The following is a 72,089-nucleotide window of genomic DNA, read 5'->3' on the forward strand; positions in this document are numbered from 1 at the left end:
TAATAGTGTACATAAATATTATGTTAGTATAGGAGTGCTTATTTATTTATTGTATGTGATTAACGTTAACCAGGTATAAGGTTTACTTTCATATCATGTAACCATAGACCTATAAACCAATGGACAGCGCATTCTACTCCGCCCTGTTACCAATGCACGGGCATCATATAAGAGAAAGAAAGAAGAAAGAACGAAGAGAGAAAAGAGAGAAAGAACATAAAGGGGGTAATCATTGACGTATGAAACTAATACTATATTTCCTCCACGTTCTCTTTTCTCTTTTACTCTATATCGTACCCCTGACCTCTCTCTCTAAGCGCTGTCCATTAATTTATAGGTCCATGGAACCATGATATCAGTATAATATAAGATAGTAGGTACTATCTTTAATCGTGCAGTGAACTGAACAATACGTTGAGTAATAAACGGTTAGGTTATAATTTTATAAGATAAGTCATAAGAACAGTATTTGAATCGTGAGTCGGTGTTAAAGTATTTTATTTTTTATTACTTTACAATTTTAAGTGTATACATTTTAATGATGAATTTTTAATAGTATTGACTAATACTAGTTGGTGGTTGCAAAAATTAAAATTAATAATACAATATATCTCATTAACTTAAGACATTTTGATTTTAGTTTAATCATTGTGTTCAAATGTATACCTAACCAATGGAACACTAGTACTTACTGGATAATACATGGCTTGTTATACAAACAAGTGAAAACAAACTACAAAATAAATTAAGTAAGTATAAATATTTTTAATTGTAATATTATTTAATTATTATATTGACAAACAAATATTTTAGATAATCAGGATAATTGCAAAGAAGTGAGAAAAATTTAGTTGGACTATAACTACACATTACCAATATATTGTATATATTGTATTGAAAAGATGATGTTGTTGTAAAAGCAGAAATTGAAGAAGACATAACTAACATGCTTGAATAATTGAACGACACGCTTAAAGAACAATTCATGAAAATAAATCAACGGAATACTAAAATCTTGACTAAGATCCTTATATGCAGCAAACAGCAGATTTGTGCAAACATAGCTTTTGATGAAATATTGCTGGAGACGGTTCAAAGTTCACATACTTGGAACACATATTTCACAAGCGATGGGAAATGTCGTACAGATACAGTGTGTAAAACAGGCCTACTATAAAAAAATAAATCTTTTTAGTTCAAATAGAATAAGTTTGGACAGCAAAAAACACTTATAAAAAGCTTTGTGTGGAATGTAGATCTATATGGAGCAGAGACTTGGACAATACTGAAGGCTGAGAAAGCCAAAATAGAAACTTTTGAAGTATGGTGTTGGAGAATGCTAACAATTCCATAGAGAGAAAAGATAAAGATAAAAAATGAGGTTTTCAAGAGAATGAATACGCAAAAATCAATATGGAATATGCTAAGATTGAGAAGAAAATGCATGAATCAAACACGTAATAAGGAATAGTCCTTGGATAACCACATTAATAGAGGGAAAAATCAAAAGAAAACCTGGAAGAGGAAGGCCTAGAACTCCATTTATGAAGCAAGTGATGGAAGATACCGGAATAGGAACATACCGGGAGTTGAAGAGGATTATAATTGATAGAGATAAATGGAGAGGGACATCAACAATCATTTAACCAATCTTCGGATTGGAAAAAAAAAAGTAGGTACCTATGTGATTAATAATTATATTTAAATTACTGCTAAGTAACTAATGTAGTAAATATAAATGCTCAATATACATTTTATTTATTTAGAATTATACTGCATTACATTGTAAAATGTAATAATGATAAATACTAAATTATTATAATTACTAAATATAATACTAATTTTAAGTACTAAATTATTTCTGTCAATGATTGGTGTTGTCATGAAATAATAATTACTAAATTCAAGTTAGAATATTATTAACACCATTTTAAAATTTTGCTTTTTAAGTTTCGGATGATTGAAAAGTTTGTTTTAATTTTTTGAATACACGTTATATCTGTACTCATATTTTGCATAACTGCAAAATTAATATTTTGATTAAACTGTATCATCATTCTGAAATAGGTTTTTCATAGTCCTGGGCTTATTAAAGTAAAATTATTTAATGGTTCATAATAATATCAGTATAAAATGTGAGGAATTCTGTCGTGAACAGGGTTCAGGGCTAAAACGAACTTTAGATCATCAAATCAAACGCTCAAAAAAAAAATAACCGAAATTAAGCAATTTAAAAAATGAACATACTCTCCCTAGTTTTTGTTAGTGGTAATCACTTGCATCATAATGAAATAGAAAATATACATCAGTTATACGTATTAAGTATTAACTATCATATTAGTATATCATAGCGTATTATTGAATTGTTTATACCACGGACTAAGATTTCTTAGTACTTTATTGTTAATACTGGAACCAGATAAAGACTAGACCACGGTTATAACACAAGCCGACCCCGCGTAGCGTTCCCCGCCTACGTTCCGGTAAACGTTTTCATAATACAAGTAACCTTGGGTAACATCATGTTTGTGTGTGGAAACGTTTTCATGTTTTTCGGAGGTTCAGACTTCAGATCATAGGTAAACTTGTATTATACCCATGATTGCTACGAATAGAGATTACAAGTTTATCACATAAACAAATAATAAAAAGAATATCACTAAAATGTCTATAAATAGAATAGCATTGTCTGTACTAAATAGTAAATACCATCTGTAGGTAAATAACTGTTTCTAACTTAATACCCATAACACAGTGTGCGTACGTCGGGCGCTGTGCAGGCTTTGAGCCTTTACATTATAATAGGTACAAAGTACAATGATTATCAATCGCGGATTCAACGATATCGAATTTATTACTATTATACCTACTGGTCTTTACAAATAAAAATCCTAGTTTCCGACGGTGCTGATTATGTAGTATGTATGTAGAACACCTAAAAACCTTCTAAAACCACCCAACTTTGAGCAGCTATAACTCAGCAACGAGTTAACGCAAGTTGAAAATTTTAACATGAAAATTCATGAAAAAAATAGCTCTTATAATTTATGGAATTATTTATATAGGTTGTCATTTGAAAATCAAAATTCGAGGGTGGTTTACCTAATAAATATAAGGGTGAAAAATATTAAAAGTGTATACAAAAATAGAAAATCATTTTAAAAAAAGTCAATACTAACCTAACCTATGTGTTCAACGATAAAAAAATCACCCTTTATATATTTTTTATATTTAATTAGATATGAAACTACTTACATCAATATCTACATGACTATGGGCAGCTTTTTTCATCTATTATTTGCAGATGATTTTGTTGATGGATTTTGCACTGGTTGTTCCTCAATAGGAGATTCCTTTAAAACATAATTTTTATAATTAGGTATATATTTTATATATGATATATAATATGCTTACATCAATAATTACAGGACTATTTTTTGCAGCTCTTTTTCGTCCATTATTTTCAGACAATTCTGTCGATGTTGATGGATTTTGCACAGGTTGATCCTCAATATCAATAGAAGATTCCTTTAAGACATCATTTTTATAATTAGGTATATATTTTATATATTATATACAATATGCTTACATCAATAATTACAGGACTATTTTTTGCAGCTCTTTTTCGTCCATTATTTTCAGACAATTCTGTCGATGTTGATGGATTTTGCACAGGTTGATCCTCAATATCAATAGAAGATTCCTTTAAGACATCATTTTTATAATTAGGTATATATTTTATATATTATATACAATATGCTTACATCAATAATTACAGGACTATTATCTGCAGCTCTTTTTCGTCCATTATTCTCAGACAATTCTTGTCTATGTTAGCTTATTCCAACTTTGCCCTCGAAAAACGTGCATTATGAACAGTGACGGGGCACTGTACACAATGCCCAATTTTTTACTTAGACTAAAAATAAATTGTTAATTATTTTAATATGTTTTTGTTGTATAAATAGATAAGACAATTAATCAATTTCAATAATGATAAAATTGTAATATTATTAAAATAACTTTTTACTATTATTATTCGTGATTATAATGTTATAATAATATTCTTAGAATTAAATTAGATACAAGCATAATTTTATAATAATATTGTTTAATTGCTATGTATTAATGTATAATGTATAATACATTATATTTTAATAATTTTAATAATTTTGATTATGTGGTTTCTTTAATGGTATAGAGTGGTTAGTGGTTAAAACAACCCAAAGTTATTAAAACAAAACTAAAAGTATATATTTAAAAACTTAATATTATTAACGGCTATCCTGTCGATAATGTCTGCACAGTGCACCCTGTAATCACGTAAAGTGGTGATAATGGTAGTAACTTACGATTAAAGGTAAATAAATATATAATAATAACATAAATAAATAATTGTATTATTGTCTAATGTTGATATATGAATAATATATTTGAAATTCAAAACACTTAACCATGCGATAGCCGACAGCCCATAGCCTATATAGTATAATATTATAAATAAATGTTGTTAAAAGTATGTACTACACATTCAAGTCCAGCAATTCAAACTAATTGTATTTTAATTACTTTAAACATTCAAAAAATGTATTTAATAAAAACAGTTTATAGTTTAACTAAAAGAAATAAATATATAAAACAAATTAATTTAAATTTATGAGAGAAACATTTTATATAACCTAATAAAATTTTAAAAAAATCTTAAAATGTTGCATACCTCTTACAGAGCGACCACCACCATAATAACTTCTTTGAATCTATTCATCACAAAGTGACGAAGAATTTCTGCGGTAACCTATTCCTTGATTATGCCTTCCTCTACCACCTCTTTGAAAACTATTATAACTAGAGTTGGAATGATTAATATGTTGAACTTTATCATCTGAAGCATCACCACTCTCATTAAATGTTTGGTTAAACTGTTTTCTGTAATTTGGTCTATCACTATATATTAAAAATAAATGTAAGTACACATTTATTTGATGAATAAATAAAAAAAAAATTACCTACCCTTGAACAAACGATATTGGAGAAAGATTTTATCTACCACAGATAAAATTATATAGTTCTTTTAGAATATTTATAAGTTTAATTTCTATTTCACTTAACATTGCAATAGATTGCGGTTCTTCAGATGCATGTACAATTAAACTTTCAATAGCTGGTCTTAAAGCTACAATTGCAGCTGTTACATCCATTTTTAAAGTTATCCTATAAAATATAAGTTGATTTATAGCTTTGTTAAATAATATTACATTTTAATATGAATTTATAATACTGAATATAATATTTTTCTCAAAGAAATTGAAAAAATATTTTTTTAAACTTCTTTAAATATTTGATTCCCTTTTTAAGATGACAACCATTACATACCAATTATCTAATTGGACTAATTCTTTAGTATATTCAATTTTGCGAGCACCAAACAATAGAAGATGAATAGGAGTTACCATGGTCATTTGCTTGCAAGATACAGCTATGGTATGTACCTAAAAAAAATTGTAATAAAAAAAATATTATTTTACACATATTATATACTTCTAATAGTTTTACATAGATTATTAACATTTAAAATTTTGGACACTTAAATTGTTAAGTTTAAACCATAAAATAATTATTAATTTTAATAACTAAAAAATGCCTTACTACTTACTAGCATTATTTTGTAGAACTGCAATTTATTAGGTGTTAGTGTCATTCAATTTTAACAAGTTAGATTAATATAGACTACAATAAGCTGTATCTTACTTTCTCTGCAAACACAAAAAATGGTGATTGGAAAGAACCGGCCATGAAATTATTACAATTAACAGATGTCTTATGAATTAGTGCAGCCTTTCCTTCTGTTGTATATACCTATATATAAACAGAATACATATTAATACATTTAATTAGATGTAATATCCACATTATCAAACGATCATCAATCAGACCGAAATAGTAAACTCATTGGAATAAAATCAATATTTAGTATTTACCGTGTATAGTGATATATTATTTGCAATGTAAATACAATTAAAAATATAACAATATATTTAAGTTACTGTTTATATTATACCGTTTATTACACTAGAATAAAAATGTGACTATGAATTAATATGCTCAACATATTTTGTTATTCATTTGAATTCCAACAAAATTTATGATTCTAAACTCAATAAAATTCTAAATAAAAACACGCCAGTTATGTGTAGTCTTTAAAACACAATCATCAAAGTGAAAAGCTATCCGAAGGAAGCATGTGTTAATATGAATAAGAGTCACTAACTGGTGTCATCCAGTATTAAACATTATAGGATATATAATAATAGTAAATTACTTACTTCCCAACAAAACTATATTTGTAATCAGTGTTTTTTAACTTATTAGATTGAATAAATTGATTTAAACGTGATTTGGTGTTATCAATTGTCCAACCACCATGTACAGTGGCATTCGCATCTAAACGTTCTGCCTATTAATACAATTTAAAAATAAAATTATCAACAAATAGTTATAAGTAAAAGTAATAAGGATTTTAGCTCTTCAACATTACTTTTGTCATTCAATAAATCATTAAACTGAAAATTTCCCTTCCCAACTGGTCGATAAGCTTCACCGAGCATTAGGAGTTTCTTCTTCATACTCAGATTTTGGTGGCACATTATTCATTAATCTTTGGGATGCATAATAATAATAATAATTTTGATTGTTTGTTTCATGGTGTTTAGAATAAAAAAATAAGTACATACAGTTAGAAAAAAAAATTAATTAAATTAAATTTTTAAATTTTTTTAATTCTACTTCGCTCTAGTTTAGTCAATTTTGGGTTTAGGACACAAGTTGATACATCAAAATGGCTTGAAAAAAATCGATGAACCCGAATATGATATTTAAATTACAGGTTGCCATTTAAAAAAATGTAAGTTTTATTGCGCATGCACAAGATACACGAGTTAGAAACATTGTAAGTCATAGAAATTTACGATCCACGAGTCTAGTTTAATGTTCCGCAAAAAGAATTTAAAAATATTTACATGGTAATGAGTGGTAAAGTGGCCCCTGTTTTTTGGGACACACGGTATATTAGTTTTACAACATGTTATGAGTATTTGAAAATTGTAAATTGTTTGCGTCTTTTAAAATAAAATAATATGCACTAGGTATAGGTACACATTTTTGTATTTATGATGGTAATATCTTGAATACAACTTTTATCCCTGCAGAATGGAACTCATTGACATGTTTTATTAATTCACACCCCTGATTATTGTCTTATTGTTCTTAAATCATTATTACTACCGGTAGACATTTACAATAGGCACCTACGCTACGTAATGTGAAGGATCTGGCCATCAAAAAGTTCCTTCATACCATGTTGTTTGCTTGTTTAAATCATGGATACACCAGTGATCAGGACACAGCGATTACGACGACATTCATAACTCAAGCCGACAGCCAACATTCAAGTGACGAAATACAAGGCATGTGTTACTGTTGAATCATATAAAAAAATCAATATAATATAATATTAATCATAATATACCAGATTAAACCTACCTTGATTAAACATACATAAATTATGTTTGAAATTGTTGTTCCGTCAAAGGGTGACGGGAAAAACACACCAAAGACGGTCTCCGTTCGATATGCAGACCGACGGGACGCAACGAACGCACGTCGACTACACGATTAACAAGTTAAGAATCGCGTCCAATTTGCGAGTCATAAGTTACTTTAAAATAATTGCATAGTGGAACGATTCATCTCGCTCGGACGCTTGGTACTTGGTAGTTTACACATCAGGATTGACTTGTTATCTATTGATTTTTCGATTTGTTATCATTCTTTATGTTTGATATTATACAACAATATTAGGCACAAATAGTATTGACGTCCATTGTCTACTGATAAGACTAACTGTTCAAAACAAACTGTTATCACGGTTCATTCTATATTTCCATAAGAAATGCATAGGTTGAAAATATTGTTTGAAAAAATCGATTTTTTTGGCGTTTGTAATTTTTTTAAAGTGCTAACTTCTAAAAACGTGTTCTTTACAAGTTTATACATATATACCGACCAAAAATATACATTTTTTTCGTCAAAACAAACAATTTGCAGTATTTTTTACCATACACATTATACACAAATCATTCAGTTAAGTATTAAATATTAATAATATCTTTGTACACAATTTTTATATTTTTTAACTATACCTATTAATATATTTTTATTTGTAGTTTTTTTTTTTTGAGCCATCTGCTTGTACGTGTTACACCGATGTTCTGTTTTGGTCATCTGTGTGTCAGTTAGTGTCAAAATGGTTCAATGTTGGGTTCCGTTGTGTTCTCACATTTCCAACAGAGAAACCTTCAAGTTTTTTAGATTCCCAGCAAATGATGTTGAATGCAAAGCTTGGGCTAAATCTGTGAGGTAAATTATATTAAATAGTTATATTCTGTAAATATATTAAATAGGTAGTAGGTACCTATAAAATTAACTGATAAAAGTTATAAGTTATTTTAATTTTAAATTATTTACTTTTTACTTTTTACACGACAGGAGAGCAGATGCACATCCTACAAAAAACAATAAAATATGAAGTTGTCACTTCAAAGATGGACTAAGAGAAAACCGACCCACTCTATTTGAATGGAACAAAAACATATCTTTTTCATTTACATTTCCTGAAAAACATACCAAGTATGCAATAGAAAATAATATTTACCTCCTTGATTTAATTATAACTTTATGTTAATTGTTGGTTATTTTTATTCAATGTTATTGATTTGTGATTTGTATCATTATTTTATTTTATTAATTGTTATGCAAGGTTGCATGAAAAATTTAATAATTTAATGAACTAATCATGCCTTAATGACAACAAGGTCACTATTGATTTGTTAAATAATTAGTGATTTTTCATGCGACCTGGCATTAGTGTTCTATCTTTTTGCAATACCCTCCCAATAATAACAATGAAGTCGACCACCCTAGTCCTATACTTCCATAGATCCCAATTTGCTACAGTCATACAAACTATATTCATATCTTTCTACTTCATTCAACTATCACTTTTGTCAATTCCTCTCCTTTTTTTCCCTTCTACATCCATCTTCATAACAAATCTCAGTGGCTCACTGGCATATTTTATTTTTGTATTAATTGTTAGTTCCTAGTTATTTTATTTGTTCTGTAATTATATAGATATTAATTTAATGTATGTGTGTGTGATTAAAATAACATAAAATATAAGCTATATGTTTTTTACAAATAAAATCTCTATGTTTATTTATTTTAGCCTGTGTCTATCTCAAACTAATACTTAACTACTTATAATTTTTTTACTAATAAATGTGTTAAGTGTAGAAATGAGTTAGAATAAAGCTGTTCAGTTCAATAAGTAAATGAATAAATAAGTAAGTATAAATGTACGTCGCATGCATATTCGTGTTATGTGTGAAATTCTAAAATTAAGAATTAATTTTTCAATTATTGTTTTAAGGCGTAAAAAGGTAGAGAACACATAATTTTCACTGGTAAACGAGAATTCTAGTGTTATTGAAAATATTATTGAAACAGAAGCAAATGTTATAACATCAAAAACCAGTGCAACTGATCAAGCAGAAATGTATTTCCTTCAAAAAGAACTTGAAGATTTAAAAGAAGAAAAATCCTTTCGGTTACCATTCTCTTGAATCCGATAACAATTTGTTTGAATTCTACTGTGGTATTAGTAAATCTATGTTTGATATAATTCTTGATTTGGGTTCCAAAGTTAATTTTAGTTATTATTATGGTTGGAATGTTGAAAAATTCTGTCTAAAAGACCAAATTCTCATGACTTTTATAAAATTAAGATTGAATTTAGCTTACCCAGACTTAGCATTTAGATTTAAAAGTAGTGAATCCACTATTGGTAATATTATTTTGACATTAATTAGTGTTCTTCATGAAATTTTGTTTGGTAACTTAATGAATACAGTACCTACACAAAATAAGAACCAAAATTGCTTGCCAGAATGTTTCAGTAATTTTCAAAATAGTAAAATAACATTAGATTGTACTAAAATTTCATGCAATATTCCTAAATCACTACTGGACTAAAAATTGACATAGTTCTTATAAACATAAAAATACATTGAAAGGACTTATTGGAGTGGCTCCTAATGGTGTTATTACTTATGCCAGTAAACTGTATCCTGGATCCACTTCCGGTAAAAAAATTGTAGGTCATTGTGGAGTTTTAAATATATTACATCATAGTGATTTAGATTTAGCTGATAAAGGCTTCTTAATTTTAGACTTGATGCCTCCAGAAACTTTCTTAAATATCCCTCATTTTCTTATGTCTCCACAATTTACTCCAAGTGAAGTTTTTAAAACAAAGAGCATTGCTAGAGCCAGAATTCACATTGAAAGAGTGATGGCGAGGCTGAAGAAGTTTAAAATTTTAACACATATTCCTAAAGCGCTTTATACAAAATCATCACTAGTTTTTCAATTATGTGCTGCATTGGTCAATTTGCAAAATCCATTAATAAAAGTAGTTGAACATCTGTATACAAATAATGACAACACATAAAAATAATAAATATTAATTTTCATTATCAGTTTTTATTTTTACAACATTTTATATTATAATGTATTATTTATTTTATTTACAGTATACAAAGTTTTAATTGAAACTAAATGATTTAAAAATAGTTAACAATTTATTATACTTAACCTAAAGTATATAATTTTTATTGTTGTATATGCATGCACGTGTATTTATGTATGCATGTATGTATGTATGTACTATGTACAGTGTTGTAAAAAATACTTTTAAAAAGTATTTGAGTAATTACTCAAATACTTATAAAATAAAGTATTTAAAATACCACCCAAATACTATCTATTGTATAGTATTTGAGTATTACTCAAATACTTTTTAGAAGTATTTGAAATAATTTTCAAATACACAACAAAAAAATCAATTTAATTCTGAATCATTCATAATATAGGTATTATATTAATCGAACAATTGAGTGTTGCATTTTAAAAACATTATTTCTTCAAAATGCTTATCAGTCATGTTTGTTCTTTTTTTTGTTATTGTTGCACCACCAACACTAAACACTCTCTCTACTGACGCACTGCTAGGTAGTGGAGTGTTGTACTTCACAAATACCTGAAAACAAAGTACAAATGTTTTTGTAATATTATTACTAATAGTATAAGAAGTTTTCAACTTACTCTTTTGATAGTGGGTAAATTATGCAAACATTCTAATGTCTTTGTTGGAGATGTGCCCAAAAATCTATCGATTTCATCACTAACTGTTGATTTTTCTTCTCGGGAATTTTGTGACCATGTAAAAAAGCTAGATAAATTATCAGTCATTTGGTTATCTTCTACATCATCATTGTCATTATCATTGGTATGTAACTCGTCTAACTCATAACATGCATTTTTGAAATATTCTGAGGCCAATTGTTTTTTTGTATCATTTTTAATCCATGCTGTTTTAAATAGTGGGTGACAGACTGCAGCAACAATTAAAAATTTGTCTATCAAATAATCGGCAAATCTTGTTTTTATACCTAAAAACAAAAATTATTATTAATAAAGTTTGTTTATTTTAGCTCAAGACTCAAGAGTATATTAATGTAGGTACTACGCAGAAATATAAATATAAAGAATAGATCAGTTAATTAACATTTTACATCATACATCAGTAAGACTGTAAGAACTAAGAGATACTAAATATTTACTATTTAGTAAATAGTATTTACCAATAAAATAAACCAAAAACAGCTAAAATGAAAAGAAATTAAATGTGCAAGTACTTGGCTAAATAAGATTAATGTATTTAAAAAATATTAATTATTACATACCATTAAGTATGGCATTCACCAAAGGTTTCATATAATTAGAAACTGTTACATCATTTGTCATTAATTCATATTTATAAATTAATTCTTCAATTGTAGGTAGGAGATGACCAAAATACATGTTAGTATCACCCTGGAGTAAATCCAAGCTTATTGAAATTGGCCCCATATTTTTTTGATATTGACACATGAAATCAATATCGCTTCTATTAAATCTGAAAATATTATTTATAAAAAATATAGATAAAATAATTAGTATATTTTTAAGATTTAAAATTTACCTGCCAATAGACAATTCGTCCATTATTATTCTGAACTTAGTCTCATTATTTCTAATTAATTTATTAAGCAACACCACTGCGTCATACAGTGAATTCCAACGAGTCTCGTTTGGTGTAATTAAATAAACGCCAAGATTTTGTTTAACTAAATCAGCTGACTTAGTTGAGCGACCTTGTTTGTTCCATAAAGCGGTAGACTTAGCGAAAGTGCTTCTTGACTGTTTTTTGTATGCAGGATTAGACAAAGCTTTTTTAGAGTCCTAAAAAAAACAAGTTAAACAAATAAATAATTTTATTTTGCATTATTTATAAAATTATTTTGTATTTTATTTGGCAAAATTAAATAAGGGTACCAAATTTTATATTTTATAATTTAACTATATTAGGTTATCTAAATAAATGTTTAAATACCATTGTTGCTATTAAATTTATTGTGTGTGCACAACATCGATGGTGTTTTGGTAATACATATTGCAAATCATGGTCATCTTTATCATTTAGAATGTTCAAGTCGATTGCATCAATTTCTTCTAAATCATCATCAAACGCATCGTTCACTAGCAATGTATCAGTATTTTCATCATCAAATATATGACCAAATGTTCTAAAAAATTATAGGGTTTAAAACAGGGTTAATTAGATGGTTAACTAAATGGAATTTATTACAAACAAATTTAATGAGCAATCAATACAAATTCATAATGAAAACTTACTTGAAACATTTTACAAAATTTGAGCCATTGTCCGTAGTACAGTAGGATAATTTATCTGAAATTTCGAACTCGGTATAAACTGCATCCATAGCTTTGGCTAAAATATCATATGTGTGTGAACCTTCTAGTCGTCTCAATGCTAAAAGACGAGTACTTCTCGATAAATCCTCATTAATCCACGTGACCGTTATCCCAATGTATGATCTAACAAAATATAATATTAAACTAATTGGTATCTAGCTATGTACAATGAACATGATTGTATAATAATTATTATACTAAATAATAAAAATTACTTTTTAAAAATCGACCAGCCGTCCGCAGTCGTAGCAATATGGGCACATTTGGACATCTCAAATTTCATTTTTAATGATAATTCTTGAAAATCATTTTCAATTGTTTTCATTAGTGTAGGTCGAGACATAATTTTTTTGTTTGGGAAACCTCTACGAATTATTTCTTTCAAAACAGGATTTTCTATTATTCTGAAGGGTACATTAGCACTTACAATAAATTTTTGCAATAGTTGATCTAAAGTACCTGCAATCAAAATCATTAGTTACATACCTAATTCACAATATTTAAATATCTCAATATCTATATCATGCACATTGTAAATCATGTAGTCATGTAGATATCAACTACTTTTGTTAATGCTGTAACTTAAAACTATTTAATAAGACAAAAAATAAAAATAAACAATACACATTCTTACTTTGACTAGTTAATTTTTTGTTGTTCAAAAAATCTTCTAAAACTGGTTGTTTTAATTGGTTATTTTTATCCGATTGTTGTAAAGAACTACCAGCGTTATGCTTCAATGATCCATCATTGCATCTCTTTGTAGTGTTTTTATTCGCAGCATTATCAATGTGATCTATTTTCTTTAATATAGTTGGATGTTGTTTCTGAATAAAATTAAATAATATAACCTTTTAAGTTTTGATAAATAATTTACATTTTTTGATCAGTGGCGCAACTAGAATTTATTTTTGAGGGATAGGGTTGGGTTATTTATTTTATTTTATTTAATATACACTGAGATGACTCGTGTGGTGCCCAGGAGAATACATAATATAGAATAATGAGATCTATGATACATCTTAAGCAGTTGAAATTTAACTTTTAAAAAGCCATGTGCCACTGTTTTTTATGTACTTTTGTATTATATTATGTATTTGTGTGGTATTTAAAATTAATTTAACACACAAGACTTTTGATAGGTCAACTGTCATAGGCAGGTATGAAATTAACATTGTACTTACGCTTAAATGTTTTCTTATATTTGAGTTTGAACGTGAATCCACCTTGTAACACTTCGTACCGACACAACTTAAGCACTTCACTTCCAGCTTCTTATAAAAAAAATTATCCTCAATAACTCTTAAAACTTTAAAATATTTTTGATAATTTGGCCAAGGTAAAATAGGTTCTTCTGAATCTGCAACCTGATCAACTTGATCTACTTGGGTTGGAGAATCACAATCACTCATTGTATAACAATTTAAAAAATTTTTAATAATGAAAACAAGAGTATACCGTATACGGTTAATGCAATAAAATTGTTAATAATCTGTAGGAACGTCATGCAGACAACAGAGAACACAATACAATTAATAAGAACTCAAGTAATAAATATTACAATACCTAGTGTAAAACAGCGTCGGGTTCCACATGCAATATTGTAAAAGTGTATAACTGATTGTGCGCTAATGACCAATTGGAAATTTGTTATTCGTAGTTCGTAGACACAATAATAATATTATTTTCTAATAAAATTATGAAAATAAGATAATAGTGATAGTACCATGTTCCCCATATTAATATGGTGCTATATTAATAGCCAATAGGCAATAGTTATATTCGGATATTCCGTACAGTCGACGATAAACGATAAATATAATAAATTGACAACCATTTACTCAGTAATTAGGTATAGTACTAATAAGTAATAATATTTTTGTATAGCAGAATCAATATCAATGTATATGTTATATAATATTATATTTATAGCTTATAATTAAAAGTACCTACGTCGTACCTGCATAACATAATATTATGTTGTCTCCGCACACACCCGACACCGTACGTGTACGACATACCTAATGACTAATGTTCGTATTATATTTCGCGATAATAATATAATATTATATTGGTAGGTACCGAAAACGTACCATTGCGATCCTCGTCGAGTGTCGACGATAAACAGACGGTTTTTCGGAGTAACTAATATTTAGTTCAGCTATTAATAGACGAAAACTAAAACCGATATAGAATTGTTCATAAATGATAAATATATATTATATTATAATGACATTATTATTATTTGTCAATGAATAAAAAATTGAAGAAATAAAAAAAGTATTCGATAAAATAGTATTCAATAGTGAAAAAATGTATTTAAAATACCGTTCGAATACTTCAAAAATAAAAGTATTTTAAAAAGTATTCAATACGGAAAAAAGTATTTGAATACTTTTACTCAAATACTTTTACTCAAATACTTTACAACACTGACTATGTATATATATGTATGTATGTAATACATATATAGGGATAAATGTGTTGACTCGGGGTAAGACGAGTGTGTGACCGATTCGGTTCTCACGATGGTCTACGTGACCGAAAGGGCTGGGTCAGCACATTCTTAGAGGCCTGGACGGACCGTTGCGGCGGGCCTCGCCCGGCGGACGGCAGTCGTGTAAGGTCGAAAGAGTGAGTAACACCCGTGTTACTGGTCAGAGCATCTTTTATAGTTTATTACAGAGCCTCATATAGTTTTAATCAGAACCTCTCTCAGTGTCAGTATTTATATAGATTCATTACATAAATTATATATACATTAATTCTTTTGTGTTCAATTGAAATATTTAGTATTAATATCAACTTATAAAAGCATTATATACATTATTACAACAAGTGTCTAATTTAATAAATTGGTAATCTTAGTATACGTAATCTACGTGTTACTTATTTAACACCAATACCTACGGTTTAACGTCATTCGACGGTGGATCACACTTCATTGGTGGCAGCGGTGGGATCTTTAAAAGGGAAAAATTGTCATAATTTATTTTGTGACAGTGCAATTTTGGAGATCACTAAAGAACCTACGTGGACCACCGCCGTTTGGTTTCAACCGGCTTGGTGTCAGAAAATCACTACGGAAAATCAGTACAGGAAGATAAGGCAATCACGTTCAATAATCGGAGACTCGAGTGTCTAAAGGTATATATATAGTATACATATTTAAAAAAAAATATAGTATATATCGGAAAACTACGCACCGCCGTCGTCAGTGTCGTAACGGCGTGTTACATTATACATTCGGCCGGTCGGATATAATATATATTATGTATATACGCCGGTGTATACTATATACATCTATACAATTCATTACCGGACGGGCGTGCTGACATCATCGTCCCGCAGCCGCCGTCGAGGCAACCCGATCATATTAAAATACGATCTAAGAAATAGTGTTAATTCGTTCGATACGCGCTGCTGGCAGTTTCGTTGTTGTGCGTCATATATAATATTCATACGCGTCACCGTAGCCGCCAAGGCAAATCGTTCATACGCTGTGGGTCAGCGTCCCGTACACACGAGCGAGGAGGGGTCGGTTGTCATCGCCGTCGTCGTCGTCGTCGTCGTCGTCGTCGTCGTCGTCGTCGTCGTCGTCGTCGTCGTCGCCGCCGCCGCCGTGTTGAACAGTGTCATCGTCGAGGAGCAGTACGCGACGCCGCCGCAGGAGTAGGTCAACGCCACCGTGTCAGTGGGTCAGAGTATCAACAACATCGTGCCGCTATCTACAGAAGCGTTATCGAGAGTAAACAACAACAGTCGACTACAATTCAATATGCAACAATATTTATTAGGCACAATTTTTGGGAACTTTATAGCTGCTAGTGTATGTCGAAATCAGGGTCGGACGATAATATTAGCACAGATTTAATTGATTTTGATAGCTCCAGTAGTGATCCCTCAAGTGGGGACTTGTATGAGCCGAATAGTGTATTACGCAGGGCAAGAGACACCTTAGGACGAACAGACGAACTTTTAGGTGAAGCTAGGTACTTCTTGCGTAGTCAAACGTCGGGCAGAACATCCAGAACAACCGAAAATCAAAAGTTCAGAGCATCCAGAGCAACCGAAAATCAAAAGTTCAGAGCATCCAGAGCAACCGAAAATCAAAAGTTCAGAGGATCCAGAACAAACGAAAATCAAAAGTTCAGAGCATCCAGAGCAACCGAACTACTATAAACTATAACTATAACTTACTTTGGTTGGTCCAATTTATCAAATAATTAAGATTATGCTATAAAATTTAACTAAAATCTATTGAATTCTATATATTTTTATTATTAGGGTAGAAAATTTAAATTATATAATATATTGTTATTGGTAAACCTAAATATCTAATAGATTATATTTACAATTAAAATCTTTAAGTATTATAATAATAATTCTAATACAATATTATTTGTATTAATTTTTTTTTTTACACATTAAATATTAAGTTAATATATTATATATACTATATATATACTATATATACTATATACCTAAAATAAGCTTTTTTTGTTTATATTTTGTGATAAAATAATACTAGAAAAAGACTAGTTTTTAAGAGCAAAGACTGCAAACTAAAAAATTGTTATGAATAAAAATGTTATTTTGTTTCAAAAAAAGGTGTTATTGTTAATAAAAAAGTAAATAAACTATGTTAAAATTAAAGTATCTAATACCTATGTGTTATTTTTATTTTTATTTGTATGATTATGGACTTTGTTTTTAATGATTATAAAATAAGGTTTTATTATTTATAAATATAATACAAAACATTGTAGCAATTTACCAGTAAAAAAAAAAGTATGGAGTATATTTGGTTTTTTCATGAAATAGTTGATTATGAAAAATAAAATTCTAGGTAGTTTTGTTAAAAAAAATAGCTAATAAAAAATATATCTAACTACCTTTAATCTTTAAATTATATCAAAATGTACTATTTAATGGAAATAGTACGTTATGATGAAATATGGCCAAAACGTACTATTTTCATTGAATTTTGACAAAACGAACTAAGTGTTGGAAATAGTGCATTTTGGCATGATTCACTTTTAATTTTTGAATACTTAAGGTTTTTACTATGATTTTTTGATAAGCTACTATAGAAAATCAATGTTTCTGGAAAAAACAAAAAATGGAAATAGTACGTTTTGCATTGTCGCCCCTCATATGTTATACTACCATGAGTTAACACTTGAGTAATATCTGATAATTTTATTTGCGCCATCCTAGCTGCTTCCGTACTGTGTTGGCTCAATTCCAAACATTCATCTAAAATTTTTTTCTAATTAGTACTATATGAAATAATTGGTTCAACTTAAAAGTCGTCATCAAAGAAGCCCGATTGAAATTTAAAGCTATCACTATTAGTTTATGTTATGATTACGTATTTTAGATTCTGAGCGGAGCGATGAATGTATTGATTTTACAATGATGTGTGTTTTTTTTTTTTTAAATTTTTTTTTTGTGTCTGTGTACACGATAATTAGTTGAAATAATGCATCGATTTGCAAATTCAGTATCTTGTTCGATGGGAAAGTGCATTGGGGAGGTTAGATAAAATTTCAAGTAGTTTTCAAAAGCGCCGTGAAAAACAAATGAAAAATTAAGGAAAAAACGGGCATTTTTACGCAAACCCGATTTTTGACAAAATCTATTTTTGTTTTTGATATAACTCTAAAAGAAATGACAGTAGATCCCTGACATTTTGACTGAATGTTTATATTAGTATTTTCTAAACACCATAAGATTTTAAAAATATTTTGATTTATTTTGAGTTGATTACAGACATTTTCTATTTCCAATGTTTTTACGTTTTTTTTCTATAGATGTCTATAAAATTTTATTTGTTGGGTAAAAAATTTAAAAAATTTAATACAAGGCTCCTACTACATTGTTACATTGATATATGAAAAATATTAAAAATCCGTAGTCACAATTTTTTTTTTATAGGTAATCAAAGTTCAAATTTTGACAAAATACGTAAAAATGACGAAAATGTGCAATATATTTTGATTTAGAAATTGATAAAAATTTTTCTTTTTAAATCTAATATTTGAAAATGTAATACAAGATTCCTCATAAGTTTACCTATTTTTATCAATGAAAAAATGTTTATAAGCAAGTCAAAATAAATTTTTATGAGCGTTTGAAGTTCGTATTTTTTCAACATTGGATATTCTCTCAATTTCTCATGTAGGAATTTTCTTATTTTGTTTTAATTCAAAAATGAATAACTGTAGATGTATGAAAACTTCACTGAAAGTTTATATTAGCATTTTCTACACAGCATTAAATTTTCAAAATAATTTGACTTATTTTGAGCTGTTTACGGAAATTTTCAGTTTCCAATTTTTTTAGGTTTTTTTTTTTATAAATATCAATTAAATTTTATTTTTTGGGCCAAAAAGCGTGAAAATTTAATGCAAGGCTCCTAATATATTGTTACAATAATAGTGGAAAAATATTAAAAATACATAGGCACAATTTTTTTTTTATAAGCATTTAAGATCGAATTTTGACAAATTAAGTTCAATTAAAAATTTAAAAAAGATTTTATAGTTAAAAATTTATAAAATCTTCAAATTGTATAGCTTAGGATAGAAAATTTAAAATAATGTTCCCCTTAAATAGGTTATATATAAATTATTTTATTCACAATAATTTATATTCGTTATATATTCTTATTTTCCCAAAACAAAACGTCTATAAACAAATGCATTTTTGACAATTGAATATAAATTGATGAAGTGCAATTATCAATACATCTTGAATATTCACTCGTTCGTTCAAAAATGATTGAAGCTCTTTAATCATTTCACCGTTGCTGACTTGGTATGATATAAAAGTAATATTACGTGTTGATTTATTTTTTGTACCAGGACATTTATTATTTGAACAGGACCTTTGTTCTATTGCTGTTGGGTAGTCATTGAGCATAGTTTCTATGACATGCCCAGCTGTTGTATCACATTTTGCTATTATTACACCATACTGAAGTTCTTGTAATGTCACTTCCATACGACTAATTATCAAATCTGCTCTTTTTGAGTATGTTAAAGAGTTTATTCCAGTCTTAACAATATTAGAAATAAACGTAAAAAAAGAGTTTCCTTCAACTAAATCTATTTTGTCTGCATATTCTTTACTACCACAGTAAGATCCCTGAAAATTAAATAACAAATTTATACATTACAAGCTATTACAATTTATAATATCCCCAGTATTATGTTATTCTAAAAATCTGGTCAGAAATTTACAGTTTATTATTTTCTTAAAAGTACTTGCTCAAGTAAATATCAAAATTAATTGAAAAATGTTCTGTTGATATTTCAATGGTTTTGCATCAGTGAACATAACTTTATCCTCATAATTTTGGGTGTATTTATATATTATGTGTCAAGAATATTTATTTTTATATTTTGGAATTTTGAATCTATAGTTATCCTTTATATTTCAATAAATATTAATCATATTAAACAGTAAGAACACTTGTTTAATAAACACATGATGTTATTATAATAAATTTACTTCAATTTAGAAAATAATCCTATTATTATTGTATAATAAATACAAACATTAATTGATATAAAGAATGTCTTACACACATATCAAGTAGTACCTATGTTTGCTATTTTTGAAGTAATTGATATTTATAATATAAAAAATAAAATGTTCAAACAATATATTACCTACCTATAATACTGATTTATCGTCAAAAGTACAAAAAAAATAGTAAAATTATGGTTGAGTTATTTTTTAACTGAAAGGAGCATGATACATTAAAATATATATCTTAGTAATAATTTAAAATAGTATAATCATTTTTAATTACAAACCATTATCAATGAAGTGATTGAATCAAATGCACAGGTATTGCTCAAAATAAATTTATCCTGCTTATTTTTGAGTACAGTGCTTTTCAATTCTGCAAAACGGGAACCATTTTTTAATACCGGCAATGATCGTTTGTTTCGTGGCATGCTTATATCGATATGGCGTAAGTGAGGATTTGGAATTATGTAAGAGTTACTTTTTCTTTGCTTATTATTTTTTCTGTTCCAACTCTCTCTTGCTAGATTTTCTTCATTCAAACCACCTGACGGTGGAACGAACCTAATTTCATTTTCTTCCATGACACAATACAACGCTGAGGGTGATTCATCTTTATTATTATTATCATCATCATAATTTGCAGTATTATTTAATGGCGATGGACACATATCACGGTTTTCAAGTACTTCAAACAATGATGGTTGCGTATCATTACAATCACCATTTGTGACGTTTAATAGTGGTAGTTCTACGTCGTCATCATATTCAGTACCAACTTGGTCTGACACTACCGAAAGTGTAGACAAATCGTTCATATTCCTGGCTGAACGTATTAGTGTAGCTCCTTTTAACGATGAAATATGAGTTTCTAAATATTGTTCAATATTGGTAGGTAATGATACATGTTTAAAAGTCACAGTTTTTAGTTTTCTAAAACTCGACTCAACGGCTGATGAACTACAAACATTGTCACCATAACCAAATATCGGTATCATTATGCCTGACCATAGCGGTAACAGTTTTGTTATTTTAATTAAAATAGGAACTAATGATGGAATAAACAATGGATTTATTCCTGATCCTTCGTTTATCTTAGTGGTATCATATATATTATCTGCCCATGATTGAAAAGGGTTTTCATAATCATATAGTCCTTCATTTTGTTCCTCAAACATTTCTTCTAACGCATTCCGTGCCTCGTCTTGTGATTCAGATATTGCAATTAAATCATCAAACTCTTGTTGACATTGTATAAAACCACTAGAAGTAGCCTCAATCAATCTTTTTTTATGTACCTCACACTCGGTCTCTTGTCTACTTATTACATTTATCCCGTCAGTTTCATTAATAAAAACTACAAACATTGAAAATAGCAGAAAGCGAACTTCTGTCAATGATTGACACTTTATTAATAAACACATAGCACGAAGAATGATTTCTCTAACTCTCCGCGGTACTGTCTTCAGAGGAGTCCACTTATACATATCTTAATAAAACGAGCTACATCGATTCTTATAAAGCATCGAGGAACCCAGTGTGAATCAGAAGTAATATTTTTTGTAAGCAAATCAGAACAAGCTCTTATATAGTCCTGTAATGATGAATATTGGGTAAAACTTTGAACTATAGCTGAAAGCAGAGCCAAAGAATTATCGCAAACAGTATCCTTTGGTTTTTTGATGTCAGAACTTATCCACTGTAAAAGCCAATTTGAAATTGCAATATTAGTGTGTCTTTCGCTAACCATATTTGTTACCGTGAAGTTTTGATTTTTTTGTTTGTCATATACAAGTGCTTCGTATAAGTAAATTGATTTTGTTTTTTCAATACCAAATTTATGAAATTGTTTTACAATATTGAACCGGTTGTGTCGATTATAATTTTTGGAGTTTCTGTACTATTACAATATCCTCTATATAAATGTATTTGTTCTGCGCAATGGTAATGTATAAAAAAGGGGTCACATCCTATATCATGTATAACATTTTGATATTCATTTTCCCTTTTCATTATCATCAAGGATATTAAAACATCTTTAGGTATGCCTCCGATTATTGGCTAGTGTTTTAGATTTGAGAGAACGCAAACAATTTCCTTTTGGAATAATAGCTGGTTCGAAACCTCCTAAAATTAAATTAAACGTAGGTATTAACTGTTGAATATTTGTGTAAAACGTATTATAATTCTTACCATTTGTCATAAGACGATTTGCTTCTTTTTCTCAAAAAGTTTCGCTTGATACACTTTTCAAAACCACAGAAGATATCGCCTTTTTTTATGCTGGTCCAATTAGACGTCTTTTTTTTGTTTAAATGATGCACATCAAAGTTCCCAATATACGTACATTCCATCAAAACTCTATTGGATAAGATAAAATAATACATGGATTAAATTTTTGAAAATATTTAATATTGAAATTCAAAATAGTTTATGTAATATGTTATGTAATAGGTATTTCAAAGCTAATAATGTATAAATGCATAATTATAAAATATAAAAAAAATACCTTGCGTTATCGGATAGTTGATTTAAAATAACACCCTTAAAATGTGAGCTACATACAAAGCATTGTCCGACAACAGTAACAAAATTATTTCCATTTCGATACACATTAACTCTTTGGGACAATATACAGCATGGCAATTGAGTATGGATCCAAAAGTGTTCGGCTAGTATGGGTGTCCATTGATTCTGTTGTAATACTTGATGACTTTTAAAATTTTGTTTTGGTCGATTTTTGTCATTCAGTCTATACACAATGTCATGCGGCTTGATCAATTTCCACTCATTAACAGAAAAAGTAAAAACAAACTTTTTTTTTGGTAGATCTTCATCTAAATTGCTACTATCGTCTGAACTATCTAAAAAAAAATTAAATCTATGTATGTAGCAATTTTGATTTAACTAGCCAAAATAATTTAATAAAATATTAAATTGTCCCAAAAATGATAAAATACCAATATATTAAACAAAAATATAAATAAATAAATTATAACATAACAATAATGTATGTAAATGAAAAATCATATGTTGATCTATTTTTGGGCTATCGGATTTTGTATAGGTATAGCGTATATATGATGAAAAGATTAATAGAAAAAAAAAATAATGTATGATCTTCTTTTAAGATGGTGAAATATAATGTACATGAGATTAAATATTCTTTAAGTGGTTGCCGTACTACTCTTTCCCTGTACGTTGGGTATCGAGTATGTGATTATAATGGATGTGTTATAATTTAATTAAATTATAAATCTTTGCATACGAAAAACGATTCTGAGCGGAGATAGTGTATCATTCGTTATCCTACCATAATTGTGTAAATAGTTTGACTCCCTTATTAAATGGTCTAGCTTTTTAACTTAGTGAAGAAGTTTTTATTGACAATAATTTAAAAAAAAATTACAGAGTTCAAAATTTGCTTATGGCTTAGCTCAAAAAGAGACAAAATATTTTGAAAATCCTACCATGTATGATAAGTGCTAATTGTAATATTTGGTGAAAGTTTCAAGTATTGCTATTAAAGCAACTCATAAGGAACTTTGCATTAATTTTTTAAGATCTTTACCAACTCCCACAGATACTTAACCAAAAAATGTTTAAATTTTTTTATAATAAATGTTACTAACCATTTTCATTCGGTGAATCAATAATAACATTAGATGTTAAAGTTTTTGAACAAATTGGAAATCCAAGTTTTTCCTTAATATCATACCGGTTTTTAAATACTAATGTATGTATAGCACTTTTAGATATGTTGTTTTCTAAATAAGCGCTAATTTCAGCCCATATTGGGTTAGTGGCAACAGCTATTTCTAAAAAAGAAAAAATATAAAAACGCATCTTACACGTTACTATAGTTACAAAAGAACATTTTATTATTGACTTGCATACTTACTCATGTCACCTTTTTCGTCTTTGCTAACCACATTATCTTTAAAAGATAAAATAGCATCAACCACAACTGAAGGTGGAACACCACATTTTCGTCCGACCATGTTTAATGATGATGTTGTAAAAAAAAAAACAATTAATATTATCAAAACAAATAAAAAAAAAGATAATTTAAAGTCAAATATAATTTCAAATTACAGTGATAAAAAAACAATATTTTGCTATGAAAATCACATGTACTCGGCCTAATCGACAAATTACGAATGATCATTCAATTATTTCAATTAAGAACAAGTTCTTGTCAATTATAAAAATAATATTTTAGGATATCTAAATATAATTTTAATACCACAATAACTGTTACTATATTTAGTACACAATCGAAATAGCGTCCCAGCCCACATAATCCAAATATCGATTAGCGTATCAATAGAATAAACCATAGACCTATATACTAATTGACAGAGCTTCGAGAGTGGGCAGGGGTACAATATAGAGCGAGTGAAAAAAAAAAAAAAGTAGAAAAATATATTATACAGTTCGTTATGCTGGCACTTTCGCTACTTTATGTTCTTTCTCTTTTCTTTCTTTCTCATTTATATGGTTATAATGTTATATACCTACATACATATATGATCCCCTAGCGTTGATGTCAGGGTTGGGTGAAATGCGCTGTCCATTAGTTTATGGGTCTAGGGTTAGGTACACAAATCCAAAATATTATTTTAAGCAGTGGCGCAACTATTAGATTATGCATAGGCCTTAGGGATATTTCATATATGTATATTGTATAGCCATTTATAAATTACAAATTTGAAATGAATAATATAATATAACATCTATTTACACATGTTTCGAATTGTTTACCAACGCGACTCAACAGGGCAGGTGACTTGTACGCGTGATCACGATGGCACCGCGTGCGGAAAGTGCTAACGTTTTCCGCCACTGCCAAATATGGCATTATTATAATTATAAATATAACTATAAATTATAATATGCTACTACTACGGTATAATAATAAATAATAAATACATTTTTTTGTGGGAATTATAAGAAATTATACACTTTAGGTTTCAAAAAAGATTACCTATAAGATCTTATTTACGAAGACCATAATGAAGGATTTTTTTATTTTTATATAATATATTTATATATCGTCATATACACAAATTACTTCCGAAGAACACTATTTACACTATTAAGAACACACAATAATTTCATATAACACTTTATTACTGTTTTGTTCAACAGTGTCACAGACCACAGTGACCACTTCACATAACTACATGAGGCGACTGGCGTTGAAGGAACCACATTTGTCTACTCTTATAACTTATATATTATTATCGCTTTAACTAGTTTCTATTTTGCTACACCTATTAAAACATTCTGAATTAGATATACTAAATGTTGTTTTAAATTACATAAATATTTACTTAATTTAATCAACAGTTTAATATTTAATAATATTTATTTTTTATATATTATGAATGATACAAACGGTGGGTATACCCTTAATTAATACGTAGCATGTACACAGTTACCTACATTATCCTAAATACCTACCTAATTAAGTTAGTAGTAAATATATGTATAAAAATTAAAAATGTTGATATGTATTTAACGGTATGCTAAATATTTGCTTTTTAATAAAATAATATTAATTTATACTATTCATCAGTGATCAGTATAATAATTAACTATTGTTTTTATGGCAACAAACGGTAAAATCGCCAAAACGGTTTTTTAGACATTAAAAAATGTCGTGCGAATTCCGGTGACTGTCGTGCGAATTCCGGTGACTGTCGTGCGAATTCATGCTAATGACGTGCTAAATATTGACATATATATAAAGTCAATAACCTGGCGCAACATTGCTCCAGCCCGGTCCATTAAATTTTGAGTTTTGCAGTTAAACCAATACCATGCAAATTTTAATTTTAATCATGCAAATTCATGCTAATTGCATGCTAAATATTGGTGCAAACATTTTCCAATATTTCGAAATGGGCCGGGTTGTCGCAACGTACGTCATAAAATTGAATATAGAATAATAATATTGGTTGATTATTGAATTCATAGGTAATTGACAACCATCGATTGTATAGCGTGTATACCCTTGCATTTGTTGTCTCCGTCTTACACACGTATGACAAGGCAAATTTTCGTTCATTAGTTTCAATAATGTACAATAATGTGCTGTTAGTTTTGATATTATAGTAAACTGACATGTTATCAACATTTTAGGTAAGAACATTATCTGTGATTGAGCGTTGCCAATTTGCTAAAATATAAGATACGATATGTTGAAATCGAAGCAATCCTTCTAGTAGAAATTTTGTATACAGGATAAAAAAGGAGGGTAAGTGGATATCGCTCTGCTATACAGTAGGTTACAAGTGGGTCACTGTAATTGATGGTGTTAAATTTGAATTCAATGATATAATATCATTGTATAAGAAAAATGATATTACCAATTATATTAAATCTTTAGGAACCTAAACAAACTTAATTTAAAATCAATACATTCATCAATCCACTTGGCACTCAGAATCTAAAATTATATTTTTATTTACATAATAAGAATAAGAATTTATAATTAAAGGTGTAATTTTAGTCAAGTTATTTTTAATAAGCATGATATCCATTTTAATCCTTCTATTTTGAAGGTAATCATAAGTGAAAAGTTATTAATCTTAATTTTATAAATAATAATATTATAATAAATTAAGATATTATCATTATTTATCAATAATACATTTTTATTAATTAAGAAAATTAATAATAAAATTGAAGCAAAAGCTTGAATTAAAAAATATTTTACTGTAGCTTCAATGGAGTAAATTGATGATTTAAAGTTTAAAATTGGAATAATGAAAATAGATTTAATTTTAATCCTATTCAAATAGGTAATCAATTTTATGCTGAAATTGATATTAGAGTTCTAAACATAATTACATAAATAAAAGAAAGATAGAAGTTGAACCTAACACTCTTTAAGAATTAATTAATTGTATGAGTAAATGTATCGAAGATAATCGATAATGTTGTGGTTTAGAATAATATACGGGTTATACGAGTTATACGGGCATATGTAAATTCCACCGATTGTGATTTTTTTTCATGTAAATTCAAAAAAATTTAAATTCCATACTACGAACTTTTACCTAAAATGAAATTGTGTATACAGGTAGGTGCCAGCTAAATTCTGTAAGGCGATAATATTAATATCTGCCACAGAAGGTGTTGGATAACGTACGTTATGCCAGCCCGGCCCTATTCGAAATATTGGAAAAATGTTGAACCAATATTTAGCATGCAATTAGCATGCACTTAGCATGAATTTGCATGACTATAATTTAAATTTGCATGATATTAGTTCAACAGCAAAATCCAAAATTTAATGGGCCGGGCTAGCGCAACGTTGCACCAGCCCGGCCCAATAGCAAAAATATAGTTATCTACTATATATATATATATGCCAATATTTAGCACGTCATTAGCATGAATTCGCACGACATTTTTTAATAGTTAAAAACCGTTTTTGTGGTTTTACCGTCGCGCCAGCCCCGCCCATTATAGAAATATTGTGATTTTTGCGATTATGATACAGACAATATTTAGCACGCCATTAGCATGAATTCGAACGACTGTCTCTGGAATTCGCACGACATTTTTTGATGGTTAAAAAACAAAAAACAGTTGTTTGATACCAGCCATTGCTATATTTTTGCTATTGGGTCCGGCCCATTAAATTTTGGGTTTTGCTGTTGAACCAATAGCATGCAAATTTTAATTATAGTCATGCAAATTCATGCTGATTGCATGCTAAATATTGGTTCAAAATGTTTTCAATATTTCGAAATGAACAATACATTCAATCTTTCTCGATGTTTTCAAATGTATTTTATATTCTTCCATTCTGGTTATCATTCTAACACACAGGTACATATCTTCATTGTTCAATCTCTCATTTTCTAAGAATCTATAACCAATTAAATCATATAACTAAAAAAAACTCAATATTTACACAGATTTAAATTAAGTGATTTTGAACTTAATCAAACTGTTCAGTTTCAGTAGGTCATTTTGTAGTCATTTTGTTAGTACCTATACTCAACTGTGTTCCAAGCGGTGGATCCAATTTTAGCTAATATTTTATTGTTATTCAAAAACGAATAAATGTAGATACATTTGGAAACCTGCCGACACGAAGATGTATATGGAGGTCGACACCAGTTCATATTGGACAGTACGTATGTTATGTGCGGGAAGTTTAGAAGGAGGAGTAGACGCTTGTGGAGGCGATTCAGGAGGACCACTGGCCTGTCAAGTGAATGGTATGTTCAAAGGATCAAATTTAGTATTTAAGGGAGGAGTGGTAGACAATACCCAATTTTAGTTCAATATAATAATATAGGTTAGGGGTAAAATGAAAAATATAGAATTGTATGGTAATTAAGTGTTCATTTTTAAATCAAAAAGTTAGCGCGAAATAGGTACCTAAGTTTTTTTTCTCTTTCAGGAAAATTTATATTGAAAGATATCGTGGGGCGATGGATGCGGCAAATAAAATGGGCCTAGTGTGTACACATGTGTATCATATTTCACAGAGTGGTTAGAAAAAGTTATGACAGAACTAGAGAATAGTTGAATTACTTGATAAAAAACTCAGTGATTCTTTGAAGTAAGTATACTTAAATTTTATAATGTAGAATAAAATTGTATGTAATATGTATGTAAATTGTTATAATGTACATATTACCTATATATTTTTTGTAAATAATGTAAATCATGCAAATCAAATAATGTACAGCTATTGAATAGTTGAATATAATATTATATACAGTTATGGTTATAACTTATAAATTATTACAAAGTAATATGTAAATATGAAATAATTAAAATTGTACTTATAATTTTCTGACTGTATAATAACACTCATGGATCGCAGAGCATCTGCTTACACATACGACTGCCCGCCCGTCAACTACGAAAAAGCTCCGCGCTCAAGGTGCAAGCGATCAGTGCGGACCGAATCGCGGAGCGTGGACCCACGGAAAAACCAATAACCGTGTTCCAGGCGTATCAACGCACTGAGGAAGGGCAGTCCTGATAGGCACGTCAAAAGACCTCGACGTGGGTCCCCGAATAAGGACGACCGAGGTGATGGAGGGCACCTTCCTTCTCCGCACGGGAAAAAACTACCCGAGTGGGGGTGCCATACCACCTGCGACAAACCAGTGGGCTTGGGCGAGAGGCGCCAGCACACGACGGGCGAAGCAGACGCGGACCTCTGCCGGCGCGCTGGCACTTCTAGCGCGAACCTGACTGAGAGTAACGTACATTCCACCAGCCCCCCCCAAATATAATTTTTGACATTTTTTTTTTGCTAAACATTAGTGTGCCATTAGTGTGAATTTGTGTGACTCTTTTCAGAATTTGTGCGATACTGGTTTAACCGTAAATTCAAAAATATATATGGGGGGCTGTAGAAATGTTCCCCAGCCCCCGCTCATGGAAAAAATTTCAATTTTCAAAATTTTCTTTTGCCAAACATTAGTGCGTCATTAGTGTGAATTTGTGCGACAACCACCAGAATTCGTGCGACACCTGTTGTACTCGGAAAATTTTGAGCATTTCCCCAGCGCCCTCCCCCCCCCATTATGGAAAAAATTACAATTTGCAAATTTTTCTTTTGCCACCATAAATTTTTGAGCTGTCTACCAGGTAAGTCGAAATATTAAATTTTAACATTGGATCTAAATCAAAAATTTTCATATTCAGTCATCACCAATATTACTTAATGTATTCAGATATAAAATAAGACCTTTTATATATTGCATGCTTGTTTAGAAAATAATATCACATTATTGTACTTTCAGTATAATTTTAAATACGATTTTTTTAAATTTTTTTTTTAACAAATCGTTGTGGTAGGTCTTATTAAATTTAAATATGTAAATGTACAAACTATAGACAACACAATATTATATCAATGAATCAAAATAAGGTTTCTAAAATTATGTACCTATGTAATTAATCTTTTTAATTTAAGCTAAATTAATTTTGTTATTTACAATTAAAATAATGAATTCATAAATACTTTCTTGATACTTAGTAAAAATAATTATATGGGCCTGTGCCAGAGTAAGGTAATGTGTGCCCGATCCACTGCGACCTCTTATATCGGCTATGCGCGCCTTGCTCTCAACATTGTTTTTCCGATATAAATCTAAGAAGTTTAGACGCTCTTAAATAAAAAAATAAAATACTGTGGAGATACTACAAGGTTCAAAATATAAAAAAATACATCTTTTGTTTTTTCAAATTCCAATTGACGACTCATAATCATTAAACACCACGAGGGCTACGATATAAGATACACCCTGAAATCTGAATACATCAATATATCATAATTTCATCTTACATTCGTTTAGTATATCACGCCAACACGGAATCACACAATTATTTTTTATACATTTATAACAATATAGTTCGTTGACACGCTACATATTATACGCGTCCCAAAGCAGTATTGTTTCATCGCTGGCTCAGTGGCTATCTGGTAATCGGTGAAGTAAAATATATTATAACATTACATTCAATTTCAATTTACCTACATTAAATAAAATTGTATTCGGTTCAACTCAGTGTCTTGTCAAATACTCAAATATTTTAACCTTAAACTATAACATCAACATTATAATTGATTGTACTTATCTATATAAGTATCTTCATGATACACAAATCTCAAAAAATCGTATTTAAATTTATACTGAAAGTACAATAATGTGATATTATTTTCTAAACAAGCATGCAATATATAAAAGGTCTTATTTTATATCTGAATACATTAAGTAATATTGGTGATGACTGAATATGAAAATTTTTGATTTAGATCCAATGTTAAAATTTAATATTTCGACTTACCTGGTAGACAGCGCAAAAATTTATGGTGGCAAAAGAAAAATTTGCAAATTGTAATTTTTTCCATAATGGGGGGGGGGAGGGCGCTGGGGAAATGCTCAAAATTTTCCGAGTACAACAGGTGTCGCACGAATTCTGGTTGTTGTCGCACAAATTCACACTAATGACGCACTAATGTTTGGCAAAAGAAAATTTTAGAAAATTGAAATTTTTTCTTTGAGGGGGGGGGGGCTGGGGAAATGCTCAAAATGGAAAAACGATTTTTCCGAGTATAACGGGTGTCGCACGAATTCTGGTTGTTGTCGCACAAATTCACACTAATGACGCACTAATGTTTGGCAAAAGAAAATTTTGAAAATTGTAATTTTTTCCATGAGGGGGGGCTGGGGAAATGCTCAAAATGGAAAAACGATTTTTCCGAGTGTAACGGGTGTCGCACGAATTCTGGTTGTTGTCGCACAAATTCACACTAATGACGCACTAATTTTTGGCAAAAGAAAATTTTGAAAATTGAAATTTTTTCCATGAGCGGGGGCTGGGGAACATTTCTACAGCCCCCCATATATATTTTTGAATTTACGGTTAAACCAGTATCGCACAAATTCTGAAAAGAGGCACACAAATTCACACTAATGGCACACTAATGTTTAGCAAAAAAAAAATGTCAAAAATTATATTTGGGGGGGGCTGGTGAAATGTACGTCTGAGAGTACACGGGCCCAGCCAACCAGGGGCGCACCCAGAATTTTTTTTTGGGGGGGGGGGCTGAATTCAAATAATTTTAATATTAATAGGTAGTATTTATTTTGAAATATGTACAGAAATCTTGTTTACAATATTTTACTAACTAATTTTGTTTTTTTGTTCCGGTTTTAAGTCGTGCCGTATCGGTGATGTTATACCTGTAATACATACATATTATTTATTAAATTATTTATAAATAATATAGTGATTATTTTTTATAAATCTAACCTTTTAAATTATAAATTTGAGACGCCTGGTTCCTTTTTTCCCCAATACTGAGAGTACTTCTGAAGTTTGAACGTCGATTTCTCTGTGAATATGAAGCATAGCTAATCCGTTCAGTCGATTCTGACTCATTGTATTTCTCAAGTATGTTTTTATTCTTCTCAAAGTGGAAAATGATCTTTCTGTTGTACTAGTCGAGACAGGCAATGTTGAGAATATTTTTAAAAGTATAAATATAGTTTCAAATAGAGTATCATTACACAAATTTAATGCATCGATTGCATTATGTGGTAATGAATGATTTGGGCATTGGAATGTTTGATACCATAAATCAAATTCGGCTACTGCAGCGTTAACACCATTTTTTGGTATATCATTTTTATAAAATTCAGCCAAGACAGAAAAAAATTTAGCTTTATTAATTTTAGTAACTAATTTTTGAATAATTATTTCATCACACGCTTCAATAATTTGATTTTGTATATTCCAACTTATATAAGTAGCATTTTTACCACAAGTTTCAAAATGCTTTCTTAAATTTTCATCACCTGATTCTATTCTAGCCCTTAATATAGCACGAAAATTCCCCTCATTTTTAATGGGTTCTATTTTTGTATCAAAAACTCCATAATCTTCATGCGATCTTAAAGACAAATTTTGACGCCCACATAAAATTACTGTTTTTATAATTGGTTTAAGTTTCTCCGAAATCTCTAAGGCTTGTTTTTGTGAATCTTTATCAATTTGTTTATTGATTGGTAACAATTTTCCACCCATAATATCAATAAAAGTATCATATTTTAAAGTAGCATCTTTATGATAATTTAAAAGTAAATGTTTTTCAAACCGTTCTAAAGCATTTTTTCTAATTATTGTACCCTGTTTTAACTAATTGATTAACCGCTTGCGAAGAACAGTGACCAGCATTTGAAGGGGCAAATAAAACACACGTCTTACAATAGACACTATTTTCCAAATCCGAATACGCCAACCATTTATATTTTATTAACCAAAATCGATTAAATTTTCTATTTTGAGAACCTAGTTTTAAAAGTATAACTATTCTCCGGAACCCACATATTTTTAATAACATTAATTTTTTCGTGATTACTCATTTTTTTGTTTACATATAAAGATATATCATATTTTGGTCCTATGTTATTACCGTCATTTAGTTGAACATTACATTCATTCGATGTAGCTGTAGCATCATTATTTATTGCCGATGAATTGTCTATAGCAACTGATTGTTTTAGGACTTCTGCAGGTGTGGTGTGTGACCTGACTTTAAAATAATTTAATAATGATCCAGGATGGTTACGTTTCATTATATTTAAAAACAACGAAAATAATAAAAACCAACGATGTCGACTTGAACAGTTGTACGACAGTCGACAATACTAGTTGATCTACTAAATAAGTAATAAAATGAAAGTGGAATTTGTTAACGCAAAAATACCTGCGGTTTGCGATAAACTAAATTGTATCGATAAAAATGTATAATCTAGACGTTTCCGGTATCCTACACAGTACGCAGTTTCAACTAACGACGTCGCGACGATAATAATAGACAACAGAGGTCTCTCCCGGGGCCCAGAATGACAGGTATAAATATAATATAATATTATGTTATACCTAATGTTTCAATTTCGATAGTTGATAATTTTTTTTTGTAATAATTTAAAGTAAAATGTCAATTGTCAATAAACCTAATAAAATTATCAAAATGTTTGGGGCTAGCCATTTGGGGGGGGGGGGCTAAAGCCCGTTAGCCACCCCCTTGGGTGCGCCCTTGCAGCCAACTCGTGTACGAACACGTGCAAGACAGAAGTCTGGCTGAGAGAAACCTGTCGACAGGCACCCAAACCCGAGCAATCGGTACGGACACGGCATTCGGCAAAAGAAAACCGTACCACTCCAAAAAGGTCGCACCGTGGCAGTAAACCTGTCCCGATGCCGACGCTAGTGGGAAAAAAGTCGTTGTGAGTACTTTGGATAACGGATCCTTCAATCTCATTCCGCGGGCGACGCGGAGAGCCCCACTGAAAACCCGACATTGCTAACGCCCGAACGGTATCAGTGCCCGTCGAGCTTTGTGGTGTGCGTCCGGCCGACGCGCGTGGGTACCTCGCGTGCTCGTGCTCGCCGGCCGCGCGTTCGCGACGTATGTGGATGGCTGAGACTGTCGGGAGTAGCGTATAAAATAATTAATTAAAATATTTTTTCAATTAAAAATATTATATGAGAATTGGTTCCTATAATAAGTCCTAACATTGCCTACGGAACTCAGGTACCTAGTACCTATAATTGTTTTATACTGACATTAACTCAATTATTTAAAAACATTTTATAAGTTAATATTTTTAATTTTAATTATAATTACATATTTTGACATCTATTTAGCTGTAATAAAAATATTTGTGATAAGTAGAGGTCGGATTTTTATGATTTTACATATTCGTTTCTAGTCTATGCAGTTAAATGGGGTGAGAAATCTTTACGATTCATGAAACACAGAATTCACAGGAAAAAAATTTATTTTGCATAAAAAGCATATTTTAGGGGTTAGAGAATATTTAATACGTAAAAGAAAATTTGAGAATATTTTTCTAAAATTGGCATATAATGAACATATTTCACGTATATCAGCACTTTGATAAATACAATGTTCACTAAATGATTTATTTCTGGGTTTTAATAAAAATTAATCTCCATGTATTCCTTATCGAAACACTTTCACACAACTTGAGCAGATACCAGGAGAAAAAGGAGAAGTAGTAAAGACAAAAATATTGCAACTTCAACAAAAAAACAAAGGGAACAAATTTTTGAAAAATATTGGACAAGTTCTTAGTGGAAATAACACAATACAACTTCCGGAAAATTATTCACCGACTATGGTAGCCGACTTGCAATATTCTCCAGTGACATCGGTTGATGTCGAACGATCCTTCAGCATTTACAAGAACATTCTTACAAACCGGCGTACTAAAATGACACCGGAACACATGGAACAATATATAGTTATTGATTGTTATTGTAAAATAGATTAAATTAAATATATTTAAAACCAAATTAATAAAAAATAAATTTAATAATTTTTTTTTTTAATATTAAAAGAATATTTTGCATATTTAAAGACATAAAACATCATATATCTGGTATTTTAAAAGAATATTAAGAGAATATATTGCCTATTTTATGTGACATAAAAACATCATATTTTAAGGATTTTAAGAGAATATAAATCCTACCTCTAGTGATAAGAGATACAATTAATTAAAACATGTATGTACATCCAAAAATGAATAATTAATTTAATCAAAATTACTATCCAGTTTAATGCAAGAGATAACCAAAACAATAATGATTACTGCTTAGCTATTTATATTAAATAATATTATAATAAATTGTAATAGTATTGACATAATTTGAAATATGATAATATAATGAAAATATAATATGTACAATATTGTTCCATTTTCTGAGATATATTAGTAATGAGAGTGGGTTGTTTGTCAATTAGTTTTACATACATTATTATTTATTTACTATTTAAATTATTTTATGATTTAAAGCAACACATCTTGAAATTACCTACATAATTAGTTATATGAGTAGTATCCAAATTATGTCTTCTAAAAAGATAGCTTATTAAGGTTTAATTTCTGATGAATAAACATTTTTTTTTTCCTATATACTATGTTTTCATTTCTAAGTTTTATGAACATTAATGAATATCTACACAATTAAAGTTATAATAATTGTAAACTGTATAGGAATATATTATGACAGCGAAGTATGATAGAAAAATGAGTATAACAATTAACAATACAGTTTAAATGTAATATTCAAAATAATTTAAATAAAATTTAAATTTTAGAAGCACAAACAGAATATGAATATAGGGAAAATAATGAATTAAATGGCTTAAATACTATGATACTATATGTTACTAAATTTATCTTTGATACGCTTGAGCAAACATTTAAATAAAATATGTTCAACGCTTAGGTATTTTAGTATTTATAATGGATGTATACTATAACTATTCTCTACAAGACATTTAATTTTTCAATGGATTTTATTTATTATTATGGAACAATTAGAAATCAATACAGTCAGCCTATGATATAACTAAGTATATTTGATGATATTATTGTGAATCACGCTTTTTTACAAAACAAATACAATTTTATTGATATTTATAGAAAAAAAAACTAAAAAAAGGTGGCTAAGTCGATGTCGCTCTGCTGTACAGTAAGTTACAAGTGGGTTACTGTAATGGATGGTGTTAAATTTGAATTCAATGATATAATATCATTGTATAAGAAAAACGATTCTGAGTGAAAACGTTCAGTCAGCCTATGATATTACCAAGTATATTTGATGATATTATTGTGAATAAAGTAATTTATATATAATCTATTTACGTGGAGCCTTGTTTTCAAATTTCAATCCTTAGCTATAAAAATTGAACATTTAATACATTTTTAACTACAAAATAATTATTAAATTATAAATTTGATAAATTTTGTCAAACTTGAACTTTTGCATTATAAATGCTTATAAAAAAAAATTGTGCATATGTATTTTTAATATTTTTCAACTGCTATTAGAACGATGTATCAGGAGCCTTATATTAAATTTTCACGCTTTTTAACCAAACAAATAAAATTTTATTGATATTTATAAGAAAAAAAAATTTAAAAAAATGAAAACTGACAATGTCCGTAAACAGCTCAAAGAGAGTCAAATTATTTTCAAAATTGTATGGAGTAAATAAAATGCTAATATGAACATTCAGTGAAATTTTCAAGTATCTACTGTCATATTTAATAACTACAAAATAAGAAAATCGTACACGAGATATCGATTAAATATCATATGTTGTAAAAATATGAATTTCAAACGCTCATAAAAATTTAATTTGATTTTCTTGTAGACATTTTTTTTTTTTGATAAAGTTAGACAAACTTATGGGTAATCTTGTATTACATTTTCAAATCTTGAATTAAAAAAGAAAATTTTTATGAATTTTTAACTCAAAATAATTTGCAAATTTTCGTAATATTTACGTATTTTGTCAATATATGAACTTTAAATGCTTATAAATAAAAACTGTGACTAGGGATTTTTAATTTTTTCCATCTGCCTTTGAAACAATAACCTAGGAGCCTTCTATTAAATTTTCAAGTTTTTTACCCAACAAATAAAATGTTATTGATATTTATAAAAAAAAACTAAAAAAAATGAAATTGACAATGTCCGTAAACAACTCAAAATAAGTCAAAATATTTGGAAAATGTTATGGTGTATAGGAAATGAAATTATAAACATTCAGTCAAAATTTCATGTATCTACGGTCATTTGTTTTAGAGTTACACCAAAAACCCAAATCGATTTTCTCAAAAACAGATTTTGCGTAAAAATTCCCGTTTTTCACGTCAATTTTGAAAATTACTGGGCAATTTTTACTTTTGACCCCCCAAAGTACCAACTAGATTCACTTTCCTATCAGAAAAGTTACTGTTGAAGAATATCCAAGCACTTTTACTGTCCTAAAAGCCAGTAAAAAGTGACGACAGACACATAAATAAAAAAATTAAAAAAATTAAAAAAATTATAATAAATTATAATAAAAAAAAAATAAAAAAAAAACACACATCATTGTAAAATCAATACATTCATCGCTTCGCTCAGAATCTAAAAATTGAAAACTGACAATGTCCGTAAATAGCTCAAAAAGAATCAAATTATTTTCAAAATTTTATCGTATAGAAAATGAAAATATATTCAGTAATATTTGCATGTATCTACAGTTATTTGTTTTTGAATAACAACAAAATACAGTAGTCACTCGATAATTCAAAATTCAGGGGACCGAGTTAAAAAGTACGATTTATCGAGGGAAAAAAAATTAATTCGAATTAAAGAGAGGTGGAAAATTGTACATAATGTATGTATGTATTACGTTTATTTTTACATTTACTTATTATAAATATTATTACAATGTATATTTTAAAACTATTATTAGATATTTATTTATTATATGTACATACATATTATTATATTTTACGTTTTTGAAACAGCGTGGGTTAGCAAATTTTCCGATCATTAAGGGCTTAAGTTTCTGGGATCCATCCATGTTCGCGGCCAACATCACTGTTATCCGTTCTTTACTATTTTTACCACCATGACATTTTTCGTTTTTAAATGTCAAAGTGCGATCTGGTAAACATTTGTAAAAAAGTCCGGTCTCATTGGCATTAAAAATATCCCTAGCATCATAATCAACCAATAGATTGATTAACTCATTTTTCCAATCTTGTGAAATGCACGGGTCAACACTTGCACTCTCTCCACATACTTTTTTGAAAGTTAAATCATGACGTTTTTTAAATTTTTTTAACCAACCCTCACTAGCTTGAAAATTTGTGATACCTAAGTTGGTAGCAAACAACTTAGATTTTTCTTTTAAAATAGGTCCTGATATTGGAATATTATTTTGCCTACTTTGAGTAAACCAAGCCATAAGACATTCTTCCAGATCGGGGTACTCACATTTTTTCTGTCTGATCCGCGATGAATAAGGTGTTAATGTTGTAAGATGGTCCTTTTGTTTTAGTATTGTTAAAAGCGTAGAAGCTGGTAGGTATACCAAAACGTAGAGCAACATCTTTTTTTTTTTCACCTGCTTCAACTGCTGCGATCACTTTTTGTTTGTCGGCTATCGACAAACACTTGTACACTTTTACGGGACCCATATTGCGACTGACTACGTTAGCTACGACTGATTTCGTTTGTTCAATTTCAATAACGGTTTACCCATAGCAGAGGTTTATTTTGGTATAGATTAGGTAGGTAAGATACGATAACATTAAACTACGATAATATTTAACTATCATAATCCTTATATGTATATATGAACGTACATATAATCGTGTTTAAAGAAATTCGAATTATAGAGATTCGTGAAAAAAAAATTCTAATTGTAGAGTGTGCCCCACCGACAGACATTTCGAATTATCGAGGGGACCGGAATACATGTATTTTTATCTAATTATAGAGGTTTTCTCAGGGGACTTAGCGTTTAGTTCGATTTATGGAGTTTTTCGAATTATCGAGGTTCGAATTATCGAGTGACTACTGTAGTAAAATCGCTACAAGAGAAATCGAGTAAATATCCAATTTTGTAAAAATATGAACTCTAAACGCTCATAAAAATGTAATTTGATTTGGTTGTGGACATAATTTTTTTGATAAAGGTAGACAAACTTATGAATAATCTTGTATAACATTTTCAAATCTTAGGTTTAAAAAAATTTTTTTTATGAATTCTCAATTCAAAATAATTTCCTAATTTTTGTGATTTTTCCGTATTTTGTATAAAAACAACTGTGACTAGGGATTTTTAATATTTTTTAAATGTCATTGTAACAATATAGTATTTATTATTTTCTTTATCATGATAAGATTATAATATAATATTATCTATGGTGCTACCACGTCCTCGGCTGGCAGTATACACCCAGTAGCACAGTTGACCACAGTAGCATAATATTGACGTGGTAGTTGCCGTCTACAACATCCGAGAACGAATTAAGATTTAAGATGTATTTACAGCATAGATCTATAAACTAAATAATGGACAGCGCATTCTACTCCGCCCTGCCACCAATACACGGGCATCATATAAGAGAAAGAACGAAGACAGAAAAGAGAGAAAGAACATAAAGGGGGTAATCATTGGAGTATGAAACTAATACTATACTTCCCCCACGTTCTCTTTTTTCTTTTACTCTATATCGTACCTTTGACCTCTCTCTCTAAGCGCTGTCCATTAGTTTATAGGTCTATGATTTACAGGGTACGAAACGGAAAGGTCTTATCAATGTTTTTCTGAATCCGCCCGCTTCTCACGTTGCGGCTAGACCACTAGCGCTTTATAGAATTGTTGTGTTAACCGGGAGAATAATGAGCTATTAGTTTCTTATTCTCCCGGTTAACACTGAACAACCCTATAAAGCGCTAGTAGTCTAACCGCAACGTGAGAATGTGCGGGTTTCACTTATCATAAGTTCGTTTCGTATATTTCGTTTCTGTATATCTGACACACCCAACACACGCCCCGGTCGACAGCGATCGGACCACGATTATGGTCTATACCGTAGATAAAGGTATTATCTATTTATCTATGAAACCAACCGCGATCGTCTCGACTCTCAATTATTGAATAGTCTCGAATATTATTGATTTAAAGTGTCGAATTTGTTCCGTCCGCGACAACCGACGAGCGCGTGGTATAAGAAATTTGGAAAAAATGCAGACGCCCCGCGATTAAAGCGTTTGTATATATTATTAATATTTTCTATCGTACAAGAAAATCAATGATAAAGTAAACGTGTTTTCGCGTGATAAAAAAATCAAATCTGGTGCGTTTTTTTTTTGCCATTAATCGTCGATCGTGGACCTGAGCAATTCGTCCGCGTTTCTTAGGTACGTTTCTTCCAACACAGGTCACTGCGGCATACGTGAATACTGAATAGGTAACTGCATTTTAGGTTTTTCTAACGATGAACATTATATTCTTATTATGATACAGTAGTTACTCATTCGAAAAACTCCATTAATCGAACTAAACGCTGAGTCACCTGAGAAAACCCGTGTTTTTTCACGAACATCAATAATTCAAATTCCTTAAACGCAATTAGGTATATGTCAGTTCATATGTATGTACATATAAAGATTATGTACAATTTATATATTTGACGTTCTTCTAAATGAAACTAATAACGACGGTGGTTAAATATTATCGTAGTTTATAAATGTTATTGTACCTTATCTACCTAATCTAAACTTTAATATGTAATATGTAAATAAAATTGTTCACCTCTCTTTAATTCGAATTAATTTGTTTTCCCTCTATTAATCGAACACTCAGTAAATCGAAAACCTCTATAAATCAAATTTTTAATTCGGTCCCCCGAATTTCGAATTATTGAGTGACTACTGTATTATGATTTATTACGATTTAATTTATATGACAGTTTATCCCCCCCCCCCCCCTTCATTGAATTGTAAATTTTCTATTTAATAGAAACCGTTATGATGATTTTGGAAAATAATAATAATACAAAATGTTTTTCGGTTTAGGTACCAGTTCGAAATAATATTGAGTTAGGTATTGACATTTTTGTTATCCAATTTTCTTAATAGATGTAATAAAATATTATTAGGTATTTGTATTTTCTTACCCATTTAAAATATGGTTTACATCAAATCAGCAAATGTATTGAACCTGATGACCAATAGCTTTCCTATACATAGAATGAAATTATTATATACTGAATTAATAGAATTATGTAGTAAGTACCAAGTACCAAAAGCATACGAAATTGAAAATGCCTAAATAAATACAATCTTTTGATTTATAAATAAATAAATAACTTATTTATGGTGAAAATATTTTAAAATAATATGTTCTTGAGAATTGTACATTTGTGATTTGTATCTATATCAATATAATACGATAATATCATATTATTTATTAGTTATTAGTATTTATTAATTATTATTATTACAATATGCCCGTATGCCGCAGTATGGTATGGTATATCTTTAATCTTTATATTATATACAATACACCTATAAAATATAATCTAAATGGCTATTGCTATAATATGCATTTTTTATTTAATTAAGTTATTTTTCTTGAAGTATTCTGGTTAATGGAACAAGAAATTAATTAAACTATATTTCCAATTTCCTATTCTAGTAAATCGTTATGTAATATGCAACTTCAATAATAATTTTTATTTTTATTATATTCATTATTTATAAATTAACTTAGCTTGAATTTGATTAAAAGTAACTCGTTATTTATTAAGTTTTTATCAATTAAAATAAGTTAAGTTATAAAGTTATTATTAACTTAACTTTAACTTTTTAACTTGTTTATGCCCAGGCTTGCCTACATATATCTTTCTCTAGAATAAATACAATTAATATATTATTATATTTTATACACTCAATAACATTTTCAAAAGTAATGTTTTTGGAAAAAAATAATTCAACTGGCTGAATTAGGTAGGTAATAAGGTAACTAATATTAAAATAAATTACTTTAATAGCAACAATATCATAAAATATAGGTACTAAGTAATATAGCTTATAAGCAGACATACCATTTTGGCTCGGAATTGTTTTTTTCTATATAACTACCTAATGATTTTCTTTAAAATGTACAAACAAGAATTATTTTCCAGATTGTTCGGAACTAGAATCTTTTTTAAAAATTCATAAAGATTATAATTAGGGTCAGTTGTACCGTCTACGGTTACACTTCAATTACGCTTAATCAGCTGATAACAAATATTTAACCGAGCGAATTTGGCTGATTAAACTCCGGTTAACTTTAATCGGGGATAGTACAACTGTCCCTTAATCAGTTTAATAATTATTGTACCTACCTAAGTTTATTGACTATTGACATTTGTGTCCATCACAAATTTTAAAAAATAAATGACAATATCTAAAAGAACCCCAACTTACCCCAACTAAATTTACTGAACTGATTAATTCTAATCAACATGAATAAAAAATTTAATGTATTCAAACTTTCGGTACTGTGTAAAATATAAGACTAGATTATGATAATAATAATTAAGTAATAATGTGTTGGATTATAGATTTTAGATTACTACCTAGCTACCTATATCAGGCTATAGATTACTATAATATAGTATATATCTATAAACTTTATTATATACATTATACAGTGTATAGTTTATACTAGGTAGTTAGTATATTTTAATTGGTCTCAGTACATCATTAGTCTCTTATTAAATTTCTATGCTTTTGTTCAATCACTTGATACGACATTTCATTATTCAATATTATTCATTTTTTTTTAGAATAAATATAAAATAGTTACTTCATAATTTTATAGCTATTAAAATAAAAAATTGGTTTTATTTTTTAGGTTACTGAGTATTATAAGACGTAGGTAATATATTGTGTATTGTATTAAACGAGGTATTAAATAATAATGATAATTAAAAAAACAATTCAATGAATTTGCTAATTTGTATTTTATTATTAATAGTTGGTTTTTAATTTAGATGCTGTGAACAGTGATAATCAACAACAAGCATCACCTAGAGTGATTAGTGTCCCTAATTTACCTCTAACACACTGACTTACCAATATGGACAATAATCAATTTAAGAGTTTGTATGTAAAGAACAAGATAGTAGCTGAGGAACAGAACTCCAGCATGACAAATGATACGTAATGATAATACAAAAAAAACATTTTTTTTAGGCATAGTTACACAACATATTATACAACCAATCTTTTAGGAAAACTGTTGAAATTGAAAAAAAACCAGAAACATCCACGCAGTTGAATGTATCGACTAGTGCACCAGACAATGAGGCTTGTACTTCTAAAGAAACCGAACCCAAAGTTGGTGGCTCCGGTGAAGCAATTGATACTGTAAATAGTTCATCAAATAAATCGACTCTAACACCATTAATAGAAACAGATGACATCTTAAAACGGCCTCTAGTTGAAGAAGACAAAGAAGTTAAACCGAAAAAACACAAAGAAGATCATAACCAATGTTATAAAGGTGACTTGCTTTTTTTGGATTTAATATGATTTAATAAGTCACTTTATATATATTTGGTTACTATCAATAGGTTGAAAATGATACTTATGTATTCAAATTTATCAAATACCTAATAGTTTGTTGAACTTAAAATCAATAACATTTCTTATAGTAATTTATTAGAGCTTGAAGATTTGTTATTATACTTCAAACTAAATTTGATTATTTGTTGACGGTATTGAGCTACAAAATTACTAAAAAAGTGTACTAAGATTGTTTAATCATAAAATTAGGTATATGTATAAACTTAAAATGTTACTGAGTCGTTTTATTTTTTAAAATTAAATTAAATATAATTTTATGCTATATTGAAACTATCTATCAAATAATTTGTTTAAACTTATAAAACTCACCTTACATTATTATGTACATTTTTACATTTTCCTTAACATCATCTCGAATTATTTGTGAAAAAAGATATGTAGAAATGGCTATGAAAAACATAATACAAAATTACTTTATGATATTTAAAAATTGTGTCAGTTTAATTTTTTTTAACAGTAGAAAAATTTTAAACAAATTAAAAAAAAAAACTTAAAATTATATTTTTTTTTTTTATTAAAATACATACTTGTATATTATAAATGTATAGCTACCTAAGTAAACAATTACAGGAATTTTAAGATATAAAAAAGGATAATATGCATCATCTGATTCTTTAATCAGTACAAACAATATTATTTGCCATAGTATAATACATTATCCATTTAAATTAATATTTTGGATATAATATTATAATACTCAAAACAAATATACTAATGTAGTATTTATTGATCAGTAAAATGTAATATTATATTAGATTCAACTATTGATTTGTTTTCAGAATTTAAAAGTGATCAGGTAGTCATAATTTAACTTAGCACAAATCCTTATTCGATTAGATAAAAAAAGTATATTAAAATTTGAATTTGTTTAGGTAAAAATGAGACTTCTAGGCCTAAGCCTGATAGTAATGAGAACAAGTCTGGTAGTTTGAAACCTTCTATTGCTGACAGTCCTGGAAGTGGCCCTAAAGTACCTTCATTAAAAATTGTAATACCTACAGTAGTAGATGCTGATATGGGTATAAGATCATATGGCAAGAATCGTTTACATAACTATACAGCATTACCGTATATAGTACCATCTGAAGAGTCACAAATAGCATCAAAATCTTTGCAGAAAGCGAGTTCTGATACAATAGGTGTAGAAGAGCAAAAGTCTCTTCAGACCAGAGTATTACGGTCATCTAACAGATGCAGGAGTAACAGTAGTGGTGCACCAAGGAAACATACTTATCCAATCGTTCCTGATGAACAATTGGGTCAAACTACTTCGCCTGGTGCTGTGACAGTGGATGCAGTATCAGGTAACTCTTCGTCACCACCTGCTACTCGTTCAGAACAGAGTGAAAATGTTTTGGCAATCGTTTCTGGTGATGACAAACAGGCAACTACTTCTGCTGTAGCTACTGTGACTACAGTGTCGTCGTCTGATGTGTCAGGGAAAGAACTACATCCTAGACGACGCAAATTAAAATCTAGTCGTACTGAATCGAAGACTAGTGATTCATCTGCTCCCAATGTTACTGTAGTACCTAATCCGTTTGGCACAACATGTGAACCTGTTCCAGTTACCAATTGCTATCAAATGTTTTTAGACATTAGAAAACAAGTAAATTGGTTAAATAATAATATATTTAATTGCTGTTTTTGTTTTTATATGTTATTATTGTTATTTATTTTTTTTTTTAGATTGATAAGAAACATAAGAATTTGTATCCTGTGAAACCGAAACCACCATCTGGATTTAAAGACTATCTTATGAATAAGCGCACTTATGTTTTGGCTGGTAACAATGATAGCCGTATAGTCAATACACAAAACTCAACGCCAGCAAATTTACACGAGCAGTTGATAAAGCTGTTTGTTGAACAAGAGAAGGAGAGACAAAGACTTCATTTACAGGTTTGTTTTCTTTGCCTATATCTTTTTTTTTTAAAAAAAGAATATAATATAATAACTACAATAATTGTGTATTTTGTTTAGCACATAGTAGAAAAAGAAAAATTGGTTTTGAGTGTTGAACAAGAGATACTTAGGGTTCATGGACGCGCAGCTCGTGCAGTAGCTAATCAACTTTTACCATTTTCTGTATGTACTATACTCAAGGACAATGAAGTATATAATGTTATGACATCCGAGCAAGAAGAAAAGAAAAATAGACATACACGATCCCGTTACAATGGTCGTCTTTTTTTGTCATGGCTTCAAGATGTAGATGATAAATGGGAAAAGATTAAGGTAATAATTTCATAAATTATAACTTTATAAAAAAATATTTAAATAATTTATGATCACTTAAGGAATCGTTGTTACTGAGACATCACAATGAGGCAGAGAGCTTACACGCTGTACAGAAAATGGACTGGGGATGGAAGTTGAACGAATTACAGTTGTGTACTTATAGCTCTGAACCCAATATCGATGAAGAGCATGTACCGATAGTTCTAGTCAGTGACGATTTTGATCTCTTGCCTGCCTAACCTAGTTTTGTTATTAATTGACATATCGATACAGTGTCGACTGTCGAGTAATGTATGATATTATTATTATGAGGGAAGAATAATAATGTTTTACTTGACAACTTTTCAATGTTTGTCACTTGTATTCATGCTATTTTATCATTAATATATTAATAACAATATTGTGTGTTTGGATAAAAATTGTTTGTTACCATCATTCTTTAATTTAAATTTATAATTTATTGACAGATACTTTTATGATGATATTAAATGTTTTCTCAAACCAATTTGTTTTACTTCTTTTTACTACATTTTTTTCACCATGTTGTGGGTTACGAAATCCTAAAAGCCATAGATACTAATATAATAATAATGTAATGCATCTCATGGCTAGTGCAAAAAAACAGCAGTTATGTAGTTACAAATTATTAGAAACTATAAGGTAGTATGAAAAGCATCTCGACTGAAAAACTGATCTTGCCAAAACAACATCAGATGATCACAATATTCCACGAATCATAAAAATCTGTGAATCCAGCTATATGCAGGCTTGAAATGCACGGCCATAGTTATTTTAAGCTAAACAATATCAATTAGTATTTACTAATTAATAATCATAATAGCAAACCCAGATATCCGCATTTTGACGAAAACAACAACATTGTTGCAATAACAAATTCCTAAGGGAGCCAGAAGTAGAGCATATTCAGATGTACCATAGACGTAGAGATTTAGGCCCCTTCTTGCCACTCACACAGACATGACTTGTACACTTATAATTTTTACTTAATTTAAATATAACGAAACTATAATTTTATGCACAGTTGAAAATTGTCTTCAACTAAAAAAAACCCTTAAGTACCAACTATATTCACTTTTATAACAGAAAAGATACCGTTGAAGAAAATCTAAACACTTTTACCGTCCTAAAAGGTGATAACAGACAAAAAAAAACACATCATTACAAAATCAATACATTCAACCCCACAGAATCTAAAAAGTGGGTAATTGGATGTTGCTCTGCTGTACAGTAGGTTACAAGTGGGTCACTGTATAATGGATGGTATTAAATTTGAATTCAATGAAATAATATTATCATTGTATACAAATACAATTCTGAGTGGTGATGGTTTGTCAATATGGATATTTTACATTATATATTTTATACTGTTATTACTTGTTATTAGTACGGTAGCCGTTAAGGTGAATTAGTATTATAAAATTACAGCAAAATAATTAAAATCATTATTCTTGGTTATTTAATATGTAAATGTCTCCAAATTGGAACATAAAAAAACTATATATTTAAATTTTTGAGATTTTTTGGTTACAGAATAACCTACTTACGTGGAAACTTGTTCTAAGTTTTCAATGCTTAGCTATAAAAGTTGAACATTTTATAAGTTTTACTAGAATTATGTTACTGTTAGACATTAGTAACACAGTAGCTTCATTGTGTTTAAAATATAATATAATATATAAAAGTTTCATATTATACCCACGAGGCGACGAATAATATTTGTAAATTCCAACAAAATGTATGTATTAATATTTAATATATTTATGTAATGATACATGTATTTCTTAATATTTTATTTTTGCTATTCTGGTATTCTGTTGTAATAAATGCTTACTATACATCATGAATATGCATTTCTTACTATTAATCAAATATTTTTGATGAAATGCTTATGTCCATGAATTTGACCCACCCACTTTCTATGATAAGACCCAAACCAATACCAAAAGTTAGCAAATAGTTAGCAAATAATAGCAAATTTACTATAGAAGTTAGCAAATCATTATTGAGGCAGTTATAAGCATTATTTATTTGGGTGGGCCAAGTTCAGGTAACCCACCCACTTTTTCCAATCGTCTCCAAACAAACGCCGGTAGTTAGCAAACAGTTAGCAAATAATAGCAAATCAATTTTTGAAGTTGGCAAATCAAAATTCTATTTTCGGCCGATTTTAGAAAAAAAATTCCAGCCCACCCACTTTGTCCGATCGTCTCCAAACAAACACCGGTAGTTAGCAAATAGTTAGCGAAATAATAGCAAATTATTAATTATTATTTTTGCATGACTCTTTTATATTATTTTTAGATTATGAATTACGATAATATCCATAATAAAACTCATATACTCATATACGATATTAGTTATTACTTATTAGGTGTAATTTTTAGTGTTTTATAAAATAGATACGTGTATGAGTATGATTTTTCGTATCCTTGGTGATATGACAACTTCTAAAATATTCTCAATCTGCTTGAGTAGCGTACATAAGCCTTTTTTATGGGTGGGGGGTTACAAAAATATTTTCATGTCTACATTATATGGGATTTGACCATGTTACAAATAGTATAGTTAATACCTACTTCACTTTCACGAACTTCTCGCTCGTGTATTATTTGGCTGTAATAATATTAAATACTAATTAGTGACATAATGCAAATAAACGTGTTGTGTTATTTTACCACCTCAATCCAAACTAACACTACGACCGGATCATGATCAACCAGTGTTCAATCATCGTGTATGCATCACACTCTGTAGTCTGTGTTTTTTTCACACGATTAATGTCTTCTGGTATCATCACATATCGTGGTTACTCCTAATAAGATGAACACGACAAATGTAAATCTATTAACGGACTAAGATATTAATATTATACAGGATTATGGAACACAAATAATATTTGTTGGGGACTTCAGCACTTGGGCTAAATACAGGACTATAACCAGGGCTTGAAATCGAAATAAAATTTTTCGATTTTAATTTCAATTTTGCTTATCGATTTTGGTTCTTTTTGATTTAAATTTAAAAATAATTTATCGATTTTAGTTTTTTTCGATTTCAATTTAAAAATAATATATCAATTTTAGTATTTTTTGATTTTGATTTAAAAATAATATATCGATTTCATTATATTATGATTTTGATTTTAAATATAATTTTATTTTTTTCAATTTTAGATTACATTTTAAAATTTAAATATCAAATTTATACTATTATTATTTCAATGTCACTGAAATATTTTCAATTTATGAACTTTAACTATACATTTTTGATTATTCTTTATTACTTTTACATTTCAATCAATGTGAAATTTAGATTAGATTTTAGATTCTGATATTGATTAACTTTATCAATTAAATTTCTGTCGCAACCAGGCCCGTATTTAAGGGAGGGCTCGGAGGAGCAATTGCCCCTGGCGGCAGTATAAAAATTAGGTTTAGGGGCGGCAAAATATTGAAATGGTCAAAAATGTAAAATGAAGGTTAGCCCCTGGCGGCAATATTTGTTAATACGGGCCTGGTCGCAACCATTTAAAATTTAAATAATAATGCCCAAGATCTAACGTTTACCTAGTGTTTAGACTTTTTTAATAACAAAACACTTAAGAGCCACCAAAATTAAAGATATTACCCAATAGATTGTTATGCTTTTTCAATTTTTTTAAAGATTTTACAACGTGATAACTAATAACCGGGCATGAGCGGCATACACGGCAAGCTTCAGCAAACTGAACAGTCAAATCGACAAAATGTAATGATTGAGATTGACGACGCGTAGCAAATTAAATTATTAAAACTATTTTAGTATTTTAGGTTATTGGTTTAAACTTAACAACATACGCGCCACGCACTAAGATATTATTATCTTACCTCCATAATACAAAATATCTATATACGGAATAAATAATGTACGATAATGGAAAAATTATTTTTCCAAGCATTTTACTTAATAATACATTAAATGTGTGTATGGAAATAAAACTTGCAATAACAACAACTATCGCCTGTCGAACGCTGATTCCTTTTATCCTATAATATGTAGGTACACTATATTGTAAAGATTCTATTTTAACTTTCAAGAAAACAAAATATTAGACACAAGTTATTAATTATTACTAGTAATTAGTTATTACTATTGTGCATAATACGCAATATGGTCATTATGTAAGTATATAATAGTCAATGCTATAACTTATAACCCAATATATCAATGCGTGTGCCTATTAACAATATAAAATATAAATAGACCTGATGGCTGTATGCCTGTATACTTTTTAATTTTAAATTAAATGTTTTTTGTAATTTCTTTAAAATCGATATTATTATGATATGATTTCGATATTGATATAAATTATCGATTTCAACTTTTTTCAATTTTAATATAAATTTTGGAAATCATTAACCAGCATTAATGATTTCGATATTACTTTTGATTTTTTAAAAAATTTTTAACGATTTTTATCGATATTTAAAATCGATTTTGAAATCGATTTCAAGCCCTGACTATAACATAACCTAACCTAGACAAAAGGTTAGAGAGTGTGTTACACTGGTGCACAAGCCACAAATCTTACGGTTGGATATGGAGTACGACACTGCATTTTCGATACTGCGTTAAGTCTTTAGTGGATATCATCAAAGACTATAATATATTAATAATTAATATTGTACATAAGATACTCTGGTCAAACTGCGGTATTTTCGCCGTCGGGTCCGAATGGCTTTACCAGTGGCGCACACTCAAAAATAAACAGGGGTAGCATATTGAATGGAAAAATACCACCCACCCACCAATTCACTTTCAAAAACAGACCCGCAGGGGCTTCGCCCCCACACCCCTTAGGTAGTATTGTATAACTTTCTTCATAAATATTACTATAGTATTAAGAAGTAATAATAAATATAAAATTGAATAAAAAATGCAATTATTTTTTTTTATTTAATCTTCAACAACTAAATATTAAAGTATTGAACGCTAATTTAAAAAAGATATATTATGTTCTCTGCTAATTACTAAATATAATTATATTTTAATACATATTTAATACAAATGTTTCCTATAAATACAATTTATGCACACTGGGACTAGGTTACATACTGTTGTATAACAAATTAATATAATAAAGCTTTTTGCAACAAGCTGCTGTTATTGGCAAATGTGTTATAACAGTGTCTGAGTCAATTTTAATGTCATTTTCACATGAAAGTACCATTAAATTTTCAAGGCGACCTTCAGTCATGGTACTGCGTAGTTTATTTTTGATTATTGTTAGTTTGGAAAAAGTTCTTTCTGGTGTAGTACTAGCAACAGGTAATGTTACAGCAATTTTCAAAGCTATGCTTAGGACAGGAAATACAGACTGTAAACCACTTATTTTAACAACCTTCAATACTGTTGATAAACTGCATCCATTTAAAGGAAGCTTGGGGATAGTAAAATCTTCTACTGTGTTCTGAGAATCTTCCAAGTCGCTTTGTAAATGGTCAATAGATTCATCTTCGGTGTCTGATTGAGAATCATGAAGACGGGTTGGAATTAGCTTAACTTTTTCAAAATTAAAATAACATTTTATGAATTGTACATATTCTCTTTTTAAATCTTCCTTATCAACAAATTTACTATATGTATCAGAAAATACTTTAAATGCATCAACTGGCAATTTATTGAGATCATTAGATATTTCTTCCATGCGACGTCGAGAAAATAATGACAGATCCTTAAATAAACCACTGGATATTTCATTGAACCTTTCTTTTATCTGAGTAATAGCTGTATCAAATGCTATAAAATATGTTTTAATTTTATAATTTTGCAATGGGTCTTCAATAACTTCGTCTACAGCTATTTCGTCAGCTTTACGTGGTACCCGTCTAATCCGATTATGTGGAATCGGCTTAAAATCTTCACATTCGTTAATTGAAAACTTTTTGAACTCTTCGACTTGGTTAAGGACAGTGGAAAATTCTATGTCACTTCTACATGTTTCTAAGTGTTGTATTTTTTCTTTAACTAGATCAATAACTCCGATAAGATCTATGTCTTTGGCCTGCAGCATTTTACTGAGAGGAGTGATAATTTGAAACATTTTTTTGTATGTGATGGCTGTGGTTAAAAATTTATCACACATGATATTTTCTTTTAAACTCCGAGCCTGATGAGCACCTTTGCGATCACTTGAACATTCATTATTTTGGATATTTTGTAAGGTATCACATAAAGCATCAAACGTGTCTAAAACAGTATTGAGCGCATGATCATGGGACCACCAACGAGTAGTTTCTACTCTCTTGAAGCGTCGTTTACGTTGTGTACTTCCATATATTTTTTCTTGAAATTCATCAAATAAGGCCACTCGTTTCTTACTTGAGCATATAAAATCATAAATAGATTCTAAAATCCCGAACATATCAACTGCATTGGGTGAACAGCTTACCGCATCAATAACAACTAAATTCAGCCGATGTGCATAGCACCAAACAAAAACTGCAGCCGGATTAGAACGTTTAATTATGGCCTGAAGTCCATTATATGCACCACGAATATTACTTGCACCATCGAAGGACTGTCCAACCAAGTATTGCTTCCAATCTAAAGAATATATAGCACATATTTGTCCTACTATTTCAAATATATTTTGTGCCGAAGTATTTGCACATTCTTTCATACTGATTAACCTTTCATGGGCTTCGGCAGTCTCATCATGAATGTAGCGAATCACAAAGGAGAGCTGCTCTTTTCTAGAATTATCAAATGTACTGTCTAATGTTATACTGAAAAACTTAGCACACTTAATTTGTTTTAGAATGACACCACGAGTGTATCCAGCCATTGCGTCAATGAGTTCATTTTGCCTTCTCCACGATATGAAATCATATTTTGTTTTTTTTTTTAAACGTTGGCCAGCTATATATGATCCAAGAACAGGGTGATACTTTCCCAATAAACAAACCAAATCTTTAAAATTTCCACGTAAATTGGTCTCCCAATTTTCTCTGTGACCTCTTAGAGCCAAAGAGTGTTGAGCAAGGTAGAGAATTATGTCAATAATTGCTGTGACAATTAGACGGTTCGTAGCAACAAATGTGTTCCTTGCTCTAAGAATTGAAGGTTGAAGAGGCACACACTGATCTTCTAATTTTAATTTAAGAGAAGCTTCAACATGAAAGGAAGAAGTCTCATGCATAATTAGTCTCTGTGTTGCCTTGCTCCATGTGCCAAACCCTGTCGTGACCCAAACAGACTGCTTATCATTTCCAATTAAAATACAATATAAACAAAATATACGGTCTGTACTGCACGAATATGAAAGCCATTCTCTTGAGCTGGTAGTGCCATCAGGTAATGTTTTTTTATACCACGAAGGAAGAAAACTCCTATTGTTTCGCATAGGAAAACAGTTCTTGGACATATCCTCTTTCTGAGGCTGATGAGGACCCCAGCTAAGAATTAATTTTCTTTTTTCATAAGAAAATGGTCCAGATGCAATTATTTTTATAGGATCTTTTTCTTCGATACCAACTTCTAAAAATGAGAAAAATTGTATATATTTTTACAATGGTATAAAAGTTGATATCTAATCCGGACTATTATAAGCAATTAAGTTACTAGAGAAATGACGTACGAAAAGAAAAGATTATTTATTGCGTTAAAACCTGGTACTTATAATTAATTTTTTCCTCGGGGAAAGAAAATTAATAGCAAAGAAATTAATTTATATAATATTAACTTAACATATAGTAATAAAATATTAATTTACCTTTTGCAACAGAAATAGTAAGAGACTGGTCTTCATTAGAAATTTTGCAAGCTTTTTCACTTCCTATTTAACAAACAAATAAAAATTAAATCAACATTTTTATAAAGTATATATAAAATCAAATTAAATTACCTTCTAAATCATCAACTGCAGAAATGTGATCTTCATTGACAACAATGTCATTTAAACTTGTTGTACCTAAACCTAATAACACATTAACACAACATAATATAAAATAAATATAAATAAAAAGTAAAATAAAATAGTTGAATAAAAATTAACCTGATGATTTAGCAAGTTCAGAGATCTGGTCTTCGTTAGATATACCACATGCTTTATCAGTTCCTATTAAACAAGCAAATTGTTTTTGCTAACATAAAAACACTAATAATTTTATTTCAATTCTTACAAAAAAAAAAAAACTACCTACCTTTTAAATCATTGACTTTGCGGTTTTGATTAAAAATATTGTGCAAATTTGATTTTCCTATTTAACATATAAAAATTAATGTAAAAATGTGTATCTAACTGGTGTGGGCCTTTTTGGCATGTGTATTAAAAGTAGGTAATATATATTATATTAGGTATATATATCATAAAATTTCAATAATTAAGCCAAATAGAGGTTAGACCTACATGACAAATAAGTTAGTTTTTTTTTAATTTAAATTTTGTTAATTTAATATTGTTTTCAATATCAAAATTCATAAACAGCAGATTTCATATGATGAAATTTGAAATGTGGTAATATTTATACATTCACATAGGCATCTATAACGTTATAAAGTATAAAAAGGTGGGTAAGTGGATTCTCTCTGCTGTACAGTAGGTTACAAGTGGGTCACTGTAAAGGATGGTGTTAAATTTGAATTCAATGATATAATATCATTGTATAAGAAAAACGATTCTGAGCGAAAACAGTCTGTCAGTCTATGTCCTATGATATTACTAAGTATATTTGATAATATTATTGTGAAAAAAGTAATTTATATACAGGATGTCCCAGGTCTATTTGACTAATGCAATAACTTTATTAACTTTATTAACTTTATTCAATATTTTTAAGTTTTTTTTTTTTAATGATTTGTAGAGCCCTGCGCTATAATTTGTATATCTTATATTCGGTACGACGGTACTACAAATTACACACACTAATGTTCATTTATTTTCAACACATTCACAAGACCCAATAGACCCATATAAACTGAAATATAAAACGCATAGTTTTTACTCCCTAGAATGGATTACGCTCTAGCCCCCTTAAATTTAATTAAATACTTACTCTTTTGCAATGATGTTCCATCAAGTCCATCAAACACTGTAGAATTATCTCTTTTTCTTGAAAAATAATTGGTTAAATTATTGCATGTTTTTGAGATTTTTAGTCTCTCTTCTGATTTACAGGACGAAATATGTCGCTTCCAATTCGTTTCATTTAAGTTCAACTTTTTTTTACCGCATGAACACACCAAGTCTAAACCAATATTTGAATTCGACATTTTGTAGGAAGTTAAAAATATTGTAATTGTTTACTAGTGCACCATGCCACTATAATAAATATTAATGAAAAACAATAACTCACAACACTATAACACAGAAAATAGTAATAACTAATGTCTAATAGTAATAACGTAGCTGTGCGAGCTGTGTGAATGCCAATTATATGTCTCGTCTCTCGTGTCGTCGTCATTCCATCGATATACGTTATACAAAATTATTAGTGTGAATTAAATATAAATCCAGTTTGGAAAATTTCATAGCTGGAGCGCCTGGTGCGTATAGCTGTATCTATAGTAATAGTACCATTTGTTTATAAATAGAAGTCGGACGGTGGTGGAAGATGCTCGTTTCATAATTTACAATATATATATATTATTATGTTGTTCATCGAAAATAGAAATATAATCCAGACATTTATACGATTATACGAATCATTGATTTAATAATTAATTTATATATTATAAAATTAATATTTAAATTATAAAATCTTTGATCAGTAATCAATGGTAATAACTAATAAATAATACAAATTAAAATATTTTATAATTTTAACAAATTTTCACCTTCACCTTTATGCATTAGAATTTAGCACAGAGTCACAAACTACAAACAAATTAATTTATTGATTCCGACGTATTCCCACCTCGCGCGGTAGGAATGCCTATCCCGAATACCGATTAGATTGTAATTTGTATTTTGTAACATCGTGAAAACATGCCACCATGAGAATCTATTCTACGATGTTATGGATGATAAAATACTCATTAGTAGGTATTTAGTCAGTTACCTACTTACCTCTTATATTGGCTTTTACTCTAATGGCCATAGCCTATATTATTTAAATATTTTTATACATAGTAGAATATTGTTACTTTGTGGATATTTTAGTAGCTTGGGGACACTTACCCACGGCTTATTATTTTTTTTTTTATATATATATAACCAATACCTTAGCAACCATTTATAAACAATTATTTCTACCGTAAATAATTATCAAAATCCCTGTTTGAGCACTTCTTTTATTTTTTTCTGGACAACCCTTATCACTTAGGGGTATGAAAAATAGATGTTATCCGATTCTCATACCTACTGAATATGCACAAAAAATTTCATCAAAATCTGTCAAGCCATTTCGGAGGAGTATGGCAACGAAAACTGTGACACGAGAATTTTATATATTAGATATTTTATCGATTAATTTATACAGAGTTTGTTCCCTATTCAGACTTTCAGGACTCTTGGATTTTCTCTTTCATTATTATGCTAGGTACTGATAAACGTTTTAGATTCTGAGCGGTGATTAGTTTTACTATAATGTGTTTTTTTATCCATATATATTCAGATATTCTATATAATTTCTAGGTGTATAATTGGTATATTAATATAATCTTAAAATTCAACATTTTTAGTCAACGATTATTTTGTAACGCAACGTCACACATCGTTTTAAAATCGAAAAAAGCTGGAATAAAGTCTATTAAAAAAAAATTGTTTTTAAACTAAAATTATTGCAACTATTAGTCCTTAGATATAAAAGTTAAACAGTTTATAAATTTTTAACTACAAAATAATTATTCAATTTTAAATTTGATAAATTTTGTCAAAATTCGATCTTTAAATGCTTATAAAAAAAATTGTGCTTATGTATTTTTAATATTTTTCAACTGATATTGTATTAATATATCAGGAGCCTTGTATTAAATTTTTATACTTTTTGGCCCAACAGATAAAACTTTATTGATATTTATTGAAAAAAAAAACAAAAAAAATGAAAACTGAAAATGTCCGTAAACAACTCAAAAAGATTCAAAATATTTTCAAAATTGTATGGTGTATATAAAATGCTAATATAAACATTCAGTGACATTTTCAAGTTTCTAAAGTCGTTCGTTTTTGAATTACACCAAAATAAGGAAATCGAGTGAATATCCAATGTTAAAAATTTGAATTTCAAACGCTCATCAAAATTTAATTTGACTTTCTTATAGACATTTTTTTTTTGATAAAGATAGACAAATTTATGAGGAATCTTGTACTACTTTTTAAAACCTTAGATTTAAAAAGAAAAATTTTTACGAATTTTCAACTCAAAATAATTTGCTAATTTTCGTGATTTTTCCATATTTTGTCAATTTATGAACTTTAAATGCTTAGAAACTGTGACTAAGGGTTTTTAATATTTTTTATCTGCCTTTGAAACAATAGACTAGGAGCCTTCTATTAAATTTTCAAGCTTTTTTAGCCAACAAATAAAATTTTATTGATATCTTTAGAAAAAAAACTAAAAAAAAAATAGAAAATGAAAATGTTCCTAAACAGTTCAAAACAAATCATAATATTTTGAAAATTTTATCGTGTATAGAAAATGCAAATATAAACAACCAGTGAAAATTTCAAGAATCTACGGTCATTTGTTTTAAAGTTACACCAAAAACCAAAATCGATTATGCGTTAAAATTCCCGTTTTTCCTTAATTTTTAGTTTGTTTTTCCTGGAGCTTTTGAAAACTATTGAGAATTTTAAAAATTGACCTTCCGAATGCACTAACTAGATTCACTTTCCCATCGAACAAGATACTGAAGTTGAAAATCGAAGCATTATTTCAACTACTTATCGTGTACACAGACACAAAAATAAAAATAAAAACACATCATTGTAAAATCAATACATTCATCGCTCCGCTCAGATTAATTTAAAATTAAAAAAAAATTAATTTATGATGAAATAAAAAAACATTTTGAAGTACATACAAAACCAATTCTACAATCATCGTTCCACACAGAATCTCGGTACCTATATAAAACTAAAAAAAATTATACTTTTAAAATGTAATACATACTTAACGGCAAACATAACAATTTGAAAATTAACATATTTAATGAGTGACATTTTCTTCACTTTCCTATGTTTAATATGTTTAAAAAAATTTTTTGATAGTACTGCGGTGGTCCTAAACCTAAAATTCCACATGATTTGGTTTTTCAAGCACTTGAAGCTAGTCGTGAAGAGCTATTTGACATAGACGGAAAATTAGTGTCTTGTACATCACAAATTTGGACAACTATTTGTGATGATTTGGATAACAAGTTAACTGCAAAGAGTATATATATATCTGTCTATCAGAATCGACATTCATGGCTATCACGTTTAAAGAACGATACAAATTCTTCAGTTATTAAACACTCTGATTCAATAAATATTGAATCAGATGAAGAAAGTTCAAAATCAGTATCATCAAGTTCCTCGATTGCTGATAGCAATATACAACGTTTCACTATTGAAATTGCATACAAAAAATTTATAAAAATGAACCCAATCAAAGTCATTTATGGTAAAAAAAAGCATAAAAAACAATATACTGTATTAAAGGTGTTAGGACAAATATTATAAACGATGAATTCCTCAAAAATTACAAAATGCCATGTGCCTATGTGTATAGAAGATGTCGTATATCTACTGATTTTTCTCGTTCCAATCGTTATCTTACTTTTCAAGCAAAATGTAAAGACTGTGGAGTGTTTTTAAATGGATGGGCTGATCGAAAACCCGAAGAAGGATTTCCATTACAATTAAACATAGACACTAAAGATACAAGACATTGTTAGGAAGACCATCATTCAAAAAGACCCCTTAATGGAAAAAAACGGTCGCATGTGGGAAAAAAACTATCAAAAGATACTGTTAGGAATTGGCAAAAACATGCCGTTTCTCTTATGAAATTTGGTGATCATATACCACCAAATATTTACAACAAACCTGTCTTATGGAAATGCAAGCAGCAGCTTATGGATAACTTTTTAGAAATAACCGAAAAATGTCCTAGAAAATCTCTTATTGAATTAAAACATGGAAAATATGCCGGTTCGATTCACACAATTAGCGCAGACAAACTGTTTATTAATTATTGGACACCTACACAACTTATAGTTTACAAACACGTTCAAAAAGCTTACTGCCGGTTGTCAATAGATGCTACGGGGAGCTTAGTAAAAAAAGCAAAGAGAACTAAACAAAATATATTATCAAGTCATATATTTTTATATGAAGGTGTTATTAATACAATAAATTACCAAATTCCAGTCACGCAGATGATAAGTGAAAAACATGATATTCTAACAATATTTTACTGGTTAGCGGAATGGATTAAAGATGGAGTTCCCATACCACAAGAAACTGCGTGTGATTACTCAAAGCATTGCTGGGAGCAATTTCAAGAGCATTTTGTAATGGTACAACCTTGAGTGATTATGTGGATAAATGCTTCAATGTTTTATGCTCAAAATCTTATAATGACTTGCCACCATGTTTCATACGAATTGATATTGCACATTTAATTAAATTAGTTTGTCGCTGGAAATGTTTGACTGGCACTAACAAATATAGATTGAAACAGTTTTATGTTAGATGTGTTATACTTTTAGTTGGAGCGAAATGTATAGATGAGTTTGAAGAGTTATTAATAGACATTTTAACAGTATCAATGAGCCAAACAGAGGGTGATTTAATTAAGAGTACAGGCAAATGTCCATCTGATGAAGCAAGAACCAGATTACTTTTCAATATACGAGGTTGCAAAATTAATGAAAATGATGTAGTGAAATCTACAATGGATAACAATGATATACTTCCTGATCACTCAGATGAAGAAACCGATGTTTCAAGTAAATTAAAACAGAATTCAAAAATTAATGCATTTTTGAATACAATAAAATTAAAGAGTAGTTCTAAGTCGTTAGTTGAAGGTGATCAAATAAGTCCATATTTTTTACCCGAGTTCACCAAAAATATACTGAGGCTTTGTAAAGAATTTCCTTTATGGACAAATATCATGTCCCCAGTTTTCAAATCACCATATGAATGTGCAACATCTGCAGCCGTAGAAAGAGACTTTTCTTTACTAAAAAATAATATATTAAAGCAAAATACGACAACTATGACTGTTGATCGCTTTCTAGTCACTCATCTCAAAAGTATTGAAAGTTCAATGAAAATTGCACGTAGTAGTCAGTTCCAAGAAGACAGTTTTCGTGAAATAAATTTTGCAAACAAAATTGAAAAATCAATTTCTCGTATGTCACCAGTGTCTTTATTAAACTTTATACCTTCTGACAAAGAGTACGAAAGTGATATAATGGAATACGAGAATAAACATGAAAAAAAACAACAATTCTTTGATGAAAATGAAAAAAACTGATAGATGACGATGGTGAAATAGATGTGCAAATCCAATCAGCAACGCCTTGTCCTTCACCAGCCTTTTCATTTGGTAGTGGAATGACAATATATCAAGAAGAAACATGGGGTGGTTTAACAGAATTTGAAACTGGGCCTTTAAAACACACTCTAAAATATTCAAACACTGTTGAAAAAAAAAAAAAAAGAGACCAACAAAATACCTTGATACTTGTCCTGAAATTGATCGCATACTTAACAGATCACGAATGCGATCTCATATGTCTACGTTAATTTTAAATGGGAATATTTCTCCGTTATGCAATTACCATAAAAACACATATGTTCTAAATAATACTTGTCCTTTTGACTCCGTTATAGTTGCTATTGCAGTTGCATATGTAGATTATGAACAATATGCTTCTTTCATCGATAGGTCAACAAATGAGTACTTAAATTTAGCAAAAGATCTTGGTCTTCATGGCTCATCGAAATTATCATACACAAGAAGATTGATATTATTGATGCCATATCTCGATATTTCTGCATCTATTCCCTCAGTGTATACTCTTAATGCCGAATGTTATGTATTGAAAGTCATCCAAGATTATATGAAAAATGATCCTAGCTCTACTCAGACTATACAATGCTCAAATAAAAACTGTCCTGAAGAAGATCAAATAAGACATTCAGCTTCAATAATAATAAATGACTTAAACAAAATACTTGAAAAAGGGTTTTCATGTCTAAATATGTTAATGGAAAATTATTTAAAATCAGAAAGAAAACGATGCATTTATAAACATTGTAACGGCATATTAAAGAAAGAAAAGAAGCTCGGAAGTCATATTTTTATTGAAACAGATCAATTATCAATAGACTCATCCACATTTACGTGTCTTTTAAACCAAATTCCAGTGGACATAAATCTAAACAATGAAAAGTAAGTGCTTAAAAAACTATTTAAACTTAAAATAGGATAATAATAATTTGGTTTTGTTGACGTAATAATCAATCAGCAAAAAATTATAAAAAAAATAAAAATTATACGTTAAAATAATATTATTAATCATTTTTAATAAGCTATGGTTAGTTTTTCATAGTTATTAATTATAAATAAGCTAATAAGAATTGCATTTTTATAATTGTTTTATAACATCTTTTATCATTAAAAGAAATAAAAACATATACGCATTATAATATTAGAATTTTAATTAAAATTTATTAAAAATTAAAAATGTATGAGTCTAGTGTTACTCAGTGTACAAATTTGTTTACAAGTACATTATAAAAAAAAAAAAAAAAACAGAGGTTTAAAGTTTAAACAAAAACAAAGGCAGTCATTAATCATTTGTTTAATTTAATTTAGATTTAGATTATATTAACTGTACATTTTTTTGTCAAATATAGATTTTCTATTGACATTTTAATACTATGAACACTACACTATAAATAATATTTACATATTTTATGATTTGTATAAAATAATGTATAACAATAATTTTATATAATTTATTTTTTAAAATATACTAAAAGTAACCTAATAAAAAATACATAGAATCTATATAAATTTACATTTATTTTTTAGGTTCATATTATTGGCTGTAATACATTACATATCATTTCACTACATGACCTATGTGAGAAGAGGATTCGATCAATGGGAGATTCACAACGACTTGGAAAAAAAAAATTAAAAAAATTAAAAACATGACAAATACAACAATAAATCCACATGCTATAATGTACATCAGACAATAGTTTAGTTAAAAAAAGCAAGAAGCAATCAATTAACTATCTTATTACTTGTATGATTTGTGATTATTTATTATTTTATATTTTTAATATTTCTAAATAATTTGAATAACATTGATAGTTAATTTATTATATTATTATCCTGTTTTTAGTATTATAACATATACAGTAAAAAAAAGGTAAAAAATCTATTTTATTTAAAAACTATTTTTATAAGTATGTTTATTTTATTGATGAAAGAATAAAGTAAAACTATATTATGAATTGTAGTGTTTTTTGATTAAAAAAAAAAATTATATTTAATGTTATTCTTATACCACTTATACGTAGAACAAACAATTAATTATTCATAACAAAGGATAAGTGTTGAAGAGTTTAAAATAAAACATATTTTGTAAGTTGTTTGCTAAAATAATAGGAGATAACCAGTTGAGTTCCTGCAAGATACAAAGAATCGACTTGAAAACTTATAAAAAAAATTCCAACACAGTCAGACAAAGTGGGTGAGCTGAAATCAGCCAAAAATAGAATTTTGATTTGCTAACTTCAAAAATTGATTTGCTATTATTTGCTAACTGTTTGCTAACTAACGGCGTTTGTTTGGAGAAGATCGGACAAAGTGGGTGGGCTGCAATTTTTTTTTCTAAAATCGGCCAAAAATAGAATTTTGATTTGCCAACTTCAAAAATTGATTTGCTAATTGTTTGCTAACTACCGGCGTTTGTTTGGAGACGATCGGACAAAGTGGGTGGGTTACCTGAACTTGGCCCACCCAAATAAATAATGCTTATAACTGCCTTAATAATGATTTGCTAACTTCTATAGTAAATTTGCTATTATTTGCTAACTATTTGCTAACTTTTGGTATTGGTTTGGGTCTTATCATAGAAAGTGGGTGGGTCAAATTCATGGACATTAAATGCTTCATATTTACCTAAGTGCCAAATTGTCCAGCCTTCTATTAAAACCTTCCTACTAAAAAGCTAAATGTTATATATTTACAGAAGCTGGATTGTAATGAATCTGGAATTAAGTTCAAACACGATTGTTCATCAAAAAACATTTAATCAGAAACCAAAGAGTCATAAAGAAAGCACATATTAATAATGTAAATGAGAGAAGGCATTTATACAATAAAATATGATGATACTTCTATAGATTGAAAGGAGTATAGGTATGCACAAGTATATATAAAGTTGATATTAGCTAAGAAATAATTTTAATAATACTCTTTTATTAATCAACATATTTTTAGACACTGTGGTCTGTGAGATAAATTAAATATAGGTTTATTAGAAGTTAAAAGCTAAGAAATAATTTGTAATCAACCCATGAATGTCAATTTACAGGCAATAATAAATAGTAATTGCATTTATTATTAAATTATTAAATAACTTTAAGTTGATTTAAATATAATTAACATCTGATACATGTTCGAAAAAAATATTTATCATTTATTCAAGAATAAAAAACTTTTTGAGCAATATTGTATCAGATAGAATAGTAAAATTTAAGTAGTTGATCAAAATGATTGTGTCACCGCCGCGACAATAGCAATGTACCCACCGACCGACCACACACAGTTATTATTAAGATTATTATATAATATGTAAATTAGGCCGCGACCGGCCATTGTCCAGCAAGGTCGAGGCGCGGTGCGGCAGTGAGTTCAGTTCGTTCGTTCGTCGCACACAGTCGACACGACCTATATTATATTGCAGGCGCGAATCGCCTTGTAATATGAAAGTATATTGTTTTTATATAATATTGTGATCTGGCTATTCGAGCTATTCATACTGTTTTTTTTTATTTTATAATAGAATCTAGATTGTTAGCGCCAGCTCTAATAGCCGATTGCATATTTTTATTATTCTGTATTTCTGTTGATATATACCAAGTCGCCAATCGTCGGGCTATTTCAAATATTATTATTATGTTATAATATTGTCATGAGTGTAATCATAACTTAAATCGTATTTGTGTTGTTATATTATTATTGTTTACCCATACGGGCTGTAATTAGTTATAGTTATTTAAATTATTGTCTGGCACGATAGCCAGTGATTTTATATTTTTATTATTTCGTGTAAATCGTGTTAACTTATTATTGTTGTTGTCTATTATCAAATTATTATACAAGCACGGGTGATAGCAGCTGGCCAGCAGTCCACCGACTAAGTTGTGAGTTAGGTACACATTATTAATTATATTATTATTGTTTTTATTCTGTTGGGCCAGCAGGGCCATTTAATATTGAGTATTATCAAAATTATTAAATTTGTGAATTATACAGCAACTCAACAACAACTGTTTATCATTTACTTAATTTGAGTTAGGTACCTGTCCAATATTCTTTAAGCACACACATCACATTATACACACATTTACACACCCACCCACACACTAGCACTCTCTGGTCTTGCTCAGCGACCCCGTCCACTTCCTTTGAGTCGCTACACACACATACACATCTATACACAGGTCGGTCGGTGTGTGAGTACAGCGCGCGAAGTAATTAGCGATCGGGCCGTACGGGCTAACTATTGTTCCGTCCCCGGCGCAAACAGATTGTATATTATAAAAAATGAAGTCTCATTATATGGCTTTTAAAATTTGTTTTTCTTTTAAAAGTCATATCAAGGATATCACATTTAAACAACTTGCTATAAGCATGATGTGTCATCTTATGCTTTGTTAAATTTGATTTCTGAGAAAAGGCTTTAACAAAACTATCACATTCATACCGTTTTATTCCGTTATGCGTCCTTACATGGTTTGTCAAAGTAGATTTGCGAGAAAAATCTTTATCACAGGTATCGCATTTGTATAGCTTTTAACCGGTGTGTGTACTTAAATGTGTCATCAAATGTGTTTTACGAGAAAAAGCTTTATTACAGCTATTACATGCATGCGGCTTTTCTCCGGTATGTGTTCTGATATGCTTTGTTAAATTTGATCGATCAGCAAACGTTCTACTGCAGCTTTTACATTTATTCGGTTTTTCTCCAGAATGTATCCTTAAATGAGTCACTATAGATGATTTACGTGAAAAAGCTCTACCACAGGTATGACATACAAACGGCTTTTCACCGGTATGTGTTCTTGTATGACCATTTAAATTTGATTGATCAGAAAAACTTTTACCACAGCTTTTACATTTAAACGGCTTTTCACCGGTATGTTTCCTTGAATGAGTCTTTAAAGATTCTTTATAAGAAAAAGCTTTATCACAGCTATTACATGCATACGGTTTTTTCCCAGTGTGTGTCCTAGTATAGTTGTTTGATTTAATTTGGTCGACTATCTCTGTTAATACAGCATCGCCAACTACATCTACTTCAGATCTGTGAAAGTGAATCCAAAACCTTTTTGTTACTTTTGAAATGTAACAACTGAAATTCTCCTGTAATTCGGAATAACCAACAAATAATGTCAGGAAAAAAACAAGTTTTTGACTAAATGGATTTCGTAATTTTGTAATTATCTCCTAATGTTTATATTAGTAATGCCTTAGCATAAAAAATGTTATTAATATTTTAGAGCTATTTATAATAGGCATATCACTTTTTTTTATTATTTTTATATTTTTTTGTCAATAAAAAATAATTTGCTCTGTTTTAATAAAAACTTGAGAATTTATTATAAAGCTCTATAAACAATATTAAGTATATTATTAAGATATTTAGAATGAGTAATAAGTAACAATATAATAATAACTAAATGTAATACAATTTAAGTAATGATAGTAAATACAATAGTTAAAAATAAATACAAATAAAATGCATTAAGGAAATTTGGTTAAAATATTAAAAGGAAAAAGAAGGGTCGTTATTGGCGATGCGCATAAGGTGAATAATTGGAGAGTTGAATAGTAGTTAAATGGAATATGGAATGGAACTAAATAGCGTGTACGACGGGAGGGGACATTGAAAGAAATACGAGATAGTAGTTCTGGGCATTTGATTCTAATAGAAAAGAGATTAGATAGGAAGGATAAATTTGCTGAGTGACGACGATCGGCTAGACTTTCTAAAGAAAAGAGACGTGGATATGGGTGTAATCGTGAGGTGGACAGGGTACATTTAATTTATAAGCAGCGTGACGGAGAAATTTTCGTTGGACCCTTTCATTCATGATACGATCAGAAGAAGTGGACGGAGGGTCTCAGAGTATAGAACCCATACTTAAAGATTTGACGTACTAAAGAACAAAAAAGATTGCTTAATGAAGTGAGTAAATGAAAATCGGCAGAGATACAAATTATGAAACCTTGAAGCTTAATAGCCTTACAGCAGGTAGTCTCGTTATGCATATTGGGGCATAGGTTACGTGTAAGAGTAAAACCTAAATCTTTTATTGAGTTATTAGAAAACTTTAAAGAGGTTTTATTGAAGGAGTAAGTATGATTGATTAAAACTTTATTACGACAAAATGTCATTAATGAGCATTTGGAAATATTAATAGTGAGACCCAAAGATTCCCCACATTTCACAAAGCACTGGAGATAATTTTGGAGAAGATGACAGGCAGAGATAGATTTGATACGGTAGAAGATTTTCATATCATTAGCAAAGATAAGGAGTTTGGCATTTCGGAGAACGGAAGATGCTGAGTTTACGTATAAGGCAAACAGAAGTGGGGACATAACTGGACGTTGTGGTATACCTGAGGAGGGAGTGAAATAGCCCGAAGAGATCTAAAGAACAATTACCAATTGGGTCCTTTGTATAATATATGAGTGAAGCCAGGAAAGTAGAGGTTCGCCGATGTCTATACAGTCAAGAGTTGACATAAGATGAATATGGTCAACACGGCCGAAAGCCTTTGAAAAATCGGTATAGATTTCCTCTACTTGGCAGTTTTCACGAAAAGATTCGAATATGTATGAGTGAAAGGTAAGGTGCAAGTTACAGTTGATCTTCCAGTACGGAAGCCATGCTGTTCGTCAGCTAGAATGTGATTTAATGAAGGGCAATATTTAATCAATAAATGAGGATGAGAGTTTCAAATAGTTTAAATAAATGAGGTAGAATTGTTTTTGGACAATAATGTGTGACATCTGTAGAATCGCCAGACTTCAATATTGGACTGACTGAGCCAAATTTAAGGACAGACGGGAAGATTCCTGAGTCAAGTGAACGTCTAAACAACAACCATAAACCGCTAGAACAGATAGGAGTTTGAAGAAAAGATCACCTTGGATACCATCTGGACCAACAGACTTTATATTTCGAAAATAACCTAAACATCATTAATCGAAAAATGGGCATTACATGAGAGTTGGAAGTGGTAAGTAGGATTTGCTCACTAGGATGAGGTCAAAAACTGATTGTTAGGGGGTTGGGTGTACTTAAGCTCTGTACTACACCGAGTGTAACACTTGAAACTATATAAGAGGTAGAGCGGTTTTATTTAATGAAACTCCAAAAATATTTTGGGTTGCGTATAATCGAAGACTCTTTATTATATTTTATGTTATTTTATTTCATAGGTTTTGGATTTTTAGGTTTTACTGATAGTTATTTTATATCGTGGATATTGTATTTGAGTGTCATATTATGATCGGTACAAATAAAAAAAAATTTTCAAAATATAATCAACATATATTGGTAAACAATTTCTTGTATAGATACAAGTAAATAGTTATAATAAAATGTCAATATTCAAATTAGTAAGTATAATATAGTTAGGTTCACATTACCTAACTGTCATAATAATAATAAATAATAATTTGGTTAAAATAATAAATAAATATAATTGTTTAGTAATACAATTTGTTATGAATAAAGACCGGTAAGGTTAAATGTTTTTACATATCGTTACTGAGTCTATGAAGTCTTATGAGAGTAAAAAATGTGGACGATTCGTTCGATTCCAAATGCGTATAAAAAAGTTTTTTTTGCGTATTTGAGAATATTTCATGGGTTAGAGAATATTTAACCCATTTAGCATATTTTGGAATATTTTGGAAACAGTATTTAACATTGTATCAAAAATGTTTTAAATTTTTGTTTTTCATATTCTAAATTGTCTACTTCATGTATTACTTCTGTATTATTCAGTTAAGATCTAATACTAACAGTCTCATTTTTTTTTATTATTGTCTTCCAAACTTAGGGCTTATATATAACTATTAGTATTTATATTTCATATAGGCAAACCAAATAGATATGTTTACAAAATTCCATTTTATTGCACTATCTATACATGTACATGAAAAACAATGAATACAAGTTTTGCATTCATCACAAACGATTTGGCAATCACAGGAGTTTTTCAATTTATTTACAGTGTACTTTACACTTTCTGTACTTTTATCATCAAGACTACAATCATGATCACTTTCCAACAATCTACTCTATTTTTAAGCACATTATTAGTTGACATTTCTAGACTATTCTTGTGCCTTTTGCTTAATTGTTTAATTTTAGAAGTAAGTTATTCTTTATGAAATACAATAAGTCTATCTATAGATTTGTCTCTAAGAAATTTCAATAATTCATATCTATACTCTGTTCAAAATAAGACCGGACCTCGGCGGCCGAGTTGTGCGCATGGGCGTGGCTTATTTCTGCGGCTCGGCCTGACACGTGATCTATGGTGGGGGAGGTGCCTGACCGTCGCGAACGAAAACGGGTCGCCGCCGAGGTCCGGTCTTATTTTGAACAGAGTATAGACTTATCATTAAATAAATGTGTTAAGTACAGTTTTAATTTATTTATCTTTAAAATATCTTCTACTCATAAATAGTTCTTATATACTATTGATAGGGTAAATAAGCAGTGCATCACAACAATTCAATTGCATAATCTCTTCAGTGATACATACAAAATTAAAAAAATTGAATTGGCTCTACTGTATAATTTATTATTTTTTACGTACAACATTTTTGAATTAAGCCATTGGACTATTCTTTCTTTATCGCAAATTTGTCTGTGGATTACTCATAATATAAATAATAACACAAATGTATTTTATGGTTATTTATTGTTAAGGGGTTCCATACTAGGTACTTGATTCTAAGGAACATATCATATGCAGCATCTTATACATTTAGCCAATCTGCCTTGTAGTAGTTGTATTAGTCGTAAATTATTAGCGTTAGCAGAAGTAGCATGGATTGATCTCACAGGCACATGGAAGAAAACAATTTTGTGATATAGAGAAAAAAAAAATATGTTTATTTTTTACTCAAACAGAAAACTCCAATATTCCAACAGAAGGTACGTTGCAACGATTTACTCGATTGGTAGGTACACAGAGAAATTAATAGTCTTATTTTCCACAACATGTAGCTATGCGGGATCGATCGAGGCACATTTGAGATTCTGAGAGGAGCGAAATAATGTATATGTTATTTATAATGATGTGTTTTTATTTCTGTCTATTATCAACATTTTGGGAAGTAAAAATGCATTTAAAGTTAAAATGTTCACCAACTTCATTAAAATTTCGAAAATGTTCAATCAATTTTTACGTTAGAAATTCATAAAAATTTTTCCTTTCATAGCTTACCTTAGAAATGTTGATAGGAGATTCCCCACAAATTTTCTTACAAAAAAAAAGTTTACCGAAAAATCAATTTAATTTTTATGGATATAAAATGTTTACGATATTGGATTATTATCAATAAATTTACGAATTTTCATGTATCAAATGTTGATATTTTGTTGTAATTAAAAATCTAATAACCGTGAACACTTGAAATGTTCACTAAATGTTAACATTTGCAATTTTCCACGTATGTTAATATTTTCAAATAATTTTGTCTTTTTTTGAGCTATTTATAGCCATAAGAACTCTTTAAAATGTTGTAAATTATTTTTCAGTTCTTTTCATAGCTAAAATTAAAAATCTGAATTGAAGGTTTCCAACAAGTTTTTACCTATACTAAAAAGATTAACTAAACATTAGAAACTTTATTAAAAGATTCCTAACAAGTTTGTCCACATTTATCGAACAGAAAAAAATCACCGGAAGGTCAAGCTATTTATATCTATGAGATATTTTCGATTTTTATTTTTTATTTATCTGTTAAAGTTTGGTCAACGTGTGCCTTAAGTTCGCCAACCCTGCACTGTATAATGTTGTTCCATTTTTGCAATATTATGAGATCATCATATTATATGACGTGTATGTCTAAATCATCTGGAATCAATTTAAATTGTATGCAAGACTTTAAAAAAATAAATAGTAATTAATTATTTATAAACAAATTTACAATATTATATGGAAGCTGACATGGCTTTTAAATAATTTTGACCTTCATTGGATTTGAAACAAGCACAAGCTAATTGTTTGTCGTATACTTCAATTTGGTCCCGTTTCATAACCTCTTCCATTTCCAGTAAAGCATCTCAAGTAAAGAAAGTCTTAAATACATTTTTCTTTCCAATAAAATCATACTATTTCATATTTGGTTTCTTTTATAAATTATAATTAATATACTATTCAAATGTATTTATTTATCAATAATCATTTATGGCCATGTATTTTCTGTATGAGTTTTGAAAATATCAGTTATACTTTTCAGTTTAATACTTGTAAATGAGAGATTTCCCGTTATCATAATTAGTACCTTCTTCTATCTAGAAGGTACTACTAAATTAGCAAAACTATTATTTTTTTTTAGAGTTAAAAATGTATAAAATGTTCAATTTTTATAGCTATGAATTAAAAATATAAAACCAGATTCCACGTATGTATTTAAAATGTTTATTGATATGTTAATGTTATATAACCATCATTGAATAATATAAATAATAATATTTATTATAATCAATAGTATTATATTAATATGTTCGAAAATATTGGTATGTATAAAAATAAATACATAATAGGTACATATTAATACATATACATAAGTCTATATTGATATTTTTACAAACTAAATTTAAATCGTAAGTTATTGTATGTTATAAAATATTGTAAACTCGAATATACTTAAAATGTTTGTACAACAATTAAAGGTACGGAAGAAACTAGATTTTCTAGCCTGCATAGTATTGTTATATACAAATAGGTATACAATTGGGCAGACTGTGGCTTTAAATCGCGAAAACACCTAACAGCGCATTCTCTTGGTCATTGCTCGGTTTCGTTTGCCCGTGTGGCTTCTTCTTAATTATTGCCTCTTAATAACTCCATTAAAAGATTGAAACTTTGCCCTTATCTTTCTTTACTCTTTATTGACAACATTTATTTTCCGACCTATTAACAAGCCACAACAATTAATACAAATTTAGTAAAACTACAGAACTTACTAGCTAGTATTAAGTTAAACTAAGGTTGTAAATATATAAGAATATTAAACTAGCAAATTAAATATTTTAAATTTGAATACTAATCTTATATCACCATTAATCCAATTTCATACCACAGCTACATAAAATGATTCAAATTTTACTTAAATGATTAAAATAATACATACTCAAATTCACATTCACATAGTATTACTTAAGTCATAGGTAATTTAATTTTAAAATTCCACTGCATTTTTGTATTTCCAGAAACCTTTTGGTGGCTCCCAAATTTGTAATGTTAAAAAAATATGTTTACTTCGAAGGATTGATGGATAACACAATAAACATGAATTTAATAATAAAAATAACTGTAAAAATAACATTCAACTTGTCATCAAAATACGACATGTGTTACC

The 72,089-nt window shown here is 29.1% G+C and overlaps 4 protein-coding genes and 1 pseudogene across 5 annotated transcripts in view; 1 reads left to right on the forward strand and 4 right to left on the reverse strand.

Moving 5' to 3' along the window:
• Nucleotides 1-3,287: 3,287 nt before the first annotated feature.
• Nucleotides 3,288-6,623, reverse strand: LOC132936060 (dosage compensation regulator-like; annotated as a pseudogene).
• Nucleotides 6,624-11,853: 5,230 nt separating this feature from the next.
• LOC132935441 (uncharacterized) lies at nucleotides 11,854-14,447 on the reverse strand. The gene is made up of 7 exons (XM_061001991.1): nucleotides 14,118-14,447; nucleotides 13,568-13,760; nucleotides 13,149-13,392; nucleotides 12,853-13,056; nucleotides 12,551-12,743; nucleotides 12,140-12,399; nucleotides 11,854-12,073 (listed from the first exon to the last, which is right to left on the reverse strand). Exons 1-7 carry the CDS (start codon nucleotides 14,343-14,345, stop codon nucleotides 11,854-11,856), a joined length of 1,542 nt encoding a protein of 513 aa, XP_060857974.1. The 5' UTR covers nucleotides 14,346-14,447.
• Nucleotides 14,448-40,473: 26,026 nt separating this feature from the next.
• Nucleotides 40,474-46,726, forward strand: LOC132934840 (ankyrin repeat domain-containing protein 12-like). Of its 2 annotated transcripts, none has more exons than XM_061001223.1 (7): nucleotides 40,474-40,820; nucleotides 43,395-43,563; nucleotides 43,635-43,906; nucleotides 44,862-45,598; nucleotides 45,679-45,891; nucleotides 45,973-46,227; nucleotides 46,290-46,726. In XM_061001223.1, exons 2-7 carry the CDS (start codon nucleotides 43,481-43,483, stop codon nucleotides 46,467-46,469), a joined length of 1,740 nt encoding a protein of 579 aa, XP_060857206.1. In that variant the 5' UTR covers nucleotides 40,474-40,820; nucleotides 43,395-43,480; the 3' UTR covers nucleotides 46,470-46,726. The 2 variants fall into 2 exon arrangements, with proteins under 2 accessions (XP_060857206.1, XP_060857207.1); XM_061001224.1 differs by having other exon boundaries at nucleotides 40,474-40,770.
• A 4,611-nt stretch (nucleotides 46,727-51,337) lies between these two features.
• On the reverse strand, nucleotides 51,338-55,924 carry LOC132936074 (uncharacterized). Its single transcript, XM_061002753.1, has 7 exons — nucleotides 55,287-55,924; nucleotides 54,435-54,491; nucleotides 54,287-54,349; nucleotides 54,137-54,208; nucleotides 54,005-54,067; nucleotides 52,374-53,769; nucleotides 51,338-52,307 (listed from the first exon to the last, which is right to left on the reverse strand). The coding sequence occupies exons 1-7, from the start codon at nucleotides 55,501-55,503 to the stop codon at nucleotides 51,338-51,340; spliced, it is 2,838 nt and encodes a 945-aa protein (XP_060858736.1). The 5' UTR covers nucleotides 55,504-55,924.
• Nucleotides 55,925-65,264: 9,340 nt separating this feature from the next.
• The window catches only part of LOC132936087 (zinc finger protein OZF-like), a 13,863-nt gene continuing 7,038 nt past the window's right edge, over nucleotides 65,265-72,089 (reverse strand). Inside the window, exon 4 of the mRNA XM_061002778.1 lies at nucleotides 65,265-65,834. Within this exon, the coding sequence (XP_060858761.1) occupies nucleotides 65,265-65,834 (570 nt within the window). The remainder of the gene's footprint in view (nucleotides 65,835-72,089) is intronic.

The sequence above is a fragment of the Metopolophium dirhodum genome, chromosome 1, assembly GCF_019925205.1.
Source record: "Metopolophium dirhodum isolate CAU chromosome 1, ASM1992520v1, whole genome shotgun sequence".
Taxonomy (NCBI): domain Eukaryota; kingdom Metazoa; phylum Arthropoda; class Insecta; order Hemiptera; family Aphididae; genus Metopolophium; species Metopolophium dirhodum.

Coding starts and splice junctions, on each gene's coding strand:
- LOC132935441 (XM_061001991.1), bottom strand. CDS start 14,345: ATGAGTGATTGTGATTCTCCAACCCAAGTAGATCAAGTTGATCAGGTT. Junction 13,393..13,567: donor CAAAAAATTAACTAGTCAAA/GTAAGAATGTGT, acceptor TTTTGATTGCAG/GTACTTTAGATCAACTATTG. Junction 13,057..13,148: donor GGCTGGTCGATTTTTAAAAA/GTAATTTTTATT, acceptor ATATTTTGTTAG/ATCATACATTGGGATAACGG.
- LOC132934840 (XM_061001223.1), top strand. CDS start 43,481: ATGGACAATAATCAATTTAAGAGTTTGTATGTAAAGAACAAGATAGTA. Junction 45,599..45,678: donor TTTTAGACATTAGAAAACAA/GTAAATTGGTTA, acceptor TTTTTTTTTTAG/ATTGATAAGAAACATAAGAA. Junction 45,892..45,972: donor GACAAAGACTTCATTTACAG/GTTTGTTTTCTT, acceptor TATTTTGTTTAG/CACATAGTAGAAAAAGAAAA.
- LOC132936074 (XM_061002753.1), bottom strand. CDS start 55,503: ATGTCGAATTCAAATATTGGTTTAGACTTGGTGTGTTCATGCGGTAAA. Junction 54,492..55,286: donor TGGAACATCATTGCAAAAGA/GTAAGTATTTAA, acceptor TATGTTAAATAG/GAAAATCAAATTTGCACAAT. Junction 54,068..54,136: donor TGCAGTTGATGATTTAGAAG/GTAATTTAATTT, acceptor TTTGTTAAATAG/GAAGTGAAAAAGCTTGCAAA.